This window comes from Cyprinodon tularosa, unplaced genomic scaffold (genome assembly GCF_016077235.1).
Source record: "Cyprinodon tularosa strain WSP-4 unplaced genomic scaffold, ASM1607723v1 ctg204, whole genome shotgun sequence".
Classification (NCBI taxonomy): Eukaryota; Metazoa; Chordata; class Actinopteri; order Cyprinodontiformes; family Cyprinodontidae; genus Cyprinodon; species Cyprinodon tularosa.
In genome coordinates, this window is record NW_024038751.1 from 409,141 (window position 1) to 459,604 (window position 50,464).

Below are 50,464 nucleotides of genomic sequence, written 5' to 3' on the forward strand. Positions count from 1 at the left end.
TGACACGTTTTTTGTGGACTTTTATGGACCTTTCTGTCTCGGGCACCATGGACCTCCATTATTTGAATGTCAGCAGACAGCAAGAAGCCACCCAGATCTCCAGATGCATTTGAGATATCAAAAAAGTACTCCAGAGTGTTGTTCAGCATGGGGGTGAGTAGAAAATGAAGGCTAATCATGTTTTGGGTGTACTATTCCTTTAAGTTGTTTTTAAAACAAATATCCACCGAGAAAATGCTATATATTTTATCATTTGTAAAGCAAAAAAACAAAAAAAAAAACATAATGATTTTAGATGACTTTAAATTTTTTTTTTTTTCTCTTGGATGAAAAATTGAGCTTCCATCATAATCCAGCTTCAAAGTGGGTTGAATTAGTTGCAGTTTTTTAAGATGAAAAAACAGGATCGGATTTTTTTTAGACCCAATTAGTATTTTATTGAGAATATCAGGATTGTTCTGGAGTTTAAGGAACAAAACATACATATTTGGTTAGAATATCCTTTCACCTTCCTATCAGGCATAGAATAGGCCAATTTTGATATTTTTAAGGACATCCTGTGTCTTAGCCTTTTTGGGTTTCTTTTTTTCCCAGTTAAAGAAAGCTAAACCAGAGCTCTCCATACAAGTTTAGACAGGTAAAATGGTGCAAGAGCACTCATAGTAAAAGCCTAAATAAATCTTGCACACTCCTGTGCTGGGTGTGTCCTCAGTCTCTATGTCTAGATGACTAATATATGTTTCGCCTTGTTTCTATGGTGAAACGTACAAACAGTAGATAAACTGAAAAAGAGTCTTTTCACAATTTGATGTCAATGTTGTTGGAAGAAAAATGCAGATTCTTTACAGACTTTTTTTAAATTAAAATGTTAAGGTTGTTGCATCTGAACTGAACGGTGGTGATGATTTTCCAAAACAAATATAGTTCACCTTTAAGTATTTCTCTCAGTTTTGGCTCTAAATTGAGGAAATTTCAGCTGTTTCTTCAAATTTCTGTTGTTGCCTCAGAGGGCTGGGCTTTACACGACCACAGACTGAGACAGGAAATCATTGTGAATGTGTGTGTGTGTGTTTAAGGACTTGTTTCTTCTGGGTTCCTCCTTGTTCACTGCTCAGACGTGTTTGCTCCCAGCTCCGTCCCCCTATTCTAGGTAAGTCTGACATATTTCTACTATTGCTTGATTCACTTTCTTTTCCTACTTTGTTTTCTTTGTTTTTCTAACTCTTCTCCTATTACTCCTCTGCTCTTATCTAACTCCTTCTCCTGAAAGCAGCTGAAGAATCTCAGAGCAGGGGAAAAAACGCTTTTGTTTTGTTTCAGCCTGGTTTTGCCCACCCTGCCCATTAGCCATCCCCAGCAAGAAAGGAAATAAGAAATGTAATCAGTGGGGAAAACCCTTCTTTATGTGCCACCTTTTCCTTCTCTTATTTCATACGCGTCATCATACTTGAAAGGGTTTTACAACTTCCTTAGAGTTAACAGGAAGCTTTGGTTCTCACTTTTATGTTTGTGGTTTTTAACAATTTTCTTACGTTACCATTTGTTTTTCTGTCATGTACATTTAAATCTAAACCAAACTCGGAGCGTTTTTAATTTCTCCACTCAATCTCAGGTCTCTCCACGCCTGTTGCTCACATTGTCTGCTCTCATATTGCTGTCTGCTTTGCAGGAACTGAATGACTGATTGGTTTAATGAGCCCTGCAGCCAATCTGCACCCTCGGCTCTGCACCTGAATGGTTTCCCTTTCTTTCATCTAACCAGAGTCTTCATCTTTTCTCTCCTCTCTGTGCTGTTATCCAAACCCACATTAGCAGCCTCTGTTCGTGCCATGTACACCAACTGATTAAGTGGCAGTTATAGATTAGATTAAAGATTAAATTACCTTCAGTTTATCCTCGAGTGAAAAGGATGTCACATTAGTCACTGCATTTCAAATGTGATTCTACTCTTTGTTTTTGTTTTTTGTTTGTTTTTTACATTTTGTCCTGTTTTGATTTTATTATGTGATGGACCAACACAAAGCAGTACTAACTGGTAAAAAAAAAAGATAAAAGATTGAAAATTATACTTTGGTTGGAAAACTTTCTAAATAGATATCTGAAATTAAATTTAGTACAACCAATCTACTTTAGGAGTCAAGCAGTGAGTTTAAACTGTGGTGTTTATTTGTTTTCAGCCCCCTTTAACATTTCTAGAACACCCCTTAGTTGACTATATGTCTGTTCTACCTTTAGAGAACTAGAGATATGTGAACATCATTGTTACCATAATTCCTTCATTGTACTTTGCCTATAGGCTATTCTAACACACTGACAGGCTCCATTTGATACCTCTGGCTTTATTTTTGAGGGGTTTCTGTCCAGTTGGAACACAAACCTCCGCCCCAGTCTAAAACTTTAGGAGTTTTTTCTAGGTTTTTCCTCTACTTATTATTATAATTATCCATGTCCAAATTAAGAGCTTTCTGCGATGACATTCGTCTCCTGCATCAGGTCAGGTTTGTGAAGCGCTCAGTGGGGGTCCATTTACAGAATATCCCGTCTGATCATTGTATCTCTGTAGCTCCTCCAGAGTTAAACACTGCAAAATGTAACTCTAAGTAAGTCATTCTTTCTTAAAATAAGTGTATTTTTCTTCAATTGATCAGGTTAATGAGATACTTTGCAATGGAACAATGTAATTTACATTTAAAATAAAAAAAAATATATTGCGATCTCTTATTTCAAGAGCATAATATCTAAGTATCTTATTTCAAGGATAAAAATGCTCTTTCATTTTATTTGCCTACTCAAATTAAGGGTAAAATACACTTATTTTAAGAAAATGTTCCTCATTTTCAGAATGGTTTTGCAGTGCAGGCCTCTACTCTGATAATGCCCTCCTTCGGGAAGCTATCAGTGTAGCTGGGAAACTCAGTGTTTCCATTTTAGATGCCTTGTAAATGGTTTTCTAGCTTAACCCTGCTCTCACATTCCACCTGATCTTTTTTATTGTGCTGTTTGTTCATTCATTTTCACATAGAAACATTTACGTCCTTGAAAAAAACAACCAAACTGCAGGATGATGCTATTTTCTGAGCTGAATAGGTTGAACCACATTTTTATTTAGGGTTATCACAGTAAAAGTTGTCTGTATACATTTATTCTATCATCATCCATCCACCTCTTTGTGTTGATCGAACACATAAGATTTGTGGTTGTATTGCAACAAAATAAAATAAAAAGTGAACAGGATATGAACAATCTCGAGAGGCCTTATTGTAAACTTGCATGTCTAAAAAAACTCAACTGGTTACAACATGTTTTTAATGTTGCCTCATCCAGAGCTGGGCAGTTACGCTGGAACAAAACTACTGGCTTTGATCCTGTGGTCACAGAATTAGTATGAAGGATCCAGTGCAAGGCTGTCTACATGCCTGATTTGTGGACCTTTGTTTTAGTTATTAGTTCCTATGGTACTTATTGGGGGTGTAAGTCTCTAGCTTTAATCACATTCCGATGTGTTTGCATGGCGGTACAGTGATTATCAGGGCTGACAACTTTTCACCAAACCTTGGGGGGGAGATTTTGCAATAGTTTGGAGGAAATCCTGTCAGGGTTAGATGAGGATAGGTGCACTTATAGGTTGAAGTGTTTTCATTTTTCTTTTTTTATATAATACAGTAAATTTTACTGAGTAAAAAAAAAGTGGTCTGTAATTATGTCTCACATTTTTCTCACGATATAAATTATTTTCTACACTCTGGTGATTTTTAGAGAATTGAAGTAAAGCAGAATGGGCCCTACTAAAATACTTGCATCTTAAATATACTTTTAACTAAGAATTTCACAACTTTGTTCATTAATTATTCTCTGCAGTTCAAGTAAATTCAACAATGGGGAACTAAAAAGCTCTTACTGGATTACTGGCACTGATACAGGAACCAGAGCAATCGAAACTTTTGCAAACTACACTGTGTGTGAACATTAGGTAATAGGCTAAGGATTAAAAAAGCTTCATTTATTATTTTATTAGTTACAATTAATCTTACAATTCACAACACAGCTAAACCATTCAGACCTTCTAGGAGGCTGTAGATTTTATAAAAACTCATCATGACAGGAGACAGCACTTCTCTGGATGTTTCATTTGAAAGGTGTGATGGAAATTAAGTTTTAAACATATTCAATGGACCAAAATAAAGATAAATGAATAAGATTAGTAGTAATAAAAGAAGAATATCCCTGTGGTTTTTCCTCTATGAATCCAGGATAACTGAGTTGTTCTGCACATCCTCTCTGGATGTGTCTTTTCTTGGGTGGCTGATCTTTTGAAAAATAAAATGCAATGGTTCTTTTTATTTTTATTTTCTCCAGAAGTTTGAGAAGCAAACCTGGAAGTTTTAAGAAATAAAATATTGGTGATGGTTTAATTACTCCCAAATGCCAATGGGAGATTATTAAATTAGACTGAGCAATAATTATTTAACTTGTGAGCGAAACATGGTCCTTGTGTGTTAGCACGAAGTGTTGTATTAAAAACACAGACTGGATTTTGATCACCATGGTATTTTTATACATAAATAAGTGGAACAGAATTAAGTTTTAACGTCTGTTATTTTTTAGTGTGAGAAATTTGGAATATGGAGTGAGAGTGTGAGAAGACACTGAGATGGGTGAGTCTCACTCCCAATGGGTGAGAGTTGACAGCCTTGGATTATCGATATTACAAAGTCTGTCGCGACACAGTTTCAACTAATTTCCAGGTCTGGGAATGATTTGAGGCAATATTTATCTAAGATAATTATTTACATAGATATAAACTAATAAAAAAAAAGCTCAAATATGATAAGACTATACATTTCTAAGCTCTAAAGGTCATTTAAATGTAAAAACAACATTTTTCTAGAAATGTTTAGAAAGGATGGATCACCTTGCCGTTATTGTCTTGTGTCTTTTGACTTAAAGATTGTGGTGTGATTTGATATATTCATTGTTTCCAATCAATGTAATTGGATTGTTATTATTTAATCCAGTGGTCAGCCTCCCAGAAAAAAAAAGAAAACCAACAATCTCCTTTTAATTCCAAAAGCACTACTTTTAAAGTGTAATTTTTTGCAGGTTAACTTTCAATTTTACTGTGTAACACAGTTCGGGATCTATTTTTTCGCCTTTTTAAACAAACCAACCTCTCAGAAAGGTCATTTTTTAAATTTTAGGTATATTTATACAGAAGTGGCACATTTCCTTCCAACTGCAGTTTTAGGGAAAAATGTTTTGTTGGGCTATTTTTCTAAAGAGGCCTGTAACTTCATCTCGGTAAAGTGTGGAGAAAGAAAATTATAAAAGAGACAGACGAGCTGGCTCTTACAGTAATTATCAATTTAGTTTAGCCAGGATCCAGGAACCCGATTCTTCCCCCCCAATTCTATGCATGCTGGGCTCCCAATCCACAGGCTAGGTAGGCTTTCATCACCGCAGCTCCAGTTTCCTCCCACATATAAGCTAACCGGACCAGGTGAGCCCAAACACTCCTACGCAGCAGGCCGCCTGGTACATCACAGCTTTGCAAACACGACAAACAAACAGACACTTCAGCGGGCACAGAGAATGGAGCTGGAAACAAACAGCATGCCGGAGGTACCAGAGGAGATCATACAGTTAAGTGGAGAAGGGCCTTCTGTTTTTATTCTTACAGTGGCTCTTACAGCACTGTAACCTTAACCCAGGGGCCTTTTGTATTTCCTGCTTCAGGGCCCTCTCTGTTTCCCTGCTCTTTTTGTCCTAATGCTCCTTCTCTGTCATCCTTATTGCTTTCATATATTCACTTTACGCCTTGGTTGTTTTAGTCAGTGATAAGCGAGGGAGGGTGGAGCTCTAGTGGCATTCTGTTCACCGGAACACATAGTTGATAACAATAAGATAACCAGTTCTAAGTAATCTCTCAAATTTCCACCTAAATAATTATGTGTTCCTGTCTTTATATGATTCAGAATTTAAATATAGAAAAACATCACGTTACCAGTCCTTCCTTATTTGTTTATGGTTGATGACTGGCACTATTTTTGGTAAAAGAAAACTCAGCCATAAAGTTCCAACTTTTATAGTGACAGTTATTGCTGGGAGTTATCCACCTACATGTTTATTTAAAGGTGTTCTCTGTAAACCCAGCTGTAATTACTGATTGTAAGACTGCCTAAATATGGTAACTATGAATATGCAGGGGAGTTAATTACAACTGATTTTAACAGCATGATCATAATTTTATTTCTATTAATAAAATACTGAAAAACATATAACGGCCCCTACATTTATTCGCTGCCCTGATGAAAATACATGAAAAAAACAGAGAAATGTTTGAAGAAAATCCACCCTTTAACGTGTGACTTGTACAAACCAAGGATAAGGAAAAGAATCCCACACACCCTGGACATAAACTCTGTCCATCTTTTTCTGCTTATTCGGGGTCGGGTCGTGAGGGTAGCAGCTTCAGTAGGGAGGCCCAGACATCCCTCTCCCCAGCCACTTGGGCCAGTTCCTCTAGGGGAATCCCAAGGCGCTCCGAGGCCAGCCGAGAATCACAGTCCCTCCAGCGTGTCCTGGGTCTCCCCCTGGGCCTCCTCCCTTTGGGACGTGCCTGTAAGGTCTCACCAGGGAGACGTCCAGGAGGCATCCTAACCAGATGCCCAAACCACCTCAACTGGCTCCTCTCGATGTGGAGGAGCAGCGGCTCTATTCTGAGTCCTCCCCAGATAACTGGGCTCCTCCCTCTAAGGGAGAAAACTCATTTCGGTCGCTTGTATCCGGAATGTTATTCTTTCGGTCATGACCCAAAGCCCATGACCATAGATGAGGTTAGGAATGTAGACTGACCAGTAAAACGAGACCTTTGCCATTTGGCTATGTCCTCTCTTCATCACAACGGACCGGTACAGCACCCGCACCAATCTGTCGGTTCCTGTCGGTCTCCCGCTCCATCTTTCCCTCTTTCGTAAACAAGACCCTAAGATAATTAAACTCCTCCACCACAGCCAAGGATCAGAAGTCCAAGGTCCCCGCCCTCGACTGCTACCCATCACACAATGCACCCGACCCCTTTGGCCCCTCCTACAGGTGATGAGTCCATTGGAAGGGGGACCCATGTTTCCTCTTCGGGCTGCGCCCGGCTGGGCTCCATGGGTAAAAGCCTGGCCACCAGGCGCTCGCCAGCATGCCCCCCTCCAGGCCGGGCTCCAGAGTGGGGCCTCCGTGACTCGCATCCAGTCGAGGAAACACTATATCTATTTGTTTTACTCATCATAAGGGCTTTTTGGGCTGCTCTTCGTCTGGTCCCTCACCTAGGACCTGTCTGCCTTGGGTGACCCTGCTATGGGCATAAAACCCCTGACAGCATAGCTCCTAGGGTAATTAGGAAACTCAAACCCCTCCCATTCATGTCTTCCTCTTTTCTAAAAATACATACATTGATAAAAATAACCTTCATCCTTTTTATATATTCATATTTCCCTTAAAATGACTCCAGCAGAGGTCAAAATGGAACCAAACGTAAATTCCTTGGTTGTGTGCACAAACTTCACACTAGCATGTGAAGTTTGTTTGTGAGCTAAATTTTTGATCTGATTCTGATTTTATAAGACATGAGAAAAGACTTTTGCAGTTATGGCGCATGTAAAACTGATAATATCGCGTGAAAAAAAAAAAAAAAAACAGATTAAAAGGAAACCACAACTATGCTGTTACTGGTTGCTTTTGGTTCCTGAGCTTTGCAGTACAGAAACAGTCAAACAGAAAACATCATCTTGGAATGCTAAACAGCATCAACACTCTGCCAGTTATGTGTTTAGAAAATGGCAGGAAGTGCTGCCAAAACATCTGAAAACATGGTGAATGTTTTGAACATTAGAATTGGGAATCATCCACGCAGCTAAGTGCAAAACATCTATGTGCACTGGAAAAAAAAATCGAAATCTAGATAAGTAATTTTTTCATAAAATAAGTGCATTTATTCTTGGATTGAGGAGGTAAAAGATACATATTGCCAATGGAACAAGACAATTTACACTTAAATAAGAAAACACAATTGCATTCTCTTATTTCAAGTGTACATTATCTAATTATCTTATTTTAAGAGTAAAAATATTCATTGCAAACTTTCTAATTTACCTACTCAAATTAAGGGTAAATACACTTAATTTAAGAAATTTCTACTTATTTCTTGATAGTTTTTCCAATGTGGTTCTCTCTTGTTTCGATATGCCTGATATAACTTTGACGGATAGAGAGAGATGTATACAAGGATGTGTAATCTCTTTTATCTTATTATCCATGTCATTAACATAAACATGTTGGCACATTTAAAGTATGTTTACAGTATCTCCCCCATCTGGGGAGGACCAGAAGATGTAGGAAAAGAAACAAAAGTTGGACCCTCATGTGTAAATTTGCCAATTGTTTGCGTTTTTGCCTCTGATAAAAAAAACTCCATCCATCTCTTGTCATGTTTTCAGAAACTTCATTGTATTTATTGGGATTTTTGAATCAGAACAACACAATTTAGTGCATAATAGCACAGCAGCAGGACATTAATACGTGGTGTCATTTTGTGGTCTGTATTCATTTTGCCACGCTCTGTGTCCATACTTCCTCCTCTTGCCTGGTCTCAGTTCTTTTGATTTTTAAATGTTAATCTTTCTAAAGTTATCCATTTTCTCTCTTAAATTTAATCACCTTCTCTATTCCTGCAAAGGAATAACATTCCCACAGCATGATGCTCCCACCACCATGTTTTCTGGTGTGTTATGGGTGATGTGCAGGTTTCGTTCTTCTCTCCATATGTAAGGTTTTACATATAGGCTATAAAAAACTACAGTTGGTCCCACCTGACCAGAGCACCGTTCTCTTCTGGATGTGCAGCGGGGTTAGTTTTAGTTAACTTTAGTAAGGCCTGCATGAGTAAAAGGGATCAGATTTTTGCTGCACCGTGTGCTTTATTATTTCGATTTGTATGGTTACAACATTACAAAAAGCAGTAATAACAAATAAATTAACACCTTTAACTTTAAATTTACTGGCATTTCACCACAGTCTGACAATTAATTATTACTTATTAAACATATTTTACATGCTGGTGTCTTTTTCTTTACTGCAGTTGGTTTACTTTAATAATAAACACCCAATTTTTAACATTTTACTTATGTTAAAATGTGCTTTAGTTCTAAAATGACATTAGATGCAAGGTGGAGAGATGGTATCGAGTAATATAAATCAAATCCGTGGTAGAAATAAGATAGAACATCAGTAACCAGGAAACACATTTGCTTGCGGTCGTTTGGCCCAGTTTTAATTTTAGCATCTGAAAGTGTTGCAGTTATTTTCCTATTGCAATAACAGATGTGAGTTAGAAGAATGCAAGTAGCATGTCTGTTTCTCTGATTGTGGAGATCTGTTTTCTGAGTCTCATTGAGTGCTAAGAATTGACTTTTAGGTTTAGCTTCCTCTTTCATTTCCTCTGTTTTTACCTACTACATTTCTCCTAACAGAAACTATAACTCAAAGCCATGTATTTAGACTTCTCCTTTAGGTGTGATTCACCCGTCAGATGACCATCACGAAGCTTCACTTATAAGCCTCTTTCCCCTTTCTTCACCTTACCAGTCTCATTTCTTCTCTCCTAGCAGAATGCTCCCGTTCAAGCCAGCGCCAGGCCAGTTTGGGCCAGAGGTCCGAGACCCTGGTCTTTGGGTGTGGAGGGTGGAGAAGATGAAGGCGGTGAAGCTGGATCCCTCTGAGGTCGGAGCCTTTTTTAATGGGGACTCCTACTTGGTGCTGGAGAATCGGGGCGAGGAGGGAGCCGACCTCCATATGTGGATCGGTGAGGGGATCATCCTGCTTTTATTACATGCTTCCAATATTGCAAGCTCAAACATGGTTACAGCAATCTGCAAAAGTTAACTGAAGTCTCTTAAAGTAGTTCTGATCACAATGTTTCTATGCTCGACTTGAGGCAGTGCTCACTGCACCAACAGCAGTCTAAAGAAGTAGACTGTCATCCTTTGGATCATGCATTAAAGAACAGCTCTGATTTTCTGCACTTCTGTAAAACTTAGTCACATTACAGTGAAGAAAAGAGGAAATCTTAATATCGTTAGACAGATTTACACAATCACAGCCTTTGGAACAAATGAAAACGGTTCAAACTCAAAATGTTAATGCCCAAGGCATACAAAGTTACACTAGCGAATATTAACATCATATGATAGACACAAAAAAAGCTTGATATTGTTAGACTGTAACATAAAATCCCATCAGTCTCTGCCTTGTTTTTGTAGAAGTGTATAGTTTAGCAATGCCCTTATCTGAAACTTTAAAAGCTTTAAAACAGGAAGGCACAACTATATTTTGATGAAACAGACACAGAAGTAAAGCGTGAACCCTGGACAAACAACATGGAGAAAATAGAGAAGCTGGAGGCAGAGGAGAGTCCATTTAGATAATAAGAGAATCCATATCTTGTATAGATACTGAGACTGGGCTGGTAGATTGGTACTATTGAAGGAGATAAGCTAATTAGATGGAATGAGGATCAGCTGACGCAGTTTAAACGTAGAGCAGCTGAAGGAGGGACATTTTTATAAGGGAGGCCAGGAAGGGACCAGTGTATACGGAGAGTTGCTAGAATCTGTTCAAGGTTAATCTACTCTTTACCAACAGGAAAATGAACAAGCACAACGCCCATACATAAAGAGAAACTTGGTTTTCCTGAAGTCACTGCTAATAAATAAATGAATATATATATAAACATCCATGCTGTCTAAATGAAAGGTATAATTGATGTTAATTTTTTCCCTTTCGAGTTCCAGGGGGATCATCTTATCAATGACGAGCTCTTGCTGTGCATTACACTTCTAGGATTTATGTATCTAGTTAGCTTTGATTTCAGCCAGCTATAGCTCATGCTGTATACTTTGAGAATTGCTGATAGTCCCCCCCCAAAAAAAGGCCAGCAAGTTTTAAAAAAGAAGAGTAATACCTTAGAAGAACAGGAAAAAATATAGAGACTGTATTTGGGAGATTTTTTCTCACGGTGGAGGAAGAGTAGTTAGGAAGGTCGTACCAGGGGCGGAGGAGGCTGGGGGGCCAAAGGGGAACATGGCAACTCTCAGCCAATCACTGGCCACCCTTGTGGCCACCCATACCATTATTTTTTTACTGACGGTGGCAGCTGTAATACACAGCTGTAATACACTCAAGAGGAATATTCAAACTTATTAAACATTTGAATTTTTCATATATTAACAACTACTTGAAAACTAAAACACTGTGTTTATGCACATCAACATATTAACTTTAAAAGTTGATATACACAGAATCCATGCTCTTTTCCGAACTAGATTTTTGTGTTATATGAGGTAAAGAGAAAATTATGTCTCTGCAAGTCATCTAGGAGTCTTCAGTGAAATCCTGGATAAATAACTACTTTAATAATAACTTTAAAAAACCCTTTAATGTAGATATTAGTACATATAAATATACATTTTATGCAGAACAACTTTTGGTAAAAGCAGGTAAGTAATGACAATGGAGAAGATGTTTGCCCCAGAAGTTTTGTCCTCTACACCTTTAATCTAGAAAGCACGGATGTTTAAATATATGCGTCTTTTTGTTACCAAAGGCTGTAGGAAAGTATAGTTAGTCTTTATTTAGAAAATGGATGTTGTGGTCCTTCCTGTTGGAACAGTGTAGATTGACCCTGAGGTTCTGGCGCCTATTCGCTTTTGGCCACCCCTCAGCGTACATTGGTTATTGCCTGGCCACATTAAAATTTTCTGGCTACGCCTCTGGGTCGTACACATATGCAGTTATTCAGAAACTAAATTATTATTTAGTTATTTCTTAAATACATTTCTGGAAAAATTGTCCACTTTATTTTTATCAATAATTGTCTTGCATAATATGCTGGCTTCTCAGTCATTCAGGTTATAGTCATTACAAAAAACAATCCACTGGAGTTTGTTTCCAAGTTCGAAGATGCTTCCCATCCAGGAATTTTTTTCAATTCAAAATGTCAGAATTAGCTTTGACTTCAAAGCTTTATAGACTGTCCCAAAAAACTGGTTTAGGCTTAGAAAACATGCAAATTGAACCAGAAGAATGGGTCCACCCCTTAGGAATGGGGAGTCGCTTGGGTTCTTTGTTAGCCTGTAATACCTGATACTGGTCTATGCCTCTGAAAGGGGGGTTGTAGAGCAGTGGATTATTTTAAAAAATATACATATACTAATACGCACATTCAATTGGTTAAGTTTCTATTTATCTCTAACTCTATAGGGGACTCCTAGATGATATGTATAGACACATGGCTTTCTACTATCTCCCGCGAAAAACAAAAACTAGTTCTGAAAACAGCATTAATTCTGTATTTATCATTTACACTTTTAGTATGTGAATGTCAGTAATATACTGTATTATTGTTGTGAGTTTATTGCTAACATGGCTGGGTAGAATACCTAAAAATAGTACTAGAGTAAGAGTAAAAGTACTTTAAATTTTCACTAAAAGGTATAGTGGAGGGTGTTCTTTTTCTGGGTGGATCCAAAATAAGTGGTCTTCCTAACTGTCAATCATTGTAATGATATGTTTACGTAAGGCCGTCCTATGTGCTCGTCCCCATTTTCACTTACCTGTTGATAGTCTGACATTATGAAAAATTTGCAAATCTTCTTTTGGAAAGTAAGCTTATATGAGCGATGCAGACAGCAGTTTTTTAAACAAAGGGTGCACGAGGAGAAATGGGTGTCATGCACGCTCTCCACGAGTCTAATAGGCATTCCTTCTCTGGAGCAGGTACAGGGTTGTGCATGGGCATTTTTTTTATATGGAGAGGGTGGGTCTTCTAAAAAAAATTAATGAAATCCTCCACCACACCTTTAAGTAAATATAACTAGTTACTACCCACCTCTGATTGTTACACAATCAGAGGTGTACACAAACAATTAAAATATTCCACTTGAGAGTATCACTGCTGCCACCCTCTGGTTTAGAGGGGAACTGCTTGTGAAATAAGTTGCATTGGATCACCTGGTAGGCGTGGCTTGCATCCCATCTAGCCGCGCCTCTACTTATTAGGTCTACTCGTGTTGGCATCATCCTATCATTTTTAATTAAAGGGGAAATATATTGCAAATTTAGCATATTGCAACATTCCCCAAACAATGCAGCAACATCTGACTCAGATGTCAATTGTAAAAAAAAAACAAACAAAAAAACATTTTTTTTTTATGTTTTTAATGTTCTTTTAATGTTTTTGATTATTAACAGACAGATGCAAGTTTAGCCTATAAACCCTTTTAGGCCTTGAAGGTTTCATAAGTAACTTTCGCCTGAAAACACACAACCGAAATTAATGAAAAATTGCTCCACAATGATCAGGTCTACAAGTAACCTTTTGGTACCATTGTAAAAGATAAGAGAATGGTTAAAGGATTAAAAGGACATCTTTCCAATGGAACCACAATCACAGCTGTTAATATGTCTCATTTATTCTCCTTTTTCTAAGCCTCACCTAAAGCTAACAGTTGAAAACACCATTGCAGTCCTTAGGAAAACCATTAGAGACACGACAGATTGTATCTATCTACAATATTTACTATAGATGGAACAACTTAAGACTGAATCATGGAGCATATTTGATCCACAATGGTTTTAGTGGGACATTGTGCTTCGTAGAACGGCGCCAAAACTGTGCCAATGTGCTTTTAACCTCATAAACGAGAAAATGGTGAAATAAGGGGTCCATTGTAGTAGTCCTTCTGTCTTTGACAGAGCTGCTTGTCACGACATCTGACCAACATACCATCAACAGCGTCTGCAGCAGTTTATAAAGAGAACTGTGCATAAAGAGCAGAGATTATTTTTCATTTGATTTGCAGGAGCTACATGTAGAGTCAAAACATTTACCGCTGTTTGCAGTTCCTTCTCCAGTTTCTGTTTTACTCCAACCAACAAAAGAGCTAAGCATCGTGCTGTGCTTACTGCACACCTCAGCCTGGTCCAAGTGCTGTGGCTGAATAACCAATGACCCCTGGCAGCGCTGGTGATGACACATGAGCCACCGTGATGACCTCGGCAGCGTTCAGGCTTCATGGACCGGGAACAATGGGAGGGAGAGAAGGATAGGAACCATGTCCAAGGGATGGAGGGGGAGAAGAGGGGGGAGTTGAGTGGCTCTAATGAAAAATGCAGGAGGGACGTTACAGTACTCAAATGTGGCCATTGTTTCCAGCATGTATCCGGTGCTTAGGTAACACTAAGCTAACTGTCACAGCCGGAGAGCCCTCTGTTTGCTAAAGCACGCGTTTCTGCTCCTGCTGCCCTCCTTCGCTTCTCTGCTGACAAAAAATACCGAAATTTCTCACTGTTTGTATTTTCTCAAACATTAATCTCCATTATAAGTAACCAAGTTGGTGCCATTTTAAGAAGCCTCTCTGGTTTAATGTCTGTTTCTATGTTCTGTCCTCCTCTATTTACCACCATCTAGATAAACCTCCTCTAACAATGGACCTCAGGGCAGGTGTTTATTTTAGTTCACAGAGATAAAAGTATTATCTTGATAAAACGGGCTACATAAACAAGTATAACTATCTTTATTGCATGGTCAGAGTCTACCTGTATGATGACCTATGCAATGACAGCTTCTTTTTTTAGGTTATCACATTGCTTTTTTTCCTGCTTTATGTTTGATATTAGATGTTGGCAAAGGTGAGTTACTACAATAGTATGAACCCAAGAGCTTTCATTGATATAAAGTTAGAAAAACAACTATAATAAATGTTTTTAACTAAAAAAGGATTAAAAATTTTGAAAAAAAAGCTTCTGATAAACTGACTGGCATGCTTAATAATAGCTTCCCACAATGAATCCTTTCTAATTTCCAGGGATTTTTAAGAAATCTTAAGTCCTAACCGTTGTTATTGCTTAACGAAAAACATTTCCTACATCTTTGATTATTATTTTAGATGACTCTTGATGTCTAGCCTTTCAGTGTTCTGGGTCTTTATCAAACACAGTTGTAGCAGAGCAGATCTTTGCTGCTAAATAAGAAAAAAAACAACAGTTCCATTCATCTCTGACATGGTTTTTTCCCCCATCTTCAGGAGAGAAGTCCTCTCGGGATGAGCAGGTCGCCTGTGCCATGCTGGCCACCCAGCTGGACAACTTCCTCGGCGGTGACCCAGTCCAGCACAGGCAGGTTCAGGGCTACGAGTCCCCTGAGTTCATGGGGCTCTTTCCCAGAGGGGTCAGCTACAAGGTGAGCCGCAACTGTGGAAATTTAAATATACAATAATAATAATTTTTCTTGAAAACCAAGTCCAGTGGATATTTTTTGAATTTTTACGGAATGACTATGACCTGGATGACTGAGAACCTTCATCAGCAATAATAATAATGTGCTATCCTAAAGAAGGTTATTTAGCTTAGATCTTAGTTATTGAAGATCATTTAGGCTTTGTTACATACAGAAGAAAAACAAAAACATTTAAATGAAAAGGTTTAGGCTCATTATTATGACACTGTTACCATCATACCTACCAATTGGTGCAGTGCAGGGTTGTTATTTTCAAAAATATTTGCCGTCACAGTGGTCAGTTACCCTTTTAGACAAGGATTAGATGTGTCTGCTGTTGTGAAGGGCACAGTCACTACCCGATCCGTCCCAGAAGCACAATCCGTACCATCAACTCATTTGCGGATGCGCAGCAAGATATTCATTTAGGTTGAAATAATCATGGTACTCAAAGTACTTATTTGTATACTTAAATCACTAAAGAATGCTAATACAAATCTTTAAAACATTATTTTATGACCTGTCTGATTCAATTTGATGCTAAAAACATTATTAACCTTTAACACATTATGTTTTAGTACGCTTACTATTTTTAAGGAGGGAAAAACACATTTCAGTATTTTTTACTAATTAAAATCTAGGGTGACCCTGTTCTGATGGCGCATGCGCAAATGAGCTGATGGTACGGATCGTGCATTCGTGATGGATCGGATAGTGTGAGGCACCCCTTCTTGTGCGAGCAACTCTTTCTATATCTTATCATATCAGAGGCTTCTAAACATTTCCGCCTGTGACCCCAAAAATAACAAGAAAACCGACTGGGGACCCCTTAAAAATAAATATAATTACTTCCTTCTATTTAGTCATACATATAAAGTGTTTTTTTTTTTAAGAAAACATGTTTTTAATGATTTTTATTTGTCATTTTAAATGTTTTTTTAATCTATTTTTGTGATATTTTACTATTTAACTGTTCATTTCAAACTTTCATAGTGTAATTTGTCAATATTTCAATCACATTTTAGATGGATGAATACATTTTTCATTTAAACACAGGGTTCCCGCATCTCATCAAATTGCTACAAGTGTTAGTGTTTCCTCTCATGTAACAGCGAGAGTCTCTGTTTAAGCCTTGAAATCGCTAGGTGTTTCAACATCACAAGAATACCAAACTCACAATCAGACTGGTCTAGCGCTGCCTTCAGGTGGTCAGTAAATATTATCCTTTCCACTTGTAAAGTGGAAACTACCAGCACTTTGTGTTCATATTAACCTGACCTGCTACAAGACAGTAAAAGATTTCCTAATTCATCTGCTGCAGGAAGAAGAGGGTGCATCAAATTCATCAACTGACTGCTGGGAAGCATTTGATAAAATTTAAACAAAAATTGGTCATTTAAAAATATATATATGTCACAGTACTGAATAAGTTACAAACACAACAGGAGAAAACACTTAACAATGCAGTATTAGGTTAAAGTTTACCTCATCTCAGCAAATCAGCTATCATAGAATATTCCCAGCATGAGTGGGGGTTTATTAGAAATTTTCATGTGGGCTTTTGGTGTTTACCATAATTACGATACTTCATGAAGATTCTATTGAATTGATAAAGATAGATAAATATAAGATTCTGCAATGGCTCTCTAACATAATGGGTCAGCACCGGTTTAAATCAGTTTGGTCTGTTGTGTCAGTAATAGTAGTCAAATAAAAATCCTTCATTATGTCAGATTGTAGTTCATTTTTACCAAAAATGAACGAAATGTGAGTTTTTGTCTCGTAATGCTCTGCTGGTTATGTCTCTCTTCCTGTGAAATATAAAACCGGTTTGTAAAGTTTATGTGAAAAATGCAAAGTTTATTTTTTTATCCTTTTATGCCCAGTTTCTTATTGGCTATATACGACTTCAGTGACAAAGTGCATTTCAGATGAGTTTTATGGTTGTTTGAATAAGCCATGCTGCAGGAGCATGGACATTAGGATAATAACCTTAGATTCCAATCAGGGCAGATTATATAAAGTCATAAAGGGCTAAACATAATAAAAAAAAAAAGAAGATCTCCAGTTAAGGTTTGGGTTTTTTCACAGGAAGGGGGCGTTGAGTCAGGTTTCAGGAGGACGCAGGGCAGTGGGACGGTGCAGAGGCTCTACCAGATCAAAGGGAAACGCAACATCCGTGCAAAGGAGGTGGAGCTATCCTGGAGCAGCTTCAACAAGGGAGACTGCTTCATCCTTGACCTCGGAGAGGTGAGATAATCCAACCGAACATGAAAAAACAAACATATTAAAGAGATATTTCCAAAGCAGTGGCTGCGCTTGGGCCTGCTAGAGCTACACATCTAAGAAATGGCATCCCCAAGAAAAAATCCATACAGTTAATGTTCTTTAACATGACCCCATGTTGATAATTTTCCCACAAAACACGCCCAGTTCCAATTGAAAAAATGCATACAAATTTTTCCAGTATAAGCAAAACCTCTTGTAGAGATGCATTTATTAAGAATTTTTCATTTTTCATTAAATAATTATTTTTACAATTATTTAAATTGTCAAAATATCATAGTGCCACTGTCCAGCCCCAATTAACTATTTTGTAAAGGTCAGTAAAACTAAATGTTTTGATATTTATTTTTTTTTTTACCATTTTTGGCATTACTTCATTTGCAGTCCTGTTATTGCAAAGTATTTATATCTCTATCTTTATCATGTTATTCTTTCTTTGATTTAACTTGAAAATATCTTGTGGGTCAAAGAATAATCTGGTGCAAACATTGCAGAGCTTTCTGTGAAAATTACATGTCTTAAATTGGACATATTTGTGCTTTTTATACTCAACCTATGATTTCTATTAATTACTGCTACTTTATTTAGGCCCTGATTGGATGTTTATTTATTTAACAAAATCAATTTTCTCCTTTCACTATTTGTTTTATTTCTACATAAAAAAATATAAGTGGATTTAAAATTTTTTTATTAATTATAGATAATTCTAATTTATTATTAATCTACTTAGTAATAATCTTAGCTCTACTTCTCCAGATGTTTCCGGTGAATGTAGATTGAATTACTGTATTTTCCTTTTCCTAATCTGGGGAAACAAAACGCAGTGAATTTATTCAAATGCTACACCATTACATATTTTTAATTAGATAGCAGAACACCATTTATTCATGATTCATGTTATTGTTGACTTTTGCAGATTTTAGGAGTAGTGAACACATCTGTTTTTGTTTGCAACTGTTCACTTTAAAATATAGGAACAAAGGATGCTTCATATCACCCTCAGTTCAATGCTTAGCTCCCCTGTAGCACCTTGAGAGAAAAATATATGCTGTTCCAAAATATAAATCTTCTTTTTTTGAAAAAGTGATGGAGCTGTTGGTGCACTTCAATGCAATGCAGGAACACCTTTCTACATGTTGTGACTCTATGATCTGGGCTTATTGCTCTGCAGACAATCTTGTCATGGACCGGATCGCAGGCCAACATTTTCGAGAAGCAGAAAGTGCGTGAGATTGCTTCCCTGATCCGAGACACGGACCGACACGGAAAAGCCCGTGTGGTGGATACCTGTGAGGGGGAAGAGCCAGAGGAAATGCTGAAGGTACAAAAAAACTGATGATGTGAGGGCATGCAGGTGGCACAGTGGTTAGCACGCACGACCCATGTAGGGAGGCCTCAGGCCTTGACCCCGGTGACCCGGGTTTGAATCTGGCCTCATGTCCCCCCCTCCCTCTCTTATACCCCCTTTCCTGTCGGCCTACTGTCAGAAAAATGAGCCACTACAAACTAAATAAAAAAAACAGCTGATCTGTCCATGTCATCTGCTTTGCTTAAAACCATTTGGTAAAAATGTGTTGTGTTTTTACCAGGTGCTGGGTCCGATGCCAGTTCTGGCAGAAAGCACGCCAGAGGAAGACAACAAAGCTGATGCCTCCAACACTGCATCCCTATATAAGGTTATTCTAGCTCCCAAAACAGCAGCTTTGTTACCAACCTGGAGAAATGAAGCTAAACTAGTCTTTAACCCATATGTAGGTATCTGATGCCACAGGCTCCATGACCATGACTAAGGTTTCAGAAAAAAGCCCTTTTTCCCAGGAGCTGCTGGTCAGGGACGACTGCTTCATTCTGGATAACGGAGCAAATGGAAAAGTTTTTGTCTGGAAAGGTAACAAAAAAACAAACTCTTCCAAACATAAAACACTTCTCCTGAAATACATGGAAGTAAATAGTAACATGCCAGAATCATAGAAAATTACTTTTACAAAATTTGGTGAGAAATTGCATCAATTATTTAAAAGCTTTCCATGATAAATTCATCTCCTACATTGGCCATATTTGTGCTTTTATATTCAACTGATGATTTCTAATAATTACTGGTACCTTAATTTGGCCCTGATTGGATATTTATTTATTTAACAAAATGATTGTTTCTCCTTACACTATTTGTTAGATTTCTACATAAATCTTTGTCTGGAAATTTAACACAAAAAAAACCCTTCAAACCTGAAACATTAAACACTTTTCCTGAAATACATGAAAGCAAAAAAGTAACAGTCAGCATAACACATTTAAAACAGAATAAAACACATCTAGAAGCCAGATAAATCATTAAAAGACATTTTAAACTGCCTAGCAGTGACGCAGACCTTAAAACATTAGCTTAATTAAATATTCTGTTATGATTCACATGATCATATTTCACATATTTTGGTTAATAATTTGGTTTAAGATTGTAAAATTAACACACTTGTTAGTGCAAAAAAGTCATGTCTATAATCACGAAAGGAACAAAAACTAAATCCCAGGAAGAAGTCAATCAAACCAAGTAAAATTATATGTCCATGCAGCAAGATAAATTTATTTGAAAAGAATTCTGGATGTAAATCTAAAAATCTGCATCTTATAGTCATTAAGTCACAATAAGTCCCATTAATTAATAGATGTTCCCGCTATCTAGTAAAGAAAAAAAAAAGACTGGATAATAAAACTTTAAAACAAGGTAATTTAGTAAGGATTTAGTCTAAAATTGTTAAAAAGCGTTTCTACCAAATCATTTTTTGTTATCTCAAACAAATTCACCTTTATTGTTCAAGATAAATATCCTTAAAGATGGAAGAAGATCACAGACACCTGACATTTAGACATGAAACATATTAAATTAAATCTGCTGAGAGAAAATAAGAAATGCTCTATGTGGTTGGAGTGAAGGCATGAATCAATATGTTTATTTTAATAGAAAATTAAGCAAAAATTTTTTTTAAATAAATATTGCTCAAAAGGTATAAGACAAGATTTCTAAGTATGACTTAAAAAAAAATAACTGAACAACCAGACTTTTGCTGAGCTGGAATTCGTCTAAGTTATCTGCAACCAGGCCGCATGTTAGATGCAAACTGATAATAAAGTAAAACAACAGACATTCGTGTCTACAGCTATACTCTTCACACTGTTTACGACCCTGTTGTCGAGTAACACGGACTTATATAATGAATTTTTAACCGCCAGGTCATGGAGCGAATGCAGAGGAGAAGAGGGTGGCCCTGCAGATGGCGGACAACTTCATCGAACAAATGAAGTACCCCAGAATGAAAACACAGGTGGGTTGAAACAGAAACACACGATGCAGATGTAAATGTTTTTGAAGGCAGTTTATATCCGTAAAACAATTAGCATTGTGAGTAAAAAGTGTCGTTCTCCTGCAGGTGGAGATTCTCCCTCAGGGGAAGGAAACAATCATCTTTAAGCAATTCTTCAAGAACTGGAACTGAGCGTCTCGCTGCAAACAGCACTGCACATATGAAATTAGTACCAAACTCAAAACATGTTTAGTTTTTTTTTTATACAAGCTCCCTGGTGTATGTAGATATTTAAAAGTTATAGAGGAGGCAGCTGAAGGCTGCTGCTTCTTTTAAATTTGGGTAGAATCAGAATGATGCCACTTTTGTATCTAAAAAGATGAAACACAATACTTGTGGTGACAGTGTGTGAATAAATTAAAAGAACATTAAGGAAACTCTTTTTTATATATATCTATATTTTGCTCAAAATGATCCCAGGTTTGTCTGTTGAAGAAGAATAAAAAAAGTTCTCGCTGCTCCTGGTGTGTTCACTGCCAACAATTTGGATCAGTTGGTTTCAAATTAGGGCTTAAAACTGTGCAATGTTTCCCAGCATGACAGCAATCTTTATATAATTGTTTTTCAGCTGCCACGACTGGTTCACCTTTATCTTTTTTCCCCAGGTCAGCATCCCACTGTCACGGCAACCCACTTATCAGCAGGAGGAGCTTTTGTAGTCATTTGTTAGTCACACATTTATTGAATTGGGCCAGCCCGATTTATGTGGAATAACTCATCTCTGGAGGTTTCAGGTCAAGTTAGAGCAAATGAAAGCTACAATAAAAAAGAATATAGAAAAAGAAGTTTTCTTTAAGGCAGCTCAACCTAGGCCACAGTTTTAAACCGCTGCTGAAAGACCATTTTCTGAAGAATTCGATTTAAAAAGTTCCTCTTAACAAAATAGGTCACTTTATTATCTTCATTGAATAGTTTTGCTTCTTCTGGGAATATGAATTTAGATTCTTAGTCTAAGGTCGTATCTGTTTCCATACAAACGTGAAGAAATTAGATAAAAAAAACCTTGAGAAGGGCTTAATATATATAAAAAATACAATACAATTTTTAAAGCAAACTGAGTATCTTTAAGAATAGTTATAAATTAAGATCAAACATTCCAGCATTTTTATGTATAAATCCCATTTGCAGAGCTGTGTAAAAGTCTTTGAATAAAACCAGAAAACAAACCAGCTCCCACTCCTGTCTACATTATCTTCCCTCTCTTTTATGATTATTATAGCTCGACCTATTTTATAGCCAAATTTTACTATTATTTGAAATTTTCCGAATATTTCTATTAAACAATTTAAAATGTGTTATACTTTATGATATGTCTTCTACATTTATTAATAATTCACAGCTGATTAGGATCATTGAGTAGAAAAGGTTAAAAAGATTTTTTTTTTGCATAAACTTCTTTTAAACTGAGAGTTATTTAAAAGTGGTTGTGACAATTTTTTTTTCCGACCACATAAGTCCATTTACGTCACAGCTGCTTCCATTATAGATAAACACAAAGTAGACAACTTTTCTTAGCTAAATATCTCAAGCCTGAGTCCGATTGGAAGGAGACTATCTGAGAACCTTGGATCTAAGTTATTCCACACATCGTATGTTTCGGTCTCATAATTAGAGCAACTTCTTCCACATGTTTTATGTATCCCCTATATGCCATGTGGAAAAACTTCAAACAGGATCTCTGCAGCTCCTCCAGAGTCAACATGGGCCTTTTGGCTGCTTCTCAGGTTAAATCTCTCCCCACGCATCCCAGGTCTGCTGTTCTGTTCTGTACTCTTTTCTTTAGCAGATGATGGATCGAGCTTTGCTCTGTTAGATCTTCAAAGTTTGGGACATCAGTTCTACTCCTGCTTCACATCTATCTCCCTCACCTCTCTGGTGCCATCATAGAACTAATAATAAATAAATTCCCTCTGCCTTGCCCTGTGTCTGATCATTGCTCCTAAATAAGAAGATTTATTTTAGTGTTTCAATTTTTACTGACATTTAGGCTAAATTTGTTAAAGAGGCTTGAAATAATCTCTATTAGGGTTGTTTTACTAACACACATCCACGGATTCAGCACCACTTACATGCACTTCTCAACTATAGCTGTATATAATCTGTAAATCCTTATTATTATATGTCATTATTTATCCGGTATTATAAACCCACTTATATATACATAATCCATATCCTAACTTTCCTGTTTAATCTGTATATAATTTTCATTTTTATTTATTTTATAGCGTCTTTCAATTACTCTCTGTTTATATACACCATTTAAAGTTAATACATACAGTCTCTGTGCACATGTAAATAAATATTTATATCCTGAATAGCCCTTCTAGATAAATGCAAACTACATTTCATTGCTTTTATACTGGTGGCAGTGTAATGACTATAAAGTTGAATTCTACTCTTATTATATAAGATTATATTTTAATTGATATGTATCATCAAACCTGTTGTGTGAGACTGTATTTTATAATTATGAGTGTATACAATTATATCTGTTGGCCTGTCATGATTTATTTAAGCCCTCATAGAAGCAGTCTGACCTCTGCCCTCATTGCTCTGCTGCCAGGTTTACAGTTTACAGTAATACATACCTGAGACCTCAGTCACCTGCGTCACTTTTATGATAACAGGGTTTATTGCTGCTGTAAACCATCACTCCTCTCTATGCCCTCGTGGTGAGTCCGCTGTCAGCTTTCAGGAAGCTGAAGGGATTTACAGAGAAATAGTTTCCCTCTCCAGCTCCAGGCAATAAAAAGGTCATAAAAAAGCGTTAACAAAAAGATTGGACAGGCAGCGCTATTCGTCCACTTCTCTCCACCATCAAAACTGCAGCAACGCTCCAACAACAGAACAGGTAAACTGCTCTAAATTTACATATAACACTTTTCTTTTCTGAACCACAGGTAAAACAGCTGCTCTTAGAAATATGTATATTGATTTTATGGTGGTTGATTTTACTTTTGCTTTGACAAACTAGCTAAAACCTTGGGTTACATTAACAATATATTGGTATTTAATGAATAAGGAGAATAATCTATTATTCTTTTTCTATTTTTAGAATACTCATCATGAATTTTACAGTCGGTTTAGATCTTTTTACATAACCTTCATGTGTTTCTTTTCCCACAGCCATGAATAAAGACGAAGGCACAGAGTTAAAAACTATCCTAAAGCGAAACAAACGTAAGTTTCTGCATTTTCTTTTGGACAAATATAAATATTACAAGCTTATGTGTGGTTTTTAATGTGGCAAATCAAATGTAATTTTTAAAATGTATTTAAAAGAAATTACAATTTTAAACAGCCTAGTTTCCAATGGTTCTACATTCTGCACTCCTTTTCTTCCATATGTTGTTCTATACACATTTGTAACATTGAGAAACCTGCCCTGTAGGGGTGCAGCTGATGCTGAATGATGAGGGCAGCAACACCACCCAAAGCAGCTCCATCGGGGCTGTTCGCTGGAAGGTGACTGATGAGAGCGCCCAGCCTCACAGCTCGGCCCCAACCGTTCATGCCAAGTCAGGCACCAACAGGAGCCCTCAGGTAAGCTCTTTGGCTTCGATTTTTGTTCCTGTTCCTGATGTAGAGACTATGTGTTTTTTAAATCTTTTTTTATTTGCTTCATGGTCCAGGTGTAGTTTTACACATTAGTGGTTAAGGCATGACAAAACTAAGCAGTTGTTTAGAGTCACAAGGGGAGTCAGTGAGCACAAGGCTAAAAGAAACTAAATTTATTAACTTCAAAAGAGAACTAAGAGAATTTGACTGTGTATCATGAAAAATGTATTTAAATTAAACAAGTCTCCGCAAATTAGCATCTTTCCGCTCTCAATTTTTTAATGCTGCAAACAGGAAATGAAGACAAATATGTATAAAATTATATATGCAAAAAGCAAATAACACATTTCTTTGCTGAGTTTTGCTTGATTACTTTTTCTTTTGTTTTTTATTATTGTTATATATATATATATATATATTCAGTTTACATCCTGTCTTTACATAATCTCTCAGTTATTCTAAGATGATTTGGATATATCTTCAAAACTTTATTCCCAGTGTTAACAGCAGATAAGTAATGTGACGTGCACAAGTTCTGAGTGACACACATTAGTCATTTAGATGGATTTTGTTCCTTTTATTTATAAAATATATTAAAGTTTGTATCTAGCTGTATCCATTCACTTGTGATATAATGGAAACATCAGTGTTTTATAATTAATTTTAGGAACAGCTTTTTGTTAGAATTTGTGCCGTCCTTCAAAAGATTAATTTAGCGAATCCTTCAGCTCATGCAGCTGCAGTTTTGGTTTTACAGTTACAATCACATAATGCCCTATTTACAGAGTTTTAACTGCTTTTTCTTCTCCCTCAGATTTATATATTTCTTTATTTATTTTATTTTATTTTATGCATTCATTAAAAAACAAAAAAACAAAAAAAAACATTGTAAAACCTGTGCAGGTGACAACTTTAATCAAGAATGAAAGAAAAGAAGCAGAAAGAAGTAAAACATTTATAATATCTGCCCCCATAGAGAATAACCAAGTGTGCTAATCATCAAATATTGGAATAATTTTTCAGACCTCACCTTATTATAAAGTTCTGGAAATGAACAGTCAATCGGCTCAGATAAAAAAAAAGTAGAGTAGCTTTCAATTTAAAATATATTGCATATAAGAAAATGTCAATTGCCAGAATAAATCTGGGAAAAATAACTATTATATAGTACTTTCTATTCCAGATAATTTGCATATGATCTCAGTTTATAGGTATAATAAATAAGGAAGAGACAGCAACACAATTACTGCATGAAAAAGGGTTTGATTTGTTTGGCAGCAGTTTTATTTTAAAGCATCTGCTTTGTACTCTGGGTGAGGGAAGCAATCAGCCAAATCACTCCTGATTCACACAAATGTTTGGTTCATTTGAACGACACATTCAGGACGCCATTTGTAATCAGAAACCAGAAAAACAAAACAAAGGCGCTTGATTATGTTTTCCTACAAAAAAATTCAATATGTCCACTGCACTGAAAAACATTGATATATTTTAAGTTTAAACCAAACTTTCACATTAAATAGTCAGTCTTTGTAAATGTTAATTTAATTTTTGAATCCATTTTAAGGACAGAAATGCTTTGGAAAAAGCTTTGATCGCTATAAATGGTTAGCACCGAGGCAATTAGCATACCCAGTGTTTTGTTTGATCTATGGTGTAAGACAACTGTCTGTAAAAACATATTAGTAGATGTCCGAAGGCATGTCAATAATGTGAATAAATTAAAGAGTTCTATATGTTCCTTGTTATTAATTTGTATTTACAATAAAAAACGTACAAAGAAGATCTTATAAAAAAAAAAACTTTTTTTACAAATTTAAATGCTCACTTAACGTTTTTTATTGACAGTTATCTTACCCCATAGATTATGCTCAAAGTAGGTTTGACAGAGTCCTGATCAGACGACTGACTGAAAATCTAAAAATTCAATATTAGTTTGACAGTGGTGTAGTGAGCTGGATTGAGCTTATTCTCGCTTTTGGCCCTAACCGACCCTGTTTATTGGTTTTGAAAGATCCCAGACGAGTATCTACAAATTAACCATGGACAAGAGAAGGAAATGATTGATGGAAAATCATAAAAGTGGATCTTAATATCCATGTTTCTCCCTTTCTTCCTTGTTGCATTGTTTTAAAACATGGCACATCTGTCTTGCAGCATCATGCGCGCCAGGGCAACCTGAAGGAGCTGCGCAGTCTGCAGGAGTGTGTTGAATTCATCCACCACTGGAAAGAGCAAGTGGACCAAGTGTGCAAGGTAGAACCCACATCTCTTCATGAAATAGAACATGTAAAGCAAATTACACTCTTTTTTTTATCCTGATTTAGAATTATACAAAAAAGACTCAGTCTATATGCTGAACATACTAACAAACTTTAAATCACGTGTATTTTCTGCTTTATCAGATTTATTTTATGAGCTAGAGTCCTTATCTCAGCTTCATAAGTCAGGGGTGGATATAGATAAACGGTGCCATGAAAACAAGCATTAATTGTGTATCATTAATAATATGATATAAAGGATGGGTGGCTGCATAAATATCTGTTTTATGTCCCCATATGCGTTTACAACCTGAATATTCGACCTTTAAGCCTGCAGCCAAGACTGCAGCCTGATAAACACGCAGGCCTAGACTTTACCTTCTTCGTTTATTACCTCTTAAAACCAATGTACAAATTTAAGGTTTAGATAATCTGATTCGTCAGGCGGTTGTAAATGGGTTTTCTGGCTCTAAGCATGTTTGAAACTTTGTTTGTTGTGCTTCAGCAGGGGGGCACAGATACTGGAGAGGGAACCAGTAAAGCAGAGACCAAGAGCTCAGACCGACGCACCGAGCGCAGCCTGGAGGAGAGCCGAAAGCTGATCCTAGAGTGGGCTGATGAGCTCCGCCATGTTGACAAGGTGAGCTTTCAGATAAGAAATATGCAGTAGTCAAACACATCAAATGCGTATGATTTCTAACTAATGTCTCATTTCTAGTTTCTAATGGAGACACCATGGAAATCTGATCATCAAAAGAAAGAGGAGCCCAAAGATGAGGGGCAAGTGAGGCTCATGGAGTGGGCAAAGGAGCTGCAGAGGGCCACCGAGGTGAGGGGTTACAGGCTAGGGTTTTTACATAAAACATATTTTTCTACTTCAAAACAGAAAAAAAAAAGTCAGATTTCTCATAAAAGAAACTGAGATGCAGATTTTGTTTGTTTTCCAGAGCTGCGGTGTGGAAAGTGAGGAGCTGGGTAAAGTGCTGCGCATGCTGGGCGTCAAGAAGAAGCGTCTGTTCAAGCTGCTGCCCCTGCTGGAGTTCATTACCTGGTCCCTGCTGAAGGATGACAGCTCGGTGAGGAACACCACAGCTGCTCTACCTTTAGATCAAATATTCATCTAAATGTTATAGAGCAATAAATCAAACACATGCAAACCATCTTACTGTATATGAAACCCCCCTCCCCTTGAGGTGAATCTGATGCCATATAGTTGTATAACAGTGAACCCTGCTCTCAATATTCATACGGCGAAGCCATAAATTGATTTTGCTGACCCTGATGCGCTGCTACGCTGATAACCAACAACGTCTCTGTCCCCGATAACATATGGAGAATATTAAGCTCTTTATCTATCACCACTTTCACCTAGAATCTCCAAGGAAATAATAAGTAAAGAGAAAACAGAGAAAAGCAAACAAAGCGGCAAAGGCGACCAGTAGGATGTGGTCAGATGGGGCCCCGATGAGGCTAACAACAAACTGAATTTTCAATTTTATATGTATAAATTTACCAATTATAGAGGGAGTTAAGTGCATGGTAGAGAGTGAGTAAGTATAATTCTAAGTATTTTAAAGATAAAACAAACTGACCAGGTATGTAAAAAAACAAACTGAAGCTCTTATGTCCTTTCTTGATTCATACTCATTAAAATATTCTGAACAGAACGATGTTAACCCCTGCAGCCAAAGAGCTTTTAAACTACTTTTTGTTCGAGGATATTGATGGAACCTTTAGTGAAAGGAAAAACAATAATTATTTTAAGAATTACAGTGGCTTGATCGAATGGTCAAAAAAAAAGTTACAGCAAAAACACTTTTTTCACCCTGATGATCATTTTTTACTTAATTTATTTGTTTAGGCAATGGTTTGCCAAATCTGGCTGCTGGCGAAGCAGAGGACCTGGAAAGCAGGAATACCCAGATACATCCCAAACACAGGTTTGTAGATATGTACTTTTTCAGGCCAGTTTGGAAAACTTTTTATTTATGTATTTATTTATTTATGAGCTGTTTATAATTATTTGTCCTCATCTCTGTTTTCAGTTTGGAGCTGGATCTGCAGCGCAGCTGGTAAGTATTGGGCATACTTGCCCTCATTAACCAGTATAAAGAAAATATACTTCAAATTGTGGTTCTAGAGCACTGATTCCTCTGTTCTCCCTAACAGCTGATGTGTTGCTCGACCCAATGACGACTCACCCATGGCTTCAGCTTTCAGACGACCAGCGGAGGGTCCAGGAGGGTCTAACAGAGTCCGACCCTCCCTACAGCTCCCAGCGCTTTGACAGCTGTCCCTGCGTTCTGGGCTCGGAGGGCTACAGCTATGGCCGCCACTACTGGGAGGTGGACATCGCCAATAAGGGCTACTGGCGTGTCGGCCTGACCACGGCCGACTCTAAGCGGAAGGGAAACTTCCCAATGACCCCCAAAAAGGGATACTGGGTATTGTGGAGAAGCACAAACCATTTTTATGCCTGCACCAAGCCGGAGACGGAGCTGCCCATCAGCCTTCTCCCGCGGCGCCTCGGTGTGTACCTAGACTACGAAGAAGGCCAGGTCTCCTTCTACAACGTTGAAACCAAATCCCACATCTTCACATTCACAGCAAACTTCAGGGATAAGGTGTACCCTCTATTCGCACCCATGGACGGCCGCACCCTCATCACAATCATCAATCCAAATGAAATATCAGAAAGCACGGAGAAGAGCACGGGCAAGGCTAGAAAGGTAGCATTTAACGATGGGAATACGCTGTAAAGAAAGCCTTACCAATCCCAGTCAAAAGCTTAGAAAATCTTTTAAAAGAGAGGGAGGATGTTTGAGCTGTGTGATCTAGTTTATTAACTCTCACAACAATATATAAAATCCAATAAACATCGGAAAACCTCTTGAAATATTATAGAAAAACCTAAAAAAAAATTAACCTTTTAAGATTTGCTTCAATTTCAGTTGCATGAAGCATGTAGGTTAGAAGAGGGTGTAATCAGGAGATTACTGGTTTATTCTCACTGGATTATGAGTTAATTAGACATTTGTTCAAAAATAAGTAAAGTTACAGTCTATATATATATCCAAAAAAAGAGAAATATTTCTCTTTACTTGAGGTGGCAAAAACAAGACCATCCTACCAAAGAAATATTGGTTAGAATATTAACCACACCCATTTAAAATTTCAGACCAATCGCTTACTAGACAGAAAGAAAATGTTGGGCCTTAAAAATGGACTAAATCCCAATCCAGATTTGAACTGATTCATGTGACTTGGCTCTTTCTCTAAGAGCATTTATCTGGTTTTCTATAGTATAGATAGGCCTTAGTCTGAGGAAGGAAGAAGTAGGAAGAGAGGCCAAGCCAGAATATAAGAAACAGAAGTGGAAGGATATGAAGAGATGGAGGAGGAGCCAGATGAGCAGCCAGGAGAAGAGGGCATATGGTTTGTGTATTAATGGTGCGCAAATCAAATCCCTTTTGACTGTTTAATTGTACCAGTCCCGATTAATGCTCTCTAGAGAAAGGAAGCGAAGGTGAACAAACCTTAAGTTCCCTGTTGTGGACTTTTAGACCCTGATAAAAGGAAAAAAAACATCTTAATATTTCTGTTTGTTTCATTTTAATCTGCGTTTCTCTGTTTCCCCATAAACAATCCCCAGAAGATGATCCAACTGCAAAGGAGATCTTTTTTTTAGAGGTGCTATGATTGTTTAAGTGTGATCTCAGTACTCTCAATGTGTCTGGTTAAACAATTTAAAGCATTGTTGGATGACAATATTTAGGATGATGATAAACCTTAAAGATGTTAGAACATAGATCTTCAGAGCAGCACAGCAGAAACAATGTGTAACTTTTAGATAAAAAGCATTTATTAGGATAAACATGTTCTGGTTCTTTTCATGTGCATGCACTTTAAACTACACTTTCCTAAAAGGAAAAAAAAAGCTTTCATAAATAAAATGTTGTGGCTGAAGAATATAAATCTTTCCAGCAAACATTAAACCATTAAGCTGCACCAATAAAGTATTACTGTAGGGCTGGTTTGATCTTTCCTGAACATTTACAACTATCGATCTCAGTTTATTAATATTCTATAGATGAAAAGATCGTGACGGATGCTCAGGACTCTTTCTTGCAGACCCAGGGTCCATGCTCATCACATTTAGAGGCAAACAGCGTCCTGCCTCCCCTCTGGTCTGCACAGTCCCTTTCATCACTGTCCCACTGCACAGTCACCCTTCAAAAGACACAAATATATGCAATCATGACAATGAAAAATCTAAATAAAGTAGCATTTACCATCAGCATGGTCGTATATCTTCATAGAGATTATGAATTGTAGTTATGTTAATTATGTTAAGATATTTATGACATAACTTTGGTGTAAAATAAACGTATCTAAAAAGCTCAGTCTGTATAACTATATCTATATATATTGTATGTTTGTTGTTATTTTATAATAAAAAAACATAAATATAAGACATTTTGTGTTTTGTGTCCTACTTTTAAACTTAAAGGCCCCATTTTTTTTTTTTGTTGTTGTTGAAATGTTGATTTTCATGGTTCCTTTCCTACCCATAAGGCTGATCTTAACATTGATGCTATAAAACTTAAAGGAACATGAGCTACAATTACCTTAAAGGTATAGTGGAGGATTTTCTTTTTCTGGGTGGATCATCAAAATAAGTGGTCCGAGTGATGCAAACAGTAACTTTTGAACAGAGCGTGCACGAGAAGAAGAGGGGTTTGTCCATGCTCTCACATGCATTTAATAGAGGTTCCCTCTTAGAAGCAGGTGCATGGTTGTGCATTTGCATTTTTTTTTTTTTAATGGAGAGGGCAGGTCTTTTCAAAAATTTGCAAAAATCCTCCACTATACCTTTAAGCCTGGTAATCATATTGTTGAACTGATCATTCCTTTCCGAGTGGTCATTATCATGATGTCTACTAAGCTAATCTAGATTTCTTAAAATGGACCACTTCACCTTCTAAAAACTAATAGATAAGTTATTGATCAGGGAGTCATTCCGAGCCATCTGATTGAAATGTCGTTTAGTTTAGTTTAGTTTTACTAGGATCCCCATTAGCTGCCAAATAAATGGCCACTAATCTTCCTTGGGTCCTCACATAAGGAAATTACATTACATTATGAACAAACCATAAAAAAAATTGCACAAGTTGCACATTAGGAAATAATAGGAACACTAAAAAGAGTAGAAATATACAACATAAATACACAGGTCAGTTCATCATATCATCTGCAGTAGTTCTGAAGACAGTATGTTTTTGAAGCTTGTTCTGTTCTGGACTCTTCGCGTGGTTATTGGCAGTTGGTTCCAGTGACAAATGGCTCTATAATACACCTCTAGATTTTAGATAGTTTGTTCTGGGTCGAGGGAGTTTAATGTATCCACCTAGTGCCCCCCTTGTTAAATAATCACGACATTTTTCAAGCAGGACTAAATGTTCAGCAAAAAATGAAATTTACATTCCATATAAAAAGGTGTCGTTGTGACCCTTCCGATCAAAAATTGGGGAAATCATTGAATGTCTCTGCCTGATATCCTATAATATGTAAAATAAAGCGATTGTGTTACACCTTCAACTTTTCTCTACCTGATTCTCTTCCTGAGAAGAGATCACTGCGAAATTACCCTTTAAATAACACTTACCAATGCATATATATCAAATATGATGGAAGGTTAAACAGAATTTAATCTCAGACCAGAGAAATGGCTCAGGTCACAAACATAGGCCTTACCAGCCTTGCTTCATCAGTGAAGTCCCTTGAATAAGAAGCTTTTTATACATCTGCAAACTCAAACCCTTACACATCATTACATCATACACATGTATTTTGTAAATGATGAGACATCCCTGGTTTCAGCCATACATTATCAAACTAACATACAGTGTTTTTAGATCAATGACAATCAGATGCAGATTACCAGAACTCTCTGTTAAGCATTATCATCTCAGTCTTTATGCTCTCGTTTCATTTCCATATCTGATGCTAATTATACAAACTGCCTGTGAAAAACATCAGCCTTAACACTCAGATTGTGGGTAATATCATTGTTTAACAAGCAAATAAATGAAAGACAAAGAAAGATCCTAACAAATGTGGGGTGCCCTCCTAACCTAGATGGGGTGCCGCCTCTTAGACCTAACGTGAAGCTAAATTATGTTTCTTCTCGTGAAAATTAGGCCACAAAGCATGTCCTTTGCTTTGTCAATGTTTTATTTACTCGAAAGTCACATTTGAACTTGAGAGGACATGTAGGATTTTGAGTCTGACATCTCAGTTTTTCCCGAATTACATCTGTTCCTGTGTTGTGCTCTCCATCTGGTTGTACTGTACACCACTATTAATTCAATTCAATTCAATTCAGTTTATTTATATAGCGCCAAATTCACAACACAAGTCATCTCAAGGCACTTTACAGTTCAACCAGATCATACAGTCAAATTGATACAAAGTTTTCTATCTAAGGAAAACCAGTTGATTGCATTGACTCAAATACAATCCATCACACTAAGCATGCTTGTAGCGACAGTGGAGAGGAAAAACTCCCTTTTAACAGGAAGAAACCTCCAGCAGAACCAGGCTTAGTGTGAGCGGCCATCTGCAGAGGCCGACTGGGGTTCAAGGAGACAGAAGCAGAGACACAAAAGCAACTGGAAAAGGCAGCCCCGTCCAGGAAACACACAGCCAGGCAGACGAGCTCCGAGCCAGCTCCCATGTCTGAGGATGAAGAGAGCACATCCAGCCAGTCACGGTCAGAGAAACAGGACCACACTGGAAAACAGGCCGATCTCCAGCATCTAGGCCTGATGATGAGCCTAAATATATATATATATATATATACATCCCAGCAGAAAGGAATGAATGTGGACAGCCATTAGCCTTCTGGAAATCGTTACTTACAGAAAAACAAAGGGGTGACACGCCTGTTAATTTTGGACTACAGCCATCTGAAAAAAAAAAACTAACAAAAAAAAATCTACAAAATAGAGGATGGTTAAAACTGTACTTATATTGAAACTTGTCAAGTCACGGCACTCCAAAGCGCTTTACAGCATTTCAATTAATTACACACTACATGGTAGCCACAGCTGCCCTGGGGCATGCTGACACAAGTGAGACTTGTGTACACACCCTGACCGATGCCCCTAGTCAATCATCAGTAGAAAGGACAGGACTGAGACAGCCTCCTATACCACTGTCACCCATTACTTATAACATGTGAAGGTGTATACATTTTCACGTGTCTCACACATGGTGCTGGGTTTATATATAATGTCATGCAAAGACATGTGAAATTCCTTCATAGCTCAATTGGGCAAAATAGTAAAGTTGGAAATTTTTTTATGCTAACTGAACCATGATAAGAAGCATACAGGCTTCATTTCTTACCTCGTTCCTTACTGCCAAAACTATTTGGACATCACTTTATGATGGCGATCTTCAACAGACTCTTTGGCTTAAAAGTTTTTACCAATTTGCTGTGTTCGGATCATACCTTGATGGGGAGTCTGGAGAACATGTGATTCAAATAAAGTAGATGTGTGTTGATCAAGATGGCTGCAAGAAAATGTTACCTAAAATTTTCCTTATCTACAGTCAGAGCAAAATGTAAAACATTGAAGAAATGTAGCTGTGACAGATAAGATAAGATAAGATAAGGAGGGAGGGAAGTCCAATTAATTTACAAAGTTCACTACAGCAAGGACTTTCATCTAACATTACTATTCAGGGATCATGAACAATAGTAAAAATTAAAAAAAGCCAAATTAAGCCATTTTCAGGGTGTTATGATGAAAAATCTCAGCCGTCAGTTTTCAGAATATAATTTTTGCTAGTGGGTAATCATTTTTTGCTGACTCTGTGCCTATCAGTTTCCCTCAGCTTTTCCCTTTAGTTAGGAGTCCAGTTTGTGTGTTTTTCCCTCTCCACCACCAGGTGGTGCCCTGTCCTCGTTGGGCCTCCCTGCACACCTGCAGCTCGTTGGATCATTACTGGAGGAGTATTTCAGCAGTGGGCTGTCACTACTTCGACGCAAGAGTGTTTGCCAGTTTTGGGTACTTTAGCCAAGCTGAGATCAGCTGAGTTTAACCTGAGCTTTGTTTCTCTGAGTCTTATCTAGTTTTTTTGTCTTTGCTCTTTGGCAGGAAGCCTTCCTGAGTAACTGGATACCTGGACCATCTCCCCCTGGAAGGATTAAGTGAGTACACACTGAGCAGGGGAAAATCTCCACATGATCCATTCAAGTCCTCATCGGAAATCCAAGTGACAGTCCGCTCATTTACTCCTCTGGGTCCAACGCTTGTCTATCTGTCCGCCCTGCAACGAGTTCCCTCTTCTCTGGATTAAACCCCACAAGCTGGATTCAAGGATTGACAAGAGCCCCCTCAAGCGTGAGTCCCTCTCCAGTAATATTCAAGCCTCAGTCACATTTCCTACGGTCCCTGAACTGATCACTGTGATCTCCCCTTCAGACTTTCCAGTTCTGGTTCACCAGTCCACTGAGTTCCAGATCCCACTTCTGATATTCATCTACATTTAATAAATCTGTTCAACTTTTTCCCTTGGTGTCCGAGTGGTTCTCTGCCTGTGGTTCAGATCGCTTAAACCACTCATGACAACTTTGTGTCCAGAGACAGCCATAATGTATTCTAATTTTATTACATCAATCTCGAGAACGCTGTCTTTATGTATGAAACCTGAAAAAAAGAAACTAATGTACTGGAAAGCACATGCCGTTATCTGAGGTAGAAATTGTGTCATGCTGTAGGCCTGTTTCTGTTTCACATGCTCTGGAAACTTTTTTTAGTTAGCATTGGCGGTAACAGGGAAATAATGAGCGAGGAACATGACTATGATTAATTCAAAAAAGTTTTGTTCCAACCTCTTAGAATATATTTGGATTATACATTTTAGGCTCAAAAAATTAAGCTGTACAGCGCAGAAATGGAAACAGATTTGGCACAACCAGTTTTGTCAAAAATGTTTCCTCTACTAAAAAAATACTTTTTTTAAATTTTATTCTTTTATGTTTCTCTATAAATGCTGAAGTAATCTTTAAGCGTCCCTTTAGCAGGGGCCTGCAGCAAGAAGATCTGGGTTCTATTCCCGGCCCGGCTCTTTCTGCATGGAGTTTGCATGTTCTCTCTGAGCATGCAAGGGTTCGCTCCAGGTACCCCGGCTTCCTACCACAGTCCAAAAACATGAGTGTGTGCATTAATAGTTGTTTGCCCTGTTTGTCTCTGTGTTGCCCTGCGATGACCCGCATGGAATAAGCGTGACAGAAAACGGATGGATGGATAAATCCCTGGCAATAGAGCATTTGTGCGATTTTGCCTTCTGGTTTCCTCATGATAACAGATCTGTAACAAAGAGTCTAAATTATACACAAACTCTATGGGTGTTTTCACACAGAACACATTTCAGGCGTTAAAGATGAACGGCGAAATTTAGACGTTGTATCAAACACTGGTTAGGATGCTTCGATGTTCTCTGGATGTTTATCTGCTAGGGAGCAGCTTGGTGTGGCTTACTTTGATGTGTCGCTGAAATAGTTTTAACACATTTTTAAGTGAGAAAGTACACTTCAAAATATCTTCTGTGCAGCCAGTTCATCACGATTATGATCTTACTAAAATATCAGATTCTTGTTTGGAGTGCCAGACCTCCAGGAAAGTGGCGCTGGGAATTCCCACTGAAAGTCTGTGGGGGATTTCCCGCTGCCATTCGTAGTGGCTGGAAGTGAACATAAAGAATTTTTATGGCTGTGGTCAAAACTGCAAGTAATAGAATATGCAATTGAATATTTTTTGTCGGCAGGCATTTATAGTGAATTTGGGAATTCATAAACTGTGTCACCATAGTTTATAAAAAAAATGTTTTTTACGAAGTATTAATGATCAGAGCTCATTTACTTTTCTTTGTACATAATATTTCATTCTATTTCATTCTCCCAGCTTTTCTTTTAAACCTTTGGAGTTTAACTCTTTTATATTAAAGCTATATGCACTGCAAAAACAATCTAAAAAAACTTAATGTAATTAAGTGTATTTACCCTTAATTTGAGCAGGTAAATGAGATGGTTTGCCAACGGAATGAGCAATTTTACACTTAAGATATTTAGATAATATGCACTTGAAATAAGACAATGCAATTGTGTTTGTTTAATTTTAAGTTGTCTTGTTCCATTGGCAAAATGCCTCCCTTACCTCCTCAATCCAAGAACAAATGCACTTATTTTAAGAAAAAATGACTTATCTAGATTTGGATTTTTTCCAGTGTGGGATGGCCTCTGGACGACACCCCATAGTCTTTGCATGTAAATCATATGAGTAATAAAGTAACAGTATTCCTTAACAGATCTGCAGCCCTGCAAGGACAGATCGAATATGAACATCAAGAACATAATTGTAAGAATCAGCTGAACAAGTATTTTTCTATTGGGTTTTCAATGCAGCATCTCTATTTGCAGTTATTAAAAGACTTGTTAAGGAAATGAAACCATTGTATCACGTGCCTTCTATGCATACTCCACAATTATTGATTTTTAGTTTGTCATGAATTTCATTTCTCTTTTTAGTTAAAAAAAACCCTTCCTGCCTGTCTTGCTGCATTTATTTATATAAAAATACTTCCCCATGATGTGTTTTATAATAGTCTCAAATACCAAAAAAAAAAATTTTCTATTAATAGAATACTTGAAAGTTTAAGAGTGGAGGACCTGAGTGGAATTTAGAGTGATGTTGTGCTGCTGCTAAAATATATTTAAATGAATATGAATCAGATAACAATTTGATTTAAGAAGAGCCTCAGACTTACAGCGGACTGTGCTGATCCTTTCCACCGTTCAACCACAGCCAGAGTCCCTCCTTTGTGCTGTCTGTTAGTCCGACCCACAGGAAAGGAAATTTTGTGCACTCGCTCATTATTTCTTGGAGAAAATCCTGTATTTTAGGCAAAAGTTTAATGTCAGGCAAAAAAAGAAAACATTGCTGACAATCCTGTGCAAAGTCTCAGTTAAAGGCAAGAAATGTTAAAAGGGAAGGAAATATTTGGAGAATGACCAGCAGACAGTTCTTACATTCTTTTTTAAGTGAATATCTGTTACCCTGGTTTCTATATAAACTCGGCTGATTTTCTTTATAATATATGAGGCATCTTCAAATGCTTCAGTTACCATCTCTGCAGAGTCTTCGATTACAACCAGACTGCTGTTGTGTTGCTGGCAGAACTGATTGCTCTCGTTCCACTGCCGGTCATCTTGGAGGCCGACAGAGAAAAAGTAGCAGTGATTTCTCCACCACAGCCAGCTTTCAGGACACAAACCACACCTGGAGTCTGAAGACAGCAAAGACACAGACAGAACCGCAGATGTGACCACAGAGTAGAGTCACCAAATGCAGAGTAATGTTGATATTTGATGTACCGTAATTTCTCTAATATTGGCCCGGGCCTTTATTTCACTCAAGTGCATCGCGGTCCAGGCCTTTATTGGATAGAGGCCAGAATTAGAGACAGGCCTCTATTGCTATTTGAGCAAAACAGACTACCAGTGGAATGAATAAAAATGAGATTTTGTGTCTATTTGAACCTATAAAACACTAGGTTCATTTATTGAAAAAGCACAGTTACCATGTCTCGCTTGGTTTGAAGTAAAAAAAAAAAAAAATCCTCCAATTCTGTTTAATTCTCCTCCTCAGTTTTTCTCCTCCTCTTCATCTCTCCCTTTAATCTCCTCATCACTCGCGCTCCTCCTGTTCTGCTGCGTGTCTGTTCTCTTCCTCGCGCAGACGGGCAGCAGTCAGGGCCTGTCGTCCAGCTGCGCAGGGCTGTGGTACTTGTATGTTACTACCAAAAGTATAATGTTGAGGTATGCCCAGAAAAAACGTTTATAGCCCCGGCCTGTATGAGAGACCAGCCATTATTTACCTCCTCTGACAGCGAGACCGGCCAATGTTAGAGTCCCGGCCGCTATTGGAATACAGGCCAATATTAGAGAATTTACGGTATTTACTTTTGTGTATCATGTTTTTCTCAAATTTGAACAAGACAACGATTGTAAACTCACCTTGCGTGGCAGAGTGCAGCATCTTTTTCAGGTCACGGCTCCTTCTTTGACACTGCTGCAGGTTTTCCAACAGCTTATTTAGAAATATTTGATTCTCTTCTGGTGTTTTCCACCTGGCTGGGATATGAATGTGAATACTTTACAAAACCTAAACTCTTTTTATGTTCTCCTTTACAGAAGCAGTAACAGATGGAGTTCTTCAACGCATGCATTGATAACCTTTTTTAATTGTATTATCTGCACAATCTTGTATTTTCCAATTATTTAAAATAAATTATTGAATTTTGGCAATGCATATTACTAATTTACTAAGTTATTTGATGGAATGGCAGATTTTTTTTTATAATAATTATTATTTTCCTCTACAAATTCAGTTCAGCTTCATTTAGTATTTATATAGCACTAAATCACCAAATATAATATTGGTTCAACTATAACTATCTATAAGCTAAATCTTTATAGGAGCACTTAGAGTTTACCACAGATTTTTTTATTATTATTTTTAAACTTTTATTTTTGTTTTTTGTTGCGCCTGTAGTTTCAGATGTAAAAATATCAACTTGCTAATCTGCATTTTGCACAATGCTGCTTTCGGTAAGGGTGTGGGCACTTAACACTAAAAGCTACCCTTCACTGGCTTGCAAAGCTTTTTAGCACCAATCTTAATGATTCTATGCTGTTGTTTTTGAAAGAAGGAGGAACTGTGTTGTTTTGCATGAGCCTACAAGCAGAACACTGAAGTAAACAAACCAGATGGTTTACTACAGAATTAAAGAAAAAGTATTAACATCTAGCTCTTTAGCTGACTGTCTGGAGCAAAAGAGGGAGGGAGGTGTCACATCAATAAGATGGAGAAAAAGTGTAGGTCAGTCTCTTTTTAAGAAACAAGCAAAGGAGCTTTCTGTTGCCTGTAAGAGCTACTGTGATGGGGGTGAGGAGTGAGAAGTATTCACACACCCTAAGCTGTAATAAACAACCAGGACTACATGTTAATTCTTTCTGTTTCATATGAAGAAGGCCAAGATAATTTATCAAAAGTACATTATTACCAATGCCTGTTGTTGTCTAAATAAAGAAGCCATCCAAATGTTATCTACTGATGAAGGAAAGGGATTCTGAGCTGAACAGTGGGTAGCACTGTGCCTTGCAGCAAGAAGGTTCTAGGTTTGATTCCCTGCCCGGGGGTCTTTCTGTGTAGAGTTTGCATGTTCTCCCGGAGCATGCGTAGGTTCTCTCCGGGTACTCCGACTTCCTCCCACAGTCCAAAAACATGACAGTTAGGTTAATTGGCTTCTCTAAATTCTCTTTAGGTGTGTGTGCGTGTGTGAATGGTTGTTTGTCTCTGTGTTGCCCTGCGATGGACTGGCGACCTGTCCAGGGTGTACCCCGCCTCTCACCCGTAGACAGCTGGGAATAGGCACCAGCACCCCTCATGACTCCAGCAGGGATAAGCGTGAGGGAAAATTGATTGATGAAGGTGAAGGGATTCTATTTCAGAATATACTAAGAAAGTAATCAAAGGTACCAAGGTTGGTTTGAGATGTAGCCAATAGTTCGATTTTTACAACAACAACACTTACATTGAATTTAAGAACATTTTAAAGGAATAAGTAATAATCACACATAGTCTTTAAAGTTATAACGACACATAAAACCCATAGCATGTCACTTCCCTCTCTGGTGACAAAGGAAAATTATTGTGGTTAATTTCACAGTAAATGTCTTACTTATTGAATTATTGCTCCTTTAACTAACACAACACTTAAATATTTATAATTTATAATTCTACTTACCAAATAGGATAAAGGATAAGGTGACTGTGGTCACCAGTAATATTGCTGCTATGGCAACGACCCCTCCAAAAATCAGCTGCAATTTTTTGCAGGATCTTGCATCTGTAAGCACAAAAATAAATAAATAAATTTATATATATATATATATATATATATATATATATATATATATATATATATATATATATATATATATATATATATATATATATATATATATATATATATATATATATATGACATGTAGGGACAATCCTCTTACTGTAGAACATATCTCATGAAAGCAACCAGATCCAGTAAAGTAGAGGATGTGTTTTCAAAATGTTTATTTCGAGCCAGTGTTAATTTCGTCACCTTTTTTTAAAATTTAGTCTTAATGTTAGTCACAATGACAAAAATCAATTTTAGTCTTAGTCATATTTAGTCATTGCCTTCCCCTTTTAGTTTTAGTCTTAGTCTAAATGACGAAAATCAATTTTAGTCTTAGTCATATTTAGTCATTGCCTTCCCCTTTTAGTTTTAGTCTTAGTCTAAATGACAAAAAAATCAATTTTAGTCTTAGTCAAATTTTTGTCATTTTTGTCAACACTGTAAATAATAGAACTTCTCCACATACTGTTTTTTTAAACATATATATCACACTGTACAGAATAAAAATTCTTCACACACAGCTTCTCTTTTTCTCTGTACAACAACACGTAATCTTCTATGAAGCTCAAGAAACACTTATATTACCAATTACAAATTAATCATAAACACTTAAATTTCTTAAAGTCGATTCGTCAATGGATCGTAAATTTAATCTGGTCTCAGTCTCGTTGACGAAAATCATTTTTTATTTTCGTCATATTTTTATTTTCTGGAAACAATATTTGTGCATTATCGACTCGTCATCGTCACGGGAAAAAGGGGCATTGGCGAAACATTTTCGTCATTGTCCTAGTTGACGAAATTAACACTGCTTTGAGCAGTGTTTTTTTTTTTTAATCCTCTGGATTCCCAGCGCAATGTCCTAACCACTCGGCTGCCACTCCCCACTAAGCAACTTAGGCACAGCTAAGCTAAGCTACATGGGATAACTCTACATTAGAGATCTACCAGCAGACTGATGCAGTGTGGATCAGATAAAAGTCAGGAATAGATGCCAAACCAATTTTATTTAAAGCTACAGTGTGTAATTTTCAGCGACATCTAACGTCCAGACTGCAGACCGCAGCAACATGAACATCTCCCCCCCACCGCTTCTCCCCCCCAACAGTACGGCGAGCGTTACGGGACGAAATGTCTTCCACAACGTCCGCATCACCTACCTTCTCAAGTGATGAGGTTTGTTTACATAGATAATTTTACAGATAGTATTTCATTAGTCTGTGTAGGGTATAGATTTCATGTAGACTTAAGATAATAAATATACCCGTTATTTTTTCTACATCGTTGTGACGTTTTGGTGAGCTGCTTTGCATGGTGATATAAACAGACGAAGTAATTGTAGTCTTTAGTTTAACAGCGAGATTGTGTTCGCTGGAAGAATATATATTCCCCGTTTACAGAGTCCAAGTCTTGTTTGTGGCACGGGGGTTACAAGGCGAGGAAGAGGGAGAGGAAGAGGGCGAGGAAGAGGGCAGAGAGGCCGGGGTGAGCGTGCAGCCAGGGCCAGGCGAGGGAGAGGTGCCAGCGGGGTGACTAGAGCAGAGGAGGAAAGGCTTGAAGATCTCCAAAGGAGCAGGAGAGAAGTAACCGAGGTATATATCCAGAAAATTATTTTACAGAAAATTACTGAATCATTACCTGTGAAACGTCAGGGACGTTGCTGAATAAGTATACTGGAGAGTAACAGCATCATCACGCAGCATGTTATTGTAATGGGCGATCTCGCATCGCTAGTTTGTTGGCTCTGCGCTGCCGTAGCGCAAAGATGTCTGCCTCCATGGCTGCGAGACCCGCTCCTATGTAATTATAAATAACGAATTCTAAGGCAACGCAAATATTAAGGTTAAAAGGCTGAGCTCGTAGATGATGATAAATAACATAGTTATGTATATTACATTTCTGACTGTATATTCCTGTAATTATTACATACTGTAGCTTTAATCTGTTGACGAAACTAATTTTCTGCATCTAAATTGTCCCCTTCCCTAGTGGAAAAAGAATACGAGCTCTCAATACCAATTAAGTGTAAACCAGGAGCTCTGGAGCTGGCCTAACAAGAGGTAGGCTCTACTTACTCCAGACTTAGAAGAGTCTGCAGCCATAGTAGGAACTGATTGGCTGTGGCCAATTGTTTACCGCTGGAGTATAAAGAGTTGGTGGTCTTACTGAGAAAGTTCAACAAACATAAAGGCCACGATCTAAAGAAATGTAACCAAGAGGAAAAGCCTGCTTGAGCTAAAGCAGAACAGTGATTTGAGTTTAGAATTGAAACAGAAATGGTTTGGCATTGTTGTCCACAAGTGCACTACTCTGGGTCAGGTACCAGGGGTAAATTCCCTACAGACACACTGGAACGAAGGCCACAGTAGGGGCAACTTTGGGTAGAAGCTGCAAACCAGGAAACCTTCAGTTAAAATCTGCAAAATGGCTAAGAAGTAGCAATGGATGATGTTCCAGGCTGCTGCAAGTGAATGATTGTACACACTTGTTGCTGCAAGGTCTTGTCCTGGGTGTAAATCAGTAAACATCACTTGCTGAGGGACTCTGGAAGAAGCTGCAAGGCATCACCAGGCAAAGTAGAGCAATTTTAGGCAGCTATAGAAGCAAAAATGTAGGTGTCCTGCTACACAATCTCAGGTAAAACTGTGTAGCAGGGCTTTTGGTTTAGGCTTTTTGATAAAGCTAATATTTAGAGTGGCTCAGGTTATCCTGAGCTATCTATATGGTGCTATAGACTTAGGACCGGATTTATCAAGATCCAATTTTGCGTGCAGTAATTTGCGCTCGCAAACTGGAATTTTGCGCGAGGGGCTGAACCATGGTTTGCGGGTGATTTAACAAGAGTGATTGCGTAACTGGTGGCAGGTGCAAAACTGTGGGAGACGCCCTATTTAAATGATGGTTTTGCGCGTTTTGTGGTTTGCGGCAAAGTAGTTTGTAGTTTGTACAAACTAGTGCATTAAGAAATTTAAATCTTACAGTGACACCCCACCCCCTCCAAAAAAAAAAAAAAAAAAAAAAATATATATATATATATATATATATATATATATATATATATATATATATATATATATATATATATACACTATATTGCCAAAAGTATTTGCTCACCTGCCTTGACTCACATATGAGCTTAAGTGACATCCCGTTCCTAATCCATAGGGTTCAATATGACGTCGGTCCACCCTTTGCAGCTAGAACAGCTTCAACTCTTCTGGGAAGGCTGTCCACAAGGTTTAGGAGTGTGTTTATGGGAATTTTTGACCATTCTTCCAGAAGCGCATTTGTGAGGTCGCACACTGATGTTGGACGAGAAGGCCTGGCTCTCAGTCTCCGCTCTAATTCATCCCAAAGGTGTTCTATCGGGTTGAGGTCAGGACTCTGTGCAGGCCAGTCAAGTTCATCCACACCAGACTCTGTCATCCATGTCTTTATGGACCTTGCTTTGTGCACTGGTGCACAGTCATGTTGGAAGAGGAAGGGGCCAGCTCCAAACTGTTCCCACAAAGTTGGGAGCATGGAATTGTCCAAAATGTCTTGGTATGCTGAAGCATTCAGAGTTCCTTTCACTGGAACTAAGGGGCCAAGCCCAGCTCCTGAAAAACAACCTCACACCATAATCCCCCCTCCACCAAACTTTACACTTGGCACAATGCAGTCAGACAAGTACCGTTCTCCTGGCAACCGCCAAACCCAGACCCGTCCATCAGATTGCCAGATGGAGAAGCGCGATTCGTCACTCCAGAGAACGCGTCTCCACTGCTCTAGAGTCCAGTGGCGGCGTGCTTTACACCACCGCATCCGACGCTTTGCATTGCACTTGGTGATGTATGGCTTGGATGCAGCTGCTCGACCATGGAAACCCATTCCATGAAGCTCTCTGCGCACTGTTCTTGAGCTAATCTGAAGGCCACATGAAGTTTGGAGGTCTGTAGTGATTGACTCTGCAGAAAGTTGGCGACCTCTTCGCACTATGCGCGTCAGCATCCGCTGACCCCGCTCCGTCAGTTTACGTGGCCTACCTCTTCATGGCTGAGTTGCTGTCGTTCCCAAACACTTCCATTTTCTTATAATACAGCTGACAGTTGACTGTGGAATATTTAGGAGCGAGGAAATTTCACGACTGGATTTGTTGCACAGGTGGCATCCTATCACAGTTCCACGCTGGAATTCACTGAGCTCCTGAGAGCGACCCATTCTTTCACAAATGTTTGTAAAAACAGTCTGCATGCCTAGGTGCTTGAATTTATACACCTGTGGCCATGGAAGTGATTGGAACACCTGATTCCAATAATTTGGATGGGTGAGCAAATACTTTTGGCAATATAGTGTATATATATATATATACGGTAACTTTGGCAACCTTTATTCCCTAAGGTGGTATGTGGCTGAATTTCTACTTCACTGCAGTAAAAAAAACTGGTGTTTTGTATTGGCCTGTAAAAAAATGCACATACCAAATGGCTCACAAGAAGTGACTGTGGATGAGATTATTCCGCGTATGCATCCCCGCAGCATTGGCATATTGCTCCACAGGCGCAGGGGGGAGGTCGGGGTTCTCCGGTAGGGCGTCAGGGCGACATGGCATTTAGAACATCGGACAGCACTTCTGAAAAACTAGATTGGGAGATCCCAGCTCTCGCTGCAACCGTACGCTGGAATGACCCAGGTGCAAAAAAGTGCAATGTTGCAAGGAGTTTAGTGATATCTGGTATTGCATGGGTCCTCCTTGTGGCTGGCTCCAAATCCATTCGGAGTTCCCCCAACAGCTCCAAAATGGCAATGCTGGATAAACGATATGTTTTGATGATCGTTTCCTCGTTCGAATATTTTTCCTCGTTCCAAAAATATTCACACAGAGTGAAAAAATGCGTTCTCTGCGTCTCCTTGCTTCAATTCGATGTCTCCTTCTTGCGACAATAACCGCTGCCATGTGTGCGCAATTACGCATACAGACCATTTGCACCTTCTTTTGAAACATGTTAAATATAGAGTCAGATACCGTTAGCAAAATTGCTTTCAGGTTTGATAAATCACTTTGCGAGTGCTAAATTAATATATTTACATGTTCTCCTCCCACAAGACGCACTTTTGCGTGTAAACGCCCCATATTGCATATTCATTGCAGAAAAAGTACTAAATGGATAAGAGGCGCTATTTAGCACGTTTTAAAGACCAAATCCTTTTAGCACGCTGTTGATAGATCAGTTTGTACATTTTTTAGCGTGCGCAGTGAAATAGCTCACGTTTTTATACACGCAAACCTTTGATAGATCCGGCCCTTAGACTGCTGGAGGACATAGGAGACACTTTTCAAAATTCTGCTTCGGTGTATCTCTATTCCCGAAGTCTGGAGTATCTCTTAGGTCAATCTCTAACAAGATGCCCTCGGATCATAGAAGCTTCATCTGGTCCGTTCCTGTTTGGCTGTGACACCATCCTGGAGAAAAATATCAGCTGTGCTGCTGCCATTAAAAACTTTTGTATAGATGTTGTAGCTTGGTCTGTTTTTCAGAGTAGTCCTGTTTCTCTGACTGGGACTAACTTGATCTGCTCTCTCTCATCCTCTAACATGGGAGCTGGCTCTGAGCTCGTCTGCCTGGCTGTGTGTTTCCTATCGTCTTTCATATCTCTGCTTCTTTTTTCTTTGTCTGCTTCTGTCTCCTTGAACCCCAGTCGACCTCAGCAGATGGCTACTCACACTGAGTGGTTCTGCTGGAGGTTTCTTCCTGTTAAAAGCAATTTTTCCTCTCCACTGTCAGTACATGCATGCCTGATGTGAGAGATTGCTGTCGAGTCAATGAGTCGATGCAATCACCTGGTTTACATTAGATAGAAAACTTTGAACCAATCTTACTGTATGTTCTAGTTGTATTCTCTCTGCAAAAGTGCCTTGAGACGACGTGTTGTGAATTGGTGCTATATAAATAAACTGAATTGAATAAAATCCTGGTAATGATGGGATCATGTGGGAGTTTTAGCATTGGGTCTAAGTCAGAAAATGGGACCAAATTAGCTGCGCAGGGGATCTGCACTCTCCAAGTGCTTTTCAAGATGTTTTTCTTTTTAGTACTGTCAAAACAACACTGCAGTATTTCCTGCTATCAAACCACAATTTCTTTGCACCACCAGTTTTATCTTTATCTTTTTTTTTTTTTTTGATGTTCAAAACAACAACACACATACTTGCCACAGGATACAGCAAAATGTTCCACATGTGCACTTACTGTGCCCCATGCTAGTCTTCTTAGAAGTATTTTTAGAAGACAGAAAAAAAATGCAGTTTCCGGCCCCTGTGGTGATGATAATATTCTGTCTATGTAAAGACAGTCCGCAGCTCCTTCTTAAACCAGTTAGTAGAGATTAGATGTATTTTAGAGGTTGTCTTCATTTTAGTTGGTGGGTTTAATTAGGCTAAAAGGGAAAGATAACCTGTTGGTGTCCAAAAAGACATCAATACTTGGACTTTAAAGCCAGAGGTAAGTATACACTGACAAAGCCGCAGCTTTTAGTTGGCAAAAGAATAAAAGGAGTCTTTGTCCGTAAACATACAGCACCTGATGTACCCAAACAAACACAAATATAGATCTAGAAGTTGCTGAGATGAATTCATCACATACAATGAAAAGTATTTTGGATGGTTTAAATCAGGATTACTAATTTGACCTCTTGTTGTTCAGTTAGTAAAGGTATGGGATACCTATGGATGCATGTTGTGGCCGATTGCATTGTTATGATTAAGCATTAAGAAGTAATTTGTTTTCTCCTGAAAATTCCATCTTTCTCCAACAGAGGAAATTATAAAGCTTACCTTCACATGGTGCAGTTTTTGGTGATACCTCTGTGCTGCCTTCTGAAGCCATCTGTTTCTTCAGTGTGACTCTGCATGTGTTTAGACTTTTCCAGTCTTGCATTCACACATTAAGAGCACACCACGTGTTTTTTTTTTTTAGTATGGTAGTAAAAGAAAAAAAAAGAAAAAAACTTTGCATCAGTGGCAGTTTACAGAGGAAGAAGCCAATGTGTGAAAAGCACACGCCTGGACTATGAATACAAGCTTTTTCTGAAACTCTGGAGGATTTTTGTGTAGGTGTGACATGTTCTCATCCAGCTTTTTAAATTTACAAACAGCTTAAAAAAAACGCTCGATGCAGAAGTTTAAATAGCTTACCATACATTGTGCAACCGATTGAATCATGATGGGGCATTACCACTGGGGTGTTTTGCAGTTTGAAATCTTAATTTGTGTCTAAACTTCAGCTTTCTGGTGGATTTCTTAAAACGTTTGTTTGAATGGGTTTCACATAATTCTCTTTCCTCCAGTAATAAAACCATACATGACACTGCCGCTACTTTACATTTAGATAATATCTTTTGGCTCATTAACTTTAACTACCTGTAATGATACACAGTGGGAACAGAAAGCATACAGACCCCTTTAATTAATTTCCCCCCTTTGTTTCATTGCAGCCATTTGCCAAAATCAATAAAGTTCATTTTATTTCTTACAAATGTACACTCAGCACCCCATCTTGACAGAAAAAAAACAAAAATGTAGAACTTTTTGCAAATGTATTAAAAAGAAAAAGTGAACAATCACATCATCATAAGAATCGGACCCTTTGCTCCAGTACTGAGTAGAAGCACCCTTTTGAGCTGGTACAGCCATGAGTCTTCTCGGGAATGATGCAACAAGTTTTTCACACCTGGATTTGGGGATCCTCTGCTATTCTTTCTTGGAGGTCCTCTCCAGTTCTGTCAAGTTGGATGGTGAGCGTTGGTGGACAGGCATTTTCAGGTCTCTCCAGAGATGGTCAATTGGGTTAAGGTCAGGGCTCTGGCTGGACCAATCAAGAATGGCCACAGAGTTGTTCCGAAGCCACTCCTTTCTTATTTTAGCTTTGTGCTGAGGGTCATTGCCTTGTTGGAAGGTGAACCTTCTGCCCAGTCTGAGGTCCTGAGCTCTCTGGAAGAGGTTCATTTCCAGGATAACACTGTACTTGGTCGTATTAATCATTCCTTCATTTGCAACCAGCCATCCTTTCCCTGCAGCTGAAAAACATTCCCCTAGCATGATGCTGCCACCTCCATGTTCCACTGTTGGGATTGTATTGTGCAGGTGATGAGCAGTTCCTGGTTTTCTCCATACATACCGCTTACAATTAACACCAAAAAGTTCAATTTTAGTCTCATCAGACCAGGATAATCTTCTTTCTCATAGTCTGGGAGTCTTTCATGTGTTTTTTGGCAAACTCCATGCAGGCGTTCATATGTGTTGCACTGAGGATAGGCTTCCGTTTGGCCTCTCTAACTGGTGGAGGGCTGCAGTGATAGTTGACTATGTGGAACTTTCTCCCCTCTCCCTCTGCATCTCTGGAGCTCAGTCACAGTGATCTTTGGGTTCTTCTCTATCTCTCTCACTAAGGCTCTTCTCTCACAATTGCTCAGATTGGCTGGACTACCAGATCTAGGAAGAGTTCTGGTCGTCCCAAACTTACTCTATTTAAGGGTTATGGAGGCCACTGTGCCTAAGAACATAAAGTGCTGCAGAAATTCTTTTTCAACCTTGGCCAGCTCTGTGCTTTGCCACAACTTTCTGAGCTCTTTGGGCAGTTCCATCAACCTCATGATTCTTGTTTGCTCTGACATGCACTGTGAGCTGTAAGGTGTTATATAAGCAGGTATGTGCCTTTCCTAATCAAGTCCAATCAGTTTATTTAAACACAGCTGGACTCCAGTGAAGGAGCAGAACCATCTCAAGGAGGACCCGAAGAAATGGACAGCATGTGAGTTAAATATGAGTGTCACAGCAAAGGGTCTGAATACTTATATTTCAGTTTTTCTTTTTAATAAATTTGCAAACATTTCTACATTTGTTTTTTTTTCTGTCAAGATAGGGTGCTGAGTGTACATCTAGAAATAAAATGAACTTGATTTTAGCAAATGTCTGCAATGAAACAGAGGGAAAAATGGAAATGGTTCTGAATACTCTCTGTACCGACTATATGTTAGGGTTGAAAACTTTAATTACAGGTTAATACGAGTTGGTCTTGATGGATTTATTGAGGTGAGCCACATGCTTTATATTACTTTAAACAGTTCTAAAGATTTTCAGATTTTGTCACAACCTCTGCTGGGCAATCATCAAAACCATCCATTATATAACAGTTCACTTCTTTAAAGCTGCTGAAGATAACCTAAATGTGTACATTTAAACATTTTAGCCTCTAGATGTGAAAAGGTAATATGAATGTGCTTCAAAAGATCCAAAATTGTAAAAGCAGTAGGAGCTGGTTTTGTAAAACATGGACTTGAAGGGTGTAACATGTCAAATCGTTTGTTTTTTTCTTGTAAACATGTTGAAACCATTTTCACTTTCCCTATAATACTTGATTTTGCGTTTTATTTAAATCTAATACCATGTGTTTGGGGTTTGTCAAACTAAAATGCATATACAGTGTATACTTTTTGGTTTATGATAAAGAACGGAAAAGTTTGTACTTTGTACTTGGAAGACACGCTAGTTTCTCTGTAATGGGTGGAGTTATAGGATCATGTCCGCATATACAAAGCAGTCAAATTTACATTGAATTTGCTTAACCTGACCTATTTATGTGTATTTGTTTTTTGTGAGCAAGGTTTGCCAT

The 50,464-nt window shown here is 38.0% G+C and overlaps 3 protein-coding genes across 6 annotated transcripts; 2 read left to right on the forward strand and 1 right to left on the reverse strand.

The window, feature by feature from the left end:
- The first annotated feature begins 994 nt into the window (after positions 1 to 994).
- capgb (capping protein (actin filament), gelsolin-like b) lies at positions 995 to 21,414 on the forward strand. Of its 3 annotated transcripts, none has more exons than XM_038284943.1 (9): positions 995 to 1,150; positions 9,657 to 9,850; positions 15,132 to 15,286; positions 17,414 to 17,572; positions 18,780 to 18,929; positions 19,198 to 19,284; positions 19,364 to 19,496; positions 20,837 to 20,928; positions 21,034 to 21,414. In XM_038284943.1, the coding sequence occupies exons 1-9, from the start codon at positions 1,056 to 1,058 to the stop codon at positions 21,097 to 21,099; spliced, it is 1,131 nt and encodes a 376-aa protein (XP_038140871.1). In that variant the 5' UTR covers positions 995 to 1,055; the 3' UTR covers positions 21,100 to 21,414. The 3 variants fall into 3 exon arrangements, with proteins under 3 accessions (XP_038140871.1, XP_038140870.1, XP_038140869.1); XM_038284942.1 differs by having other exon boundaries at positions 1,022 to 1,150; positions 9,654 to 9,850; XM_038284941.1 differs by lacking the exon at positions 995 to 1,150 and adding an exon at positions 5,618 to 5,639.
- Positions 21,415 to 23,377: 1,963 nt separating this feature from the next.
- On the forward strand, positions 23,378 to 29,854 carry si:dkey-219e21.2 (nuclear factor 7, brain). 2 transcript variants are annotated; one of them, XM_038284940.1, is made up of 10 exons: positions 23,378 to 23,818; positions 24,094 to 24,147; positions 24,359 to 24,510; positions 26,683 to 26,781; positions 27,295 to 27,426; positions 27,505 to 27,615; positions 27,734 to 27,862; positions 28,648 to 28,726; positions 28,832 to 28,858; positions 28,956 to 29,854. In XM_038284940.1, exons 2-10 carry the CDS (start codon positions 24,096 to 24,098, stop codon positions 29,543 to 29,545), a joined length of 1,371 nt encoding a protein of 456 aa, XP_038140868.1. In that variant the 5' UTR covers positions 23,378 to 23,818; positions 24,094 to 24,095; the 3' UTR covers positions 29,546 to 29,854. The 2 variants fall into 2 exon arrangements, with proteins under 2 accessions (XP_038140868.1, XP_038140867.1); XM_038284939.1 differs by having other exon boundaries at positions 23,380 to 23,818; positions 27,292 to 27,426.
- A 347-nt stretch (positions 29,855 to 30,201) lies between these two features.
- On the reverse strand, positions 30,202 to 47,723 carry LOC119783426 (C-type lectin domain family 12 member B-like). Its single transcript, XM_038284944.1, has 6 exons — positions 47,629 to 47,723; positions 40,665 to 40,766; positions 38,872 to 38,988; positions 37,981 to 38,141; positions 37,623 to 37,747; positions 30,202 to 31,016 (listed from the first exon to the last, which is right to left on the reverse strand). The coding sequence occupies exons 1-6, from the start codon at positions 47,678 to 47,680 to the stop codon at positions 30,899 to 30,901; spliced, it is 675 nt and encodes a 224-aa protein (XP_038140872.1). The 5' UTR covers positions 47,681 to 47,723; the 3' UTR covers positions 30,202 to 30,898.
- Between the last annotated feature and the right edge of the window lie 2,741 nt (positions 47,724 to 50,464).

What these genes read in the sequence shown, in the direction of transcription:
- LOC119783426 (XM_038284944.1), bottom strand. Translation starts at nt 47,680, where the DNA reads ATGGCTTCAGAAGGCAGCACAGAGGTATCACCAAAAACTGCACCATGT. An exon ending in CTTATCCTTTATCCTATTTG is followed by an intron (nt 38,989 to 40,664) that starts GTAAGTAGAATT and finishes TTCATATCCCAG; the next exon opens with CCAGGTGGAAAACACCAGAA. An exon ending in AAGGATCAGCACAGTCCGCT is followed by an intron (nt 31,017 to 37,622) that starts GTAAGTCTGAGG and finishes TGTCTTTTGAAG; the next exon opens with GGTGACTGTGCAGTGGGACA.
- si:dkey-219e21.2 (XM_038284939.1), top strand. Translation starts at nt 24,096, where the DNA reads ATGAATAAAGACGAAGGCACAGAGTTAAAAACTATCCTAAAGCGAAAC. An exon ending in GCACCAACAGGAGCCCTCAG is followed by an intron (nt 24,511 to 26,682) that starts GTAAGCTCTTTG and finishes TCTGTCTTGCAG; the next exon opens with CATCATGCGCGCCAGGGCAA. An exon ending in CAGATACATCCCAAACACAG is followed by an intron (nt 28,727 to 28,831) that starts GTTTGTAGATAT and finishes CTCTGTTTTCAG; the next exon opens with TTTGGAGCTGGATCTGCAGC.
- capgb (XM_038284942.1), top strand. Translation starts at nt 1,056, where the DNA reads ATGTGTGTGTGTGTGTTTAAGGACTTGTTTCTTCTGGGTTCCTCCTTG. An exon ending in GCTCCGTCCCCCTATTCTAG is followed by an intron (nt 1,151 to 9,653) that starts GTAAGTCTGACA and finishes CTTCTCTCCTAG; the next exon opens with CAGAATGCTCCCGTTCAAGC. An exon ending in CGACCTCCATATGTGGATCG is followed by an intron (nt 9,851 to 15,131) that starts GTGAGGGGATCA and finishes CCCCATCTTCAG; the next exon opens with GAGAGAAGTCCTCTCGGGAT.